This window comes from Apteryx mantelli, chromosome 3, assembly GCF_036417845.1.
Source record: "Apteryx mantelli isolate bAptMan1 chromosome 3, bAptMan1.hap1, whole genome shotgun sequence".
Classification (NCBI taxonomy): domain Eukaryota; kingdom Metazoa; phylum Chordata; class Aves; order Apterygiformes; family Apterygidae; genus Apteryx; species Apteryx mantelli.
The window spans coordinates 83788775-83849815 of record NC_089980.1 but is presented as its reverse complement, the minus strand read 5'-3'; the positions used below and the strand labels follow the sequence as shown (position 1 = coordinate 83849815).

At 40.3% G+C, this 61041-nt stretch overlaps 1 protein-coding gene across 1 annotated transcript; it reads left to right on the top strand.

The window, feature by feature from the left end:
- The first annotated feature begins 8236 nt into the window (after positions 1-8236).
- DCBLD1 (discoidin, CUB and LCCL domain containing 1) lies at positions 8237-56129 on the top strand. The gene is made up of 14 exons (XM_067293808.1): positions 8237-8379; positions 23842-24054; positions 34064-34201; positions 34789-34840; positions 35601-35673; positions 37408-37541; positions 42464-42504; positions 44705-44835; positions 46445-46592; positions 46681-46797; positions 48324-48414; positions 49446-49495; positions 51073-51192; positions 53743-56129. Exons 1-14 carry the CDS (start codon positions 8283-8285, stop codon positions 54258-54260), a joined length of 1923 nt encoding a protein of 640 aa, XP_067149909.1. The 5' UTR covers positions 8237-8282; the 3' UTR covers positions 54261-56129.
- The last annotated feature ends 4912 nt before the right edge of the window (positions 56130-61041 follow it).

Here is a 61041-nt window from a genome sequence, read left to right as displayed (position 1 = left end):
TCAACAGTTTCTAATCGAGAGGAGGCTGAAGAGCAGCCTGGCTTCCTGCTCCTGCTCTGTTTAGAAGTGGTCAAACTGACAAATTTAGAAGTCATAATTCACTACCTTTCCAGACCTATCACAGGTAGTAGAAGCGCATGCTGTGGTACAGAGGATATTTGACCTTTGTTTTGCTTGGCTTTACCTCGCTTAGATCCCAGTAGACCCAAAGATGCAGGAACAGCAATGGGAATGAGGAAGAGGGACCAGTTAATGCCTTCAGAATGAATCACAGCCCATATGATCTCTCTCTCTTTCCCAAGCAAAAGCTACCAAGCCAGTCAGAAGAGAGTTCAACAGTGCTAACATGAATCCTGCTAACTGATTAACATAGTGCGTTTATTTTTGAAACAGTAGGTCAAATATTTAAAAAATGCATAAATGCGACTATTCAAAGGTACCCAGGCAGGAGAAGTCCGAGCCTAAAAGATGATGGCAGCCTCTGAAGAGCTGCTGAGTCCTCTCAGTTACCAGATGAGCATGGTGCTGAGTCAGAAAGCCAGAAGCTGCAGGGACTCAGCCCTCCTCTAGAGACAAGAAGTATGTTTTCACTGCAGGACTATACCAGGTAATTATTACTGGGGTCAATTTTTCTCTAGTTTGAGCAGCCACAAAGCACAGCTGTTCACCAAGGGAAAATCTGTCCCTGGCCCAACCTCTGCCACGGGTGCAGGTCAGCAGCCCATGGGAAGGTGAACCCAAGCTTGACTCCATGTAGGCAGTTGGCCCAGCCGGCCCTCCTGCACCAAAAACACCGCCACGCTCAAGGGAAGAAGGGCACATTACCTTCAGTTTTGGTGAGCAAGAGTCATGCTGGATATGGAGCAAATAATTGAAATCCAGGCTGAATTTAAGTCTAGGTGAGAGACCTAACTGGGCTGCATGTACAAATACCACATTTTAAAAAACAGCAAGGTCTTTAGGACTGCTCCTGAACCACCAGGTCAGCAACAACTGGTTGCACAGTATGTGTCTTGCATAACTAAAATTGCAGTACTTGATTGAAAAGAAGTAGACATAAGGATGCCAAAAGTTCTTAGTTTGAGAAAGAGTGTTTGAAAAATGATACTGTCCACATAAACCTACTTTTAAGACATAAAAACTCTCAAGCTATTGCTCATTTATTACACTATGAGGAATGAATGTTTAACACAGATTTGAGTGTTCATCACCCTACTAAGTTAATTTTCTGTTATCCATTTATCCTTGACAAGGAACCTATGGTAGGCACTACACTTTTTTTTTTTCCACATACAAGCACAATAATTTGTTGAATGCTGTAATTAAAATGTGACAGTATCCAGATTCAAGCCCTTTTTTTTTTTTAACTATTAAAAAAATGAAGACAGATTTACTCAGATGATTTTTTATCAGTTTTTACATGTGATAAATAATCTGGATTTAAAAGCAAGTGACAGTGACCCCTTAAACTATATATACAGTTGTAATTCACAGCTGTGACACTTACAAATTACAGAAATTTGACTTTGTAATTCATTGGTGTAATGCCCCGATGCTATGTGGAAAAGTTGCACAAGAAGCTTTTTCTCCACACGTAATGATTATTACAGATTTATGACCCGTGCTTCCACTATGCATAAGTGGCTTACTTCTGTGAAACTCACGAGGAATGCAGGCTTTAATAAGGCCCAAAGTGAGCAAGAAGAGGGGGAGGGAGCACAGACCCACCCATTATTAATTCCTAAATTAGTAAGCATGATTCCCATTCCTCTCTCTTCAAAGAAATAAACTGAATTAAAAGAAAAGCATCTCGGGACTTGCTTCTTATCCCCTAAGACTTTCTGCCTGATTTCATATTGCATCCTGTAAAAAAACTTGGCATGAAAACTTGAAATTAGGAAGAAGAGCTAGACCTGGTGTAAACTGGTTGATTTCAGTTAAATCAGTCAGTCATTCAGATCACACTTGTATTCACCTTCAGCTTTCTAAGTTCTTACTTATATAGCCTGGCATATGGTGGTAGATAAACCAGTATGTAAACTGCCCTCTCTGGTATACATGAGAGTAAGTGCCATACTGACAGTATTAGAAATGGGTAAACTCTGTTTACTTGCATTCATCTTCCCTCCCTCCACACTCTTTTTGTGAGGCTATAACTAGACTGCTTACTGTCTTTATAAAAGAGCAAATAATTCAAACACAATCGGTTATTCCCTTAAGTGACCACTGTATTGCTCCATATTTTGCACAAGTAATTTTTTAGCTCTTACTAGGAAGCAGCCTTATAAACATGAATAAATGATTAAGGGTCCTTGTTTGTCATGGCAAAAAATGACCACTATGCAAACACAGCTATGAACTCCCCTTCAAAAACATGGAAGGATTAAAACTTACATACTACCTATGGATTAAAGGGGAAAAGCTGTTCTTTTTAAAATGTCCAAGAACACTAATAGCTTCATAGAAACACTAAGACCCTTTAAAACAACTATAAAAAGCAATGAGAGCTTTGTCACTGACAAGTTGATCAAGAATACTGTCAACTAGTAAGCTATAAAATAGTAGGCTCTGTTTTGACAAAGAATGTCATGAATCTTTAGATCATAATATTTTTCCAGGCAACCTTAAAACAATATGTCTAAATGAAAAGGAACATTCTGCCCCATATTTCTTCGCAGAATTTAAGATGACAGCATGGCACTAGTGCCTTTGTTGACATTTGGTTGATTATCTTCAGAATCAGGATGATTAGCAACTTTATTTTATTTTGTCTGAAAGCAAGAAAAATTATGACATAGGACTGCCAGGCAGCTTTGCAAAACTGCGGAATATGCGACAGTGGGACAAACGATTAGTCTTAAGCTTGATCTCATAATTACAACACAAAAGGTGACATGATTAGATAGGTTACAGTAATTAAAGTGATGAAGGGTGCCCATTCATCCCTGATACAGCTCTCATTAGGGTTACACCCAACTGTTGTCACTGTAGTGAATGAGGCTGTGTATCCTCTTTAGCATCCAATTATCGCATATTCATCCCGTGCTGGTAAGAGCCCTGCTACCATTCCTTTCTGGACAAGACCTGTTGTTCTCTGCTGTTGAAAATAAAGACAAAGTCTTGAAGCCTGCGGCAGTTTGTTTATTTTTTCTCCCAGAGATTACTGCCAGAATTTATTGTCCATAATTTCTTCAGCCATGATTTGTGGGCAAAGAATATTTATGGTCTCTTCCACCCTGGGGATTTCAGCTACCAGTGTAATTGCACAATACCATTGCCATGGCTCCAATTCAGCAGCATGGGTGTGGACCTGTGCCAGCACAAGTGAAACTGCTTCACTGATTATTTCTTAGTGATTGCTCTTAATAGGCAAGCCCCAAGTAAGTTTTTTCTGTCTGATATTTACCTGGAATTTCCCTCAAAAGCAGTGAAGTACTCAACTGACATCCTCTGAGTTACTTGCCCACATCTACTTAAAAAGTGGAAATGTTATTTTACTAACTCCTTCACAACACCTTCATCCCACTTACTTTTAAGAATGCATTTTTGCATCCAGAGAAGGACGACAACAACGAGCAATAATGGAAGTTACTAATGTGTTCCCACCAGAGCCAAGGCTGGCTTTGATAAGAGGAGCTCAGTCCTGCAGTCTGCCACAAATGGAAAAGGCCTTTTTCACAGCAGCTATCACGAGAGTATCCAGAAGCCCAGAGGATACCCAGAGGTCACCCCATTGCCAACTGGTTTAATGGTATGGAGGCCTTAAAAGGGGAAGTTGGTACACAGGCTGAAACGTCTTCATGGAGCATGGCCTTAGCCTAGTTGATACAGCCACAGTGAGGCAGTGTCCATGAAGTACTCTACATATACAAAACAACAAGCGTGTCTGAAGGAACCGTCTGGACTTTCTACACCATCTCACAGCCTTGAAGCAGCACTGACTTTAATGTACCCTAACCATTTTTAACAAGAAGGGCTCCTCACATATCAAATATAAATGCTGAATCCAGTCACACTTAGGAGGCTTTTACTTTACACATTGTTTTTTGGGGAGGCTTTTACTTTACACATTTCATTTTCTTTCCTTCCTTTTTTTTTTTTTTTTTTTTTTTTTTAAGTGAAACTGTCATGTACACTTCTGGTGCAATGCTGCACTTGAATACACAGAGATCAGTGACCAGTGTATTTTGTTCTCAACTTTATCCTGTAAATCTATGACACTATTTGCTTTGCACCAATGAAAATGCAAAATGTGCCCCACATATAAAGACTGCAAAAGGCCTCTCAAGCTGCAAGCTGTCCTTCTGCTAAGTGACAAGATTAACATACCTCTCAATGTCTGGAATTGTTCTTGCACTTTGTGATTGGTGACCTAGGGACCTCTCCACTTCATTGGGCCTTATGATTCCTCCCCCTTCTCCTGCAAAGTCAGCAAAGGAAGCACTTGAAACTTCTGAAGAACGAGAACTTTCCTGTTAGCCATACAAAAGCCAGGCTGCTCCAACAAGCTGAAATTTAACCCTCTTTGTATAAATTAGGTTTTGGATTTCGTTTTTCTAGAACAAATATATGAAAAGATGCTTTTGAAAGAAAGAATGTATACAGTGTCAAGTTTGCAAGATAAGCTTAGGTAAACTCTTCAATGTGTTTTTCCTTCCTTTCTCCTTCCCCCTCCCCCCCCCAAACAAACTACTGACTAAACATGAGCATCACCACCCAAGGCATGCTAAGGACTACTCAGATCTGCTTAGAAGACCTTTCAATGTCTATTATATATAGTAAAGGCAAGAAAGTAAATCCATGAATCTAATCTAGACTTTTACTGTCTTAATAAACATAGGTTTGTCCATAGCATATTGTCATACTAACCATATTCTTAAGTGATTTGAACTTTGTCCTGAACGTCCTGTCTTGGTGTTTGTCCTGAGACTACTGGAATAAAAACCTAATTGCTAATTTGCAGGTGGTTGCACAATCTATGTTAATAAAGGTATCCATACAATGAATACTAGACAAAATACATTGCATCTAGTTGTAGGCAACTCAGTTAATACCACTTGCATCAAACACATAAAATATTCCTGACTGATGTGTTTGGAAAAGTGACTGTAAAAGAAGAGCATGTGCTCAAGCTAAATAGTCAGCTATCTACCTCATTGGGTGAATCCCGTTTCTTCCAAGTTAAAGTGTTAGTGACCAAAATCATATATCATTCAGAGAGCTCTGAAGTGGCCTGCCAGACAGTTTTCGTGCTATGAAGCTCCCTTTATGTGATCTCATCACAAGTTATTAGCCAGGCTCCATGCATGCCTTATTTCTGCATTAATCTTTTGCCTTGATCGAAAGTCTCCAATATTAAACAATGTATTTGTTTAAAAGCTGGTTTTAATTCTCCTTCTTACAAAGATATATTTGGAAAAGCACACATAAACCAATGTAGCAATGTGACAGAGGTTACACAGGATTTTGAATAATAGCTTTGAGAGCTGTGGACTACTTCATTCGTCTTAATGATTATTTAATCTTGGAAGCTGACAGTAAGTTCCTTGCCTATAGCCTATTGAAAACTGTCAGAAAGAGGGCATGATAAAGTAATGTGAATTTAATAACAAAATAAATAATACAGAAGCTACTGTGCTGGTGGTGTTATTCATTATTTTACTGAAGTCAATAGAAAACCTATGCTGCCAACACGTCTTGGAAAAGGTGCCAACTTTCCACCTGAGCACCGTACACACTTGCTACAAAAAGCACGTGGCCTTGGATGGGCAACCAGCTCCTGCTGGGTTCCGAGGCTGTGAGAAGACCAAAAAGGTAGGCTGCTTGCCTTTCTGCCTGTTCTCGCCTGTATGGCAAACCATTACCAGCCAGCAACAGAAAACAAATATTTTACAGCCCTGGCCTCAAGGGCATGATTTATCTTTTGACTACAAATTGTTGGAATAAAAACAATGGTGAAGCAAATTATTCTCTAGCTACCTGTCCCAGAAGCTATTCCCAAGCCTAACACCCAGGAGAAAGAGAATATTTCTTCCCCTTGCATCTGCCGACCCGTCTTTCTCCTCCTTAAAAGCCTCCTGAAGACACGTGACAGGGAAAAATCTCTTTGGCCTCCTTCGGCTGCTTACTTGCCTGCACCAACTACGCAGCGCAAGTTCTGCCGGGAGCTCAGCACTAGCAGCGTTACCTCTTACAAGCTTCATGGCGGGTGCTTTTGCCTATTAAATCGCACAAAGATCTCCAGATGCAGTTTATTGTGGCACTGCTTCCATGAGGTGACTTGGGATTGAATTCAATAATTTAGCAGGACTTTTCTGCCAGTATTCACCATGATCCTTAACAGACACAATTACAACTAAAAGCTGATATTGTTATTAAAGAATATATTCTGCACCCCAGCTAATAGAATGCAAATCAGTATAACTCCCAGTAAAAAAACATGTATGACTGACTGTTTTTCATTGTCTGCTGAAATTGATACAAAACAATGTACACTATTATGTTGTTATATTGCTTTTCAATAACTGCAACTCTTTCAGAGGTGATGTGTTTTACAACATTTATTTTATGCTTCTTTTTACTTCATCTCCCTCACATTTTCATTATGTTGGGTCTTATTTGTAGGCCTTGAAGCAATATTGAGTATTGGAGAAGCTATTTTACATGACCACAGTAATTTTACCAATTCTGTATTATTTTTAAATTAAGTCTTGCAGCTGTAGTGAAGTTTGACTTTCTTGCCCCTTCCCCTCCATAGTCTCCCTAATTTGTAAAGGAATTGTTTCTGATGAACTGGGAGGCAAATGCAAGAACAGGCCGCTTTTACTTACACAGACAGGCTCCTCTTTAAAAGTCGCTCAGTCTTCAGATTCTCAAAGCAAAGGATCCACCATTACCTCCTTCAGCCAGAGGGACACTGGCATTCGCTGATGAGGTCTAGTGAGAATTAGTCCGACTGTTAAATTGCTTTGCACTGTATCTAACATTTTAGTCTAGATTTCAAACTCTCCTTTGCAAAGGAGGGATAAAACTCAAAAACTAAAACCCTGTTAAATGCATATACCCAGAACATAACATATTGAATACATGGTAGAAAGCATGCCTGATTGCACATGCACAGTGCTTGAAAAGCTAAAAACCAGACATAAACATTTACAAAATAATAACTCAGTTGAAATAAAGGTGTATTAAGCTTGACTTTTTCTAAAATATGATCAAATCTAGTAATTATCAGTTGTGTCTAGGACAAGCAGGTTATTATGTACTATAGTTTATTGTAGCAATACAGTATTTCCCAACTGCAACCGGTGCCAATCTATCATCCTCATAGCAACCCTGTTCTGAAAAGCCTGTATAAAGGCTACTTTGAATTCTTCAGCATAATTTTAAAAGAACTGTTGGGGCCTGTTTAATGCACAGGTCTCCAGGACCTGCCAGCACTTACAGCCATTTCCTTACCACACACCTGTGACATGCCCCCATGCGCAAGCAGAGGCCAGCTCACCTGGAGAGAGTTACCTACATCCTTATTTAAAAATATAATGGTTAATCAGCCCAGAAGCTTAACACACCACTGCACCACACACGCGAAACGTGCGTTTTTCACCCCCGGGCGAACACACGGGCCCGGGGTCAGATTACAGGAACGGGAAGCTCGAGGCGCGACCCGGGCTCTGCTGCCTGCAGAGGAGGTTTCCCTTTGGGCCCGGCCCCACTCGTGTCCGTGTCCGCGCCCGCGCAGCCGCTCCGCGGGTGCCCGTGCCCCTTTCCCGCCATGGCAGGGGGAGCGCGGAGCAAAATAACGCCGCATCCTAAAAAAAAATGCGCGTATACATATTCGTGTATGCACTCGGTTTTGCACCAGGCGCGTTGCTGCTGGGCGCGGCGTGCAAGCGCCGGGGCCACCCCGCTAGGGCCGGGCCCGGCCACGCGTGGGGAGGCGGTGGCGGGGGGAGGCGCCCGGCGCGGCGGCGCCCAATGGCAGCGGCGGCGCTGCCCTGCTCCCGTTTCCTCTCTCCACCCCCAGCGCCGGCCGTGCAGCCGGGGCGAGGCGCGGGGGGCAGCGGAAGCCCCGCGCCGCCCCTCTCCGCCCGCGAGGAGCATCTGCGGGGCGCGCAGGCATGCCGCGGGGCGGCTGCCCCCCTCCGCGGGCGCGCTGCCTGGCCCCGGAGCGGCCCCGACGGCGGCGGCGAGGAGGAGGAGGAGGAGAGGAAGAGAAAGGAGCAGGAGCGGGAGGGAAGCGGGGAAGTTGTGCCTTCCCTTCCCCGCCAGGAGCCGGAGCCATGGGCCCCGCCGCGGGGGCGCGGGCCGCCCCCTCGCTGCTGCTCTCGCTGCTGCTCGGAGCCTCTGCCCCGCTCTGGCTGCGGGCGGAGAAGCTGGGTGAGTCCGGGGGAGCTCGGGGCCGCCCGCTCGCCGGCGCCCCCGCCGCCTGCCCCCGCCGGGGGGCCGGGGGGTCCCCTGCACCGCTGCCCGCGTTTCCCCGTGCTTTCGCGGCGGGGCTGCCTATAGCTAAATCCTGGCCGGGTTTATCCCCGCGTCTGAGTAGCCGCGAGATTAAAGCGCTAACCGGCCTCACGGTGCATGTATACCGCTGATTTCTTAATCCCCCGTTAATTAGGGTGGGCCGCGTGGGGCTCTGTGGGTGTGTGTTTGTTATAAGCGGAATGAGCGGGGAAAAGTCCCCGGCGAGGGGCAGACGCGTGCGGCGGAGGCCGTGGCGTGGGGGCCCGCGGCGGGGCAGCCCAGGCCGCCCCGATCCCGGCCGCGCCCGGTGCTCGCAGCCCCTGGTCCCGAAACGGGTGCCAAACTGCACACAGGCAGGTCTGTTTATTTACTGCTTCGCTAAAATGAAATACCCTTGCTCTTGTTGTAACAAAGTTCTGTAGGAATTCCGAGAGACCTTGCAAGCTCCCCCCCCCCCTTTTTTTTTTTGATACTACAGCTTGTTAAAATTATGGCCCAGGTACTTGCCTGTTTATCCTGTATTTTTATGTGGCTAACAGGTAAACTTCCTGTGTAATCACAAGTACAGCTGACTTTTCTTCCTACTGAGAAATTGCAGCCTAATGGCTGTGGCCTGATGCATCTGTCTTGGAGAAGTTTGCTGACAGCCACCAGTGAAATAGTTAACAGTGAAAATCAAGTGTCCTAATAAACTTGACGCCACATTTAAGATGAATTAATAGTCCCCAATATTAATGTTTCAACTTGGCTGCAAATTCCAAAAACCCAGTATTGCCCTTTTGCATAGCATCCCAGCAGTGGTACTAAGCAGTACTTTGTTTGGCTGATTTATACCTATTTTTTCTATACACTTTCTATAAATGGAGATTTGTGCTATGGATCCTTCCTCCATTGAAGGGAAGAATTGATATGAGTTGCCTTTCTACTTGTTAAGCTTAATGCAATAACCATTTTTTCCCTTGAAGCTTTGCTATTCCATCCTCTCCATATGTTTCCTTCTTTTGAGACTCTTGCTTGATATGCTAGCAGAAACGTGCACACACCAGACAAACTTCCCTCAATCTCCTCTTTCCCCTAAGCGTTTTGGGTTTTTTGTTTTCCTCTTTCACCAGTGTTTGTCTTGCATATGATGACATTGAGGAGAAAGTCATGTGGAAAATCAGGAATAATAAGTTTACTGAAGTTTCTAGGGATTTTTAGTGTGTGTAGTGGCACTCAGCAGTAAGTATGAATCTTGCACCTTATCTGTATTCCAAAATACATTGGTAAGGGCACTTATGTTGTATTCATGTTTAAAATGTTTCTGGCATCAAATCAATAGCACAGAAATGCAAAGGAATATTTTTGCTTGGTTCTCTTGGACCAAACTCAAGCTTACAAGATAAAGTCTGTCTAGTGTCTGGAAAGCAGAACAGATTTTGACCCATATCTTCCCTTTCTCTTCAGGGGATAGATATTTGTGTGTGTGTTTATTGATCTTACCCTATAAATTAGGGGCCAAGTGTTATAAAGTTGCACAAGTGAAGAAAGGAGATAAGGATAAGTGGATACAAACTTCCTGTTACACAAGCTTGTTGACTTGATTTGAAAGTTGTAATGGAGCATGAGAACTGCCAGAGTGAATCAGGCTTGAGTTTCAGCTAGTTCTATATCTTGTCTCCACTGGGGTCTCCCACCAGCTGGTTCAGAGAAAGATGCACTGGTTTAAATATATTGAGTTGAAAATAAAGTAGTACAGTTTTTCTGGCTTCTCTTGAGCTGGGTGTGCAACTTGCCTTCTTTCACAACAGAAATGATGTGAATGACCAAATCACTTCCCTCTTTAGTTTATTTTGAGGGCTACTGCAGGATAATGATGAAGCTGTTGTTTGGTCTCTCTCTTACTTAAGTTTTAAATTAAGGAAGAGCCTCTATCTTTCACGGTGCAAGTTCTAGCTCTGGCTTTGTTGCTTCATGGCGTGACTCGTATCAAGAGTGTAACTGTGCAGAGCATGTGTCAACTCTTTCTCTGCTCTTAAAAATACATTAAAGATGTGTTTTGTCTGAGGACATCTGTGAAACATAGAATTTGGTTATTCATAGAATGATAATAGGAAAGGCTGAGTGGTTAGGAAACTGACTTTAATTAAAACATATTTCTAAGCTTAGTAGGTCTCACCTGGGGACAAATATCATATCTATGACTGTGTATGAGTAACAAATGACTTTGGGATTCATAATAAAATGTTGTTCTTTTCCCTTTTTATTCTGTTGCACACTGATCTTAACCTCTCATGTAGTTTCAATTGCTACTACTTTGCTGACAGCTCCAAAATATACCTTGCTTCCTGCTTGCCCAGCCTCACACAACCACACCTGCCTGGTATCTCTTCCCAAAATCTCCTTCTGGCAACTCAAATCCAAAGCAGAAGAGAGGCAACCCTGAATACATTATTTTTGCCTTTCACTGTCCTCCTGTTTTTCTTCTGGTCTCATTGAGCAATGTAGTTTTGGGCAGCAGATACCTATATCAGAGTTGAACCTGAGTTTGTCATCTTCAGAAATTTGAGTCTTCCTCCCATTTCACTTCTGAACTGTTAATCAAATTCTGGATAGTAGGACAAGCCAGTGGTTTGGTTATTTGTAGGAAGAGAAACGAGGAATGGGGGTTTCACCTGGTTAAGAACAAGATTTAAGTCACTGCTTTTGCTATAACCTGTTTATTTTCCTTCCTGATAAAACACAGGAATGAAACTGGTTCATGTGTGATTCACAGATCAGCATCCAAATGTGAATTTGTGCTTCGCAGTATTGCTGAGTCTGTTGACGCTTCCACCCGATGCCTGGCTTTCTGCTCATAACTTGGGAGAATTTATGAGCAGTAGACTCTTAAATATTTTGAGGCCATACTGTTAGTTAATATGATAACAGCATACACAGTAATGGGATCTAGGCCTTATAAAGGTAAAAGAGAGTTGAAGAGTAGGTGTATTCAGATGCCTATTCTCAGGGGCTTATAAAAACATATATCAAAGACTGTCAGTATGCTAACACTAATCCAGTCTGCATACCCATTTCCAGCAGTTTGAAATGCAGATAGCGATGAATTTTTCAGTAGTGCCAACCCTCCCCCCCTTCTGGAATATAGCTGATTGGTACATCTTCAGTTTGTTTGGATTTTTGTCCTTATGTCTGCTTCCTTCCTTGGCTCCCTCTATCTTGCATTGTGAATGCTGACTGGAATCGCTAATGGCAGAGGCAACAGTTTCCCAATTATGACTCATAAAAAATGTGTATACCCACCATATGAAAATTGCCTTATTTTCTGTCACCCAGACTTTGCTATAAATAGCTCCAAGTCCTTTGATGTGAATGACCAGAATGAGGTTTCTCTTTGAAATATGCCCTCTGGTAACCTAAGCAAAGTCAGAGACAGGGAGGCCACTGGGAGTGCCAATGATGGAGGGAGAAAAAGATGCCTTGGGAAAGTTATTTGAGTTACCTGCGCATGCATGTAACATGCACTACTGTTGAATCAAATTTCATATAAATTATCTGTTGAGTTATGTATGCAAAAATGCATTCATTTGTACCCATCAAAACTGTGCCACCTTTAGTCTACTGGAGTTGCATATGCAGCACAGTTAAAAACAAACAAAAAAAACAACAAAGAACACCAGTTTTGAGGATGAGTTCACTGCTCTATAGTAATATTTAAGATACATTTCTCAATGCCATTTTGGGTACTAGAAGTAGCGTAGCTTTGAAAGTGCATCCAAGTTAACATACCGTGCCAAGAAGTGTGGTCCTGGGTGGTGGTGGGCACTGAAGTCTTCAGCATAGACATCACTGCAGGCTTGAGGCTGGCTGTATCGTATCAGATGCTCTCCTGTGGCATGTATTCATCAACACATGGGTTTGCACCATCTGCTAAGAGTGAAACAAGCCAGACAAAATCAAAATAAAATCCTTCTGACTGGATTCAGTGGAATGGCACTGGATCCTGACTATCCACAATAAAATTGTTAATAACAATGCATAAGAATGAGCGTATGACTTCCTCAAAAGATTTAATTAGAATTGCAATTGGAATTAAGAAATTTCAAACTGGGACAATCTACCATTGACTTTTAAATTAAAAAAAAAAAAAGTTTGACTAGTTTTAAGAGTATATAGATGTCTTAATTTTTGCTTTTAGAATAAATTATGAACTATCAAATTACACTGATATTCTCAGTGAAAATTGTAGAGCATTAAAGCCACATTTTTGAGATTGGCTGGAAGCTTGCACACAGGGAGGATGCCAGTAGTCATAGGTGACACCATTTTAATCTAATAAATCTCTAGTTATTATGATTTTTGATACTAAGCCTGCAAGCCGAGAGGGGAGAAAACATTTTGGTGCTTTGTTCCTTCCTTTGCCTGACTTTCCTTTTGACAGTGCCAGGACCTGTCTCCCAGGAATTTCCTCTGGTGGTGATGGGACTTTCTGCTCCTCCCTGAACAGGGTTTCCAATCCCTGCACAGCCTTATTCATTACTTCCAGTTCCCCCATGGGATCAGGCTGATGTCTAGCTACATACAGGTGTGGCAGCTCCACTCTGCTCTTCTGCTTAGGTAGAGGAAAGGAAAAACGCGGCCAGTCCATGCTTGCTTTGCCTGTTTTCAAATAACTTCAGTAAAGGTGTTTTCAAGCTCCCTGAGGAGGGTCAGGAGAATAAGTGGGGAAGGCAGAGCGTGGTAATGGTATAAGCACAGATCCAGGGCCTCGTACGAGACCAGGATCTTCATTTTGGTACATCCTGAAGCTGATTAGTATCACACATTTACATTAAAGCTGCTACCATAATAGCACTAATATTCATCAGGTAGTTAGGGCTTCTCCATTATATTGCTCTAACTCCTTATTTAGTAAGCTCTGAAACATTGTTTCTTTCTGCAGCTGCTGCAGAAACCTTGTTTCCATCACAGTTTAAATCTGTGATGTTCTAGTTTCTCGCACTTCCACCGCAAATTGTTTAAACAATATTGGATTTCAGTCTAATGCTTTGACATTGAAGTTGAAGTCATCTTGATGTCATCTTCCAGATGTTCATGTCTACTGAATAAAAATTGTGTTTATTTGCTTTATTTCAAATTACAAAAACACATGGGGAATTCTGGATATGATCCCGTGTGTTATACAAAGGCCCATGTGTCCTGTCAGAAATCAAACAAAACTTTTCTTCATGGTGTAGTGAGGACAGATCTCAAAACACTGGAAACGTAGGTGCGTTTCTTAACCCATCCAGACAGAATGGCTTTGTTAAGTGCTTGAGCCTTGTTGTCGCAGCTGCAGCAGCTCTACATGGAACAGAGATGTGCAACTTCTGCTTGAGACTCCCTAAATACATTTTACTCTGGTGTCACGCTATTTCTGTGTTGGTGGATTGCTTTGACTTAATTGTCAGCTATGCTTTGTTTGTAAAATGAGCTCATAACAAAAACAGTTGATTTTATGCCTGAAGCATGAAAGAATATATTTTAAATCGTAAAACAAATTCAGAGATTCTGAAAGTCACCCATATTGAGAGGATTTGGCAGCAAGGTCTATGGGTCACACTGGAGATGTGCCCTCCCTGTTGTCTCAGCTTGCTCCGAAAGCCGGGGGTTTATATTATCTCATATTTGCTGTGTCAGCATGGTAGAGAGGAATTTGCATTGAAATGCCTGAGAGCCACAGGTTCTGTGCTCCCACTGAAAGCTTTAAGACAAAATTTCAATACGCAAGTCATAATGTGAGTATTGTGTCATGTACAATGAGAAACTAGGTGGTCATAAGTGTTAACATTTTCAAAACCAAGAGGGAGTCAGGGTTTGTTGTTCTAGTAGTATTTTGTCACAGTAGTTAAATTCATTGTCATTAAAATGAGATATCTTAGAATGTGCTGATTTTCAAAAAGTGCTGATGCTGGGGTTTTCAAAACTAATCTTTTTCTTTTCAAAAGAAATTCAGTCCTTGTGTTTTCTAGACGCAAAGTAGAATCATGTTGTATTGCAAGAAATTAGGGGCTAAGAAATCACACTATTGATAAGTATTAATAAAAGTATTTCTTCTTGAGATAAATAAAAAAAACTGTTCAGACCTTCCTGCCTGCACTGTTTCAAAGCATGAAAATAAGATTGCTTGATACTGCTACTGATCAAAAAATTACAGTTGAATAAAAGAAAATTATGGAGTTTAAGTGGTGTTCACAGGGTGGCATGAAACATTCCCCTATGTACTATTTTCCACTTCCATTACAGCACTTGCAAATATCTTTTGCATAATCTCATATTAATATGTCACAGAAGAATGTGAAAGTGACAGAAATGATCATGTGGATCGTATACAGCATCACAACCAACATGATAATACTTAAGTAATAATGTGACTGTTGTTTTTTTTTTTTGACGTTCACACTAGGCAGATGTGGCCACAATGGATTGTAGACAGCATGAAGTTTACTGTTCTACCGGGATTCTGAATGGCCGTTCTTGTTAATACTGTGCTGATGAGTATTGGGCAAGCTGATAATGTGGGTATGCCGAAAAAAGACATTTTCTATTTTCAGCACTCCAGGTTGGAAGCCTGATGTACATCTTTGATGACATCTTCATGTTAGTTCAGTTAATTTTTTGCTTCCATTTATATGAGGGGTGTGAGGAACTGTTTATTGTTAGACTGCAACAATCACTGTGGAAAGAGCTAGTTTCCTAGAAGTTACGTTGGCTGAGTCAAAGGCAAAACAGACATTTGTGTCTTGCTAACAAATGGCAATTACTGTTTCCACCATAAACCAATTTCATCTTGAGAAATATATTCATTTACACCTTGGGGATAATGGAGGGTTTGCATAATGTGATTGACAAAAGCGAGGTGTTTTCTGTTCTTGCTTACTAACAAATCACGTATTCAGTCTAGTCATACAGGCAAAAAAGCTGAATGTCTGATTTTGTTAGTAAGCCATGTTTGATTGCAAGAAAAGAGCCCAGCCTTAGTCACTGATAACTGTCAATCTTGACTGACTTGTATCACTCTAACAAGGGAATTCATATATATATATATATATATATATATATATATACTCACACATACATAAAAACTGAGGTTTCATCCTTTTATATTCAGATATTTTCTTTTACCCAAACTAATGCTGTTTTGAACTCTTGCCTTCCCACATGCCACTCTAATGTGGAACAGTTCTGCCTTGGCCTTTCTTTATCCTGATGTCTCTGAATTTCCTGTCCCTATGGTTTTGTCAGTTCTTAACACTGCTTTGAATTTTGCTATTCCTGTGCATCCCAATATTGGAGTTTGGCCCTGAGCTTGCAGCATATGTTTTCCACAGAGTCCAAATTCAGTGCAATATAATTTAAGTTAATCTCCAGTAAAGAACAGCAAAGAGAAGAACTCGGGGGAAAAAAACAGATGGAGAAAGTAGAGCAAACAATTTGCATATATATATATATATGTGTGTGTGTGTGTCTCTCTCTCTCTCTCGGTTAAGATTATCATTTCCTACTTCACCTGAAAAGCCCCTAATAGAAATCCAATTGAATGTTTGCCCCAAATCAGCGAATCAGAAAAGGTGCCCTAACTGCCCAGTGCCCCCAGCTAGAAGGGTGCCCACCACTGGGAGCAGGGGGGGGCTCCAGCGCCGCTTTGGCCGTGTTTCTGTGGCGCACAGAAGGGACAGGAAAGAAACTGCTGTCTGTGGGATATCTGTTCCCCATAGCCTTTATAGGTCCTGAGTTATTCCACATTTGTGACTGATAGAGAAGCACTGTGCTACTGCCACTTTTCCGTCTATTTACAGTCCTTCAGGGTTCCTTCTGTGCATGCAGTTACAGCAAGTGCTTGAGCAATGAACTTCTCGATGCCTTCTCAGTACACGTGCGCTTGAGATGCATAATTTGGGCATGCATTTTAAGTAGGGCAGTGCAGGTATTTGTTGGAAACTTGCTCTTTGAAACTCAACTTGGGTTTTGCAAAACGGGGATCCTACATTTGCAGTTCCTCTAAATTTTTGATAAATGTGGAGATCCATTCTCACATCTGTTCCCAAATACACTAACTAATAAAATGTAGAGGTCATGTATCACAGCATTATAGCACATCCATAAAAGAAAAGCATTGCTAAAGATTAAATGCAGCTATCCAAGCAATAATTAAATAAATAATCTTTTTTTGTTTTACCAGCTAAAAAGACATCGAAGTTTTCTCACACCCACAAGCTCAAGGCTGTTGTAGTTAGAGTGCTGAAAAGCAAATTCCAGTGCTGAAAGTCACATATTTCTAAGACTGGCTTTGGGTGTACTACCCAAGGCCTGGAAGCAGTGACTAAAACACTTATTTTTTCTTGTACTCTAGTACTTTCTTTCACAGATTATGATGGAACCAGACAGTGATCCTGAAAAGCAAAGGCAAACCTATTTCCTTACTACTTCTGTGTATTTAATAGAAGAAAAGCAAGAAAACTGTAAAATGATATTTAAATTTTTGTGTAAACCTTGTCCCTTACGTGTTGCAGGATCTTGTTCTTTATAGAATGCAGAAACTTCTTAATCTTGTTTCTTCATAAATAATTCATAGAGCAGGGACTGTCCAGCTGTAGCTGCTGTTCTTTCTTTTTGGCACTGTGTTTTCTACAGTAGTCTGAATTGTCTTGTCACTGTTTCTCATGCATAAGTACAGCTAGGTAGTGTGAGGCCTCTTACTGACACAAGCCCCTAAGATGCAGAAGAGCTGCTTGCTCTCCAGCAAGTTAATTGATTAAGGGACAACTAATCAAATCTTTTATGGATACAGTGAAATTGAAAGATTTTGAATGCATGAGCTTCTGGTTCACATTTGTGTTACTTTAAATGAGACTTATTTTGTTAGTTCTTAAGGTTGCAAACCTGAATACTGAGTGTAAAATTCCCTCCTTAGTGGAGCATGACTTCCTAATGATGGAAGAGATTGCTCATAAGGAAATTTCTGGTTTGGATTTTGTTTTGTTTTCATTTGAGCAGCTAAAGAAATAAAAACTCAGGTATTGCTAGGCTTTCACCTCTGCAAACTTCTGCACAGTTGAGAGGTTTCTAGAATAGCAAAGTCTCCTTGTGCTGTTTGTGGCAACACAATAAAATCCCTGTCACTTAGGTCAAGACAGCTGTAAGGCATTCTGTGCTACTTGTATATGTGTGTCTATAATTTCTAAAATTCCCTTAGTTTATGGAGAGCACTGAAGAAACGGTGATAAAGTTGTAAGCTACTTTGCTAAATAAGAAAGCTGGAATGGTTGTCAGTGATATTTTTATATATTTGATGGTGGTAATCCAACTGGTTACCAGCATAACTTGTTATATGTTTGAGGTAGAGCATCTCCTGAGCCTGCTTGCAGGAGAAAACATCAGGCAAGGCAGGCCCCTAGCCAGAGCCCACATGGCTGGGAGGGCCGTCACAGCGAGGAACATGGCAGCAATTTGTGATTTATAGAACTGCTGCGGAACCAATTTAAGATCACTTGCTGCTTTCTCATTGCCACCTTAAGTGGCACGTTACAGTAAATAGTGTCTGTGAAGAGGCAGGAAAAATATGCTGTGGTTTGTATGACCTCCTTCTCCTTTTGCATCCCTTTGATGTTGGTAAGTAAATAATTTGGTCTACGAAATCTATACTCTACAATGTTGCTTTGTTTCTTCTCCCGCTCTACCTTCCCTTCCCACTCTCAGGCTTCCTCCCACCTCTCCCCAGCTGCTGCTGGTTTGGCTTTGGCAGCAAAATGAGCATTGTGAGGAACTGCTGTAGTACAGGGGTTAAAATGTCTGCTGGGAACCTTATGCAGTCAAACAAATGAGAACACAATTTAAAGAAAATTTCTACAGAATATGTATTTTTTTTCTTTTGCAGTAGGGCATTCCGAGAAGCGGTGGACTTCTCTTAACAAGACATAGAATGAAAAACACTAATTTAAAGGTCATGGCATATTGCAGTCACTGTCTTTTCTGATGATTAGAGACTTGCCTTAATTTCCAGTGGTTTCTTTCGTTATTTGAAAGTACTTCTTGCAGTCTCCACAAAATATTGCGAAGAATGTAAATCTGGACCCTGGAAAAAAAATTCTGGGAATTTATATACTTCTACACATTAGGCTAGGTCAGCCGTGTAAATGGCATCCACTCTGAACTCGGTGGCTTGTGAAACCCTGACCCCAGTGCTCGTGAGTCCACTCGGCAGTCGTTCTTCAACCGCGCGGTCACCTGTCCGCTGCCCCCACCTCCCCCCGGCAGCTCCTGTCCCCCGGCTCGATCAGGAGCAGCCGGACTGACGGAGCAGCAACAGTCACCACACCACCATGCCTCAGGTTCGTGATGCCATCTTTCATTTTTGTTATCTCCCAGAGCCCATTAATGGGCAGGGCGAAGAGGTCTGAGTTTCGCTGGAACAGGGAGCAGCAGCGCAGATGCCGTTCGCGGGTTGATCTCACTCTTCCGTTGTAACGGTGCAGAAAGAGCTAAAGCTCTTGACCTAGTTTTGCTGCTGAAGAGGTTAGAGATGAAGTGCTTAATTCTGGAATTTACTCAGGCACACAGCAGTGAAAGTGCAAGCACATTTATGTTTGCAGCGTGCGTGACTTGGTTAGTGATGAAGATCCTCATGACTATATGACAAACTGAAGTTTTGTCAGACCGCCTCAGCGGGCTAGGGGGGCCTCCAGCAAAAACCCTTGGGTTTTCCCTGGGCTTCCCCCCTATCCCATGTGGGCAGGGAGAGCACAGGCTTGACTGGAAAGATTTGAGCACTTTTGGGGATGCTCATCAATTTGTATGTATAACGTGAAGCTTCTGTCAAGCACGGGGGCAGAACTGCTTCTTGACTCAGTTGTTATTGTGTCTTTTAATAAGCTAAAGTCATGACTTCAGGGAAAGCAAAATGAGAGGGATTTCTGCTCATGAGGGTGGTTATCAGCAGAACTTGCAAAGCTGCACGCTCAGCTCAGTGGCATTTTCTGCGCTTTGGCTGTCTCCAGGTGCGGTTGTAGCTCTTCAGAAAATACTGGGTTTTGACTGTAACAGTATCTGTAAACAGAGAGGTAGAGAGAAACGGTAGTGTGCAAAGTGGCTCGTGGCACGATGGGGAAGAACACAGGAGCTGCTGGTGCGTGCGGGCCCGCTACGTATGTGAGCACACTTAGGTATAAAGCGTTTTTAGCGCTGGAGTGAATCCAAGTCAGTTATTAATTGCTGAGTGAACATGAATCAGAAGGATGAAAAAGGCAGCTGTTTTCTGCCAGGATGCTGTAGCAATTCTTTTGAAGACAAACTTTGATAGAAAGCTATGTAACTGTTTTGTAGCTGGCAGGATAAATGTTTAGTAAAAGGTGCAGTACACAAAAACTTTTTATTAAAGTACTTGAGAAACGTTTTTGCTATCACAGAGGGTAGTATTCCGAGTTCTTGCATGAAGCTGCCATCTGCCCATTGCCAGGGGAGGACAAACCCAGGGAGCACATGGCGAAGAGGCCACGGCTTGGTGTGTGAGCTGGGCCTGGAGAGAGGTGGGGTGGGGGGACCTGCCCAGCCTGGGCGCAGGTGAAGGCAGGTGTTTTGGGGTGGCAGCAGGGTACTTGGAGGAACCTGTGTTATTTTCAAGTTCTCTAACTCTGCCGCAGTTCAAAATCAACCCTTCAAGTTTCGATTTTAAAAGTATGTGTCGCTACTAGCACGAGAGAAGTCAAGGTGAAAGAAACGTGCTCTGCGTTTGCAGCAGCGGATGCTGGTTGTGGTTCTCAGTTCTTGGGGAGTTATTTCCATTATCTCCCACAGACACTAATTTTATCTTGATGTTAAACAGTCGTAATTCCAGCCTTATGTGAGCCTTCGTACAACCTGAGTGCCAACCAGCGGGCAGGCGCCCTGAATCCAAAGACTGCAGTCTTAAACTTGATTCAAATGCCCATGGGAACTCTGTTTACAAAGTATGTTTGATGTGCTTTTAGTAAGTCCTGGTGCTGCAGAGAGATTTTATTAAACCTGAACATGTTTAGATTTTCTGGCTGATGAATACCTTGTGCTCAAATATTTTGCTTTGCTCCAGTCCAGTGAGAAGGGATGAAACTTGGATGTCTGAGGCAAGGCCATCATCTTCTCGCCAAATGGGGTGATAGAAAGCAGTTGTCAAAAGTAACACTAAGTGAAAACTTAGTGTTAGCAAGAAATTCTGCATCGAATTGTCTGATTAAATACACATATTTCCAGCCAGAAGAGCTGTGCCTATAAAAAAAACAAGAAGACATGAGGTATTTAAACTATAGTTTTTATGAGGACAAGTAGCCATATTTTAAAATTGAAAGGTTTGAGATGTGGCCAGTATATTTCTACTGAAAATCAAAATTTTATGTAGAAATTGTAGATAAGAAAAAAACTAATGGTAGTCTTGTTCACATTTTCCATTGAAATAGTGGAATTATACTTAAAACTTTTTCACTATGCTGTGGTTAAATCTCTCTTTGAATTATCAGATCCTGAGTTTTTTTCTGCCTTCCCTCCATACCTTCGAACTCCTTCCATAGGGTGTATTTCCCAGCAAATTTTAGTGTAGCATGTTCTGGTAATCTTCATAATTGCTGAGAAACTAAAATTTAGGACCATAGTCAGGCTTCTCTATAAGGAGTTATACTTGACTAGGACTCAGCATGACTTTTTGGATATTACTTCAGTCCTTGTGACATACAAGCTTTCATCATGACCTTTTCCTTTGAGGTGCACAGGCAGGACAGAGGCAGCAAGAGGAGTAACAGATGCAAGGTGATGCTTCACCTGCCTCTCATCAGCACGAGTATTTGAATGACATTTCCTGACTTTTCACTAGTGGAATCTGGACAGGACAAACTTTTATACTTTCTTAGCACAAAAGAGTTGTTCTGGCTTTAATTCATTTCAATGCTGGTTCAAAGACAAATTTTGAAAAGGGAGTTTCCCTGGGAACAAGACCTTGAATAACTTCCACAGAAGAGGATGGCAGGCTGAGGTCTTTGGTGCAGTTTTGCCTGTACACTTGCTGCAGAAATATAATGGTCTATGACCTGTACAGTTGTCAGGGTCTTACCAGGACAGTGGTGTCTTTTTGGCTTTTTTGAGGAGAGTCCTGTATCACAAAGGATGCTTGGCGTTGTTTGGAGGTAACACAGGCCAGAATGTAACCCAGCAAGGTTAAGAGAAATCAAACACTAGGATTTCTGAGTTTTAAAGAGTTCATCTCCATGACATTTTGTTGTACTTGGGTAACTTGTTTGTTTGCTTTCCCTTTTCTTCCCCATTGAGGATAAGTTGCAAACCAAGCTCCAGATTGTAATTATTATTTTTTTTTTCTAAGCCCAACTAAAGTAAATGCTTACAGTTAGAAACATACAGTTTAAATAAAGGCCAAGCACAGTTCTTTTTTTTACTACACACCAGTCTCTTGCACAGACAGCAAGGGTGTCTTGTGCCCCACTAGACATAATCCAGTCTTATACTACTAATCCTCCTTGCATCCCTCTCTGGGTTCAGAAAGTTGGCAGCACATATACAGTATTGCTCTTGATATTTTTTTCCTCATGCAGAATGTTCCCATTGAAAAGGTGATTTGCTCAGAAGGCCAGTTTGCCTTTTATCATTAGCATTTGCCTATGCATTCTAAAATCAATAGAGTCAGAATAAGGAATTTTAACAACAGATATTTTTCAAAATGTGTGAACAAGGAGATCTGGAAAAAACAAACAAATTTAATGTGTTTTATGGTGATATGATTTTGGATCTGTTTCCTAGTCACCTCTATTCCAAGCATGAATCTGCAACAGAATTAAATAGCAAGCAACAAAGCTGGTAATAACGATAAAGCTTCAAAATAAATGCTGTTGCCTGTGAAAAAGCAGTTGAGTGAGTTGCATGAAATGGCAGTGTAATTATACAGTAGTGAGTCAAAGTTTAATAGCTTGGAGCTTATCTTTGCAGTGTGCCACTTCCCCCCACCCTCTGGCATGTCACGTTTCTTTATCAACACTTCATTTCTAGTCGTTCACCTTTAAATAGCTTTATCAAATCTTAAGTTTGTTCCTCCTCGTGACTGTGGAAGAAAATTCAGGTAGTAATTAAAATGGACAGGTCAAAAGAGTTTAACCAAAATATCCCCCAGAGCAAAATGCTGGGTAGTTAAAGGACGTATTGTAAATTCCCAGCTATTCAGGATTCTTTATTTTATTAACACTTCTAGGACCAGTTTTAATTTTTGCACTAATAAAGGGTAACAATATACAAGACTTCTAAGTAAAGAGCGTCTATGCTCTAACTGACCTAAAATTGAGGGCTGCCTATTACATGCACATAGATACAGCAGTAGTTCCACTATTGTAGTAGTTTCCATTATTTGGAAGATTTAGCAGAATGATTTGTCTTAAGCTTTTAAAATATAAATTCCAAGTTACTAGCACACTGCAGATTGCTTCCTTTAGTAGTCAAGGTCCCTTATCGGATACCTGCTTCCTTCTCCTCCATGGCTGCTTCCTGTTTTCCATCTGGGCCCCCGCACCCCCCCCCCCCCCCCCCCCGTGTATCCCCTGTGCCTCTTCCGGCGGTCACGCGTCGTGCTCCAGCTGCCCCTTCGATGCCTCTCCACGGCAGTCACCCAGGTGGCTCATGTGTGCACATCGTCGTGAAAACAGCCCCTGTGCCGCCGGCAGTGGCAACAGTGCTATGCGTGTGTCGTAGCAAGTTGGTAGGGAGGCAGCAGCAGTAGCATCTCCCGGTGTACTACCGCGACGTAGCTTGTACGCCACTAGGGATATACATGGCCCACATTTGAAGTCTCTCTTCCGTGCTTGCTTTGTCCCTGATGCTTTGCACATTGGATAAGCGGAGCAAGAAAACCAACAGAAAAGTAAGATGAGTCAGGTCGGTGATATTATTCAGTTAAATCATGTCTGTGCTTTCATGTATGATTCAGTTACCTTCTCCCTGATGGCTCTATTGTATGGAAATAAAACATGGAATGATAACTGGGAGAAAAATATTTGAGGAAGAAGCCTACCTATTACATTTTGAATTGTATCTTTATGGTTTCAGCAAGGTTTGGCCATAAAACAGAAAACCAGGGAGACTCTGTTTGTACAGGATGGTCAAATACATCTTGGTTCATGAATGTCTCCAACCCTCTTTTCTGATTTGCAAGAGAAATACGATACTTTATTCTAATTACCTATTCTCCAATAACAGCATAACTGAGATAGCATATTACAAAATACTTTTTTAAAAGGGGGAAGTGTGTGTGTGAGACAGGATTACATGGTCAGTATTTTTTTTTTTTTTTTAATTTAAGAATACATTTTCTCCTCCTTGGTTCTTTGCTTTCTCTAGGGGATGGATGTGGGCATGTGGTGATGTACCAAGACAGCGGGACCCTGGCATCCAGGAACTACCCTGGGACGTACCCAAACTACACTGTTTGTGAAAAGAAAATTCAAGTGCCTCAGGGAAAACGCCTGATCTTAAAAATCGGAGACCTGGATATTGAATCACAGAAATGCGAATCCAGCTACCTTACCATCCTAAGCTCTTCAACGTTGCACGGTATGTAAAAGATAAGGCAATGGTAAATACATGAACTGTTAAAAGTTTGCATAAAACCTAGTTCGTGACTAGACAGAGATGAGATGAGATGACAAACTGGAATCGACTATTCTGCATCTCTCTATTTCCGAGGCAGTTCAAGCCTCGCTGAGGTGTAGCTGCCAAGAGTTTCTGGGAGGGACTGAGTATGTGGGGAAGCAAGTGGGATGTAGTTAAAGCACAGACTGGAATGGAAAGGAAAGAGGTGTTGATAACCTTGACTATTGCTAACTATTATTCACTGATAACCTTTGCCTACTTACTTGCAGAAATTAAATATGTGCAGCCAGTCTGCACTTCTGTGAGAGATTTGTGCAGGAAGATAAGTGAATAAATATGTTAAAACTGTGCACATAATAATAATAATAGAGTCCTCCCCAGGGAGAACCCAAGGCCTTCCTCAAATCAGTTTTCCTAATCAGTTGTTGCTGAAATTTTTGATCTGCTCTTTCTAGAAGAGTTAAACTGTTTTTCAAGTCCATGTGCCTATTTGCAGAAGTCACTTTTATGTTCAAGCAGAGTTCCATACTACGTGAATAAACTCATAAATCAAAATTTCATAAAATTTTGCCTGCTGGGAGTGGGCTGCATCCCCTCAGTTAGCCAAAGCTGAATATGCTATACTGGACGTTACAGGCAGAATGGATTCAATAGAAAAAGAAAATAGAGAGATAAACTACACAGAGCTTTTGCCAGTTTTCAAGGTGACCCCAGCTCTTTGCTTGTCCCAGTGAAGTGTGCGATTCTCCTAAGACTCCTAAGGTATTTTAGTAGTAAGGAAGGCTGATTGCCTTTCATTCATGAGTATGATAGGCCTATAACTCATCTGGTAAGATAAAATCAAGTAAGATATTAAAGCCTTTCTCACAAATGAAGTTAAAGGTAATGATTGTTCTTCACTAGGGAGGTATTACATTTTGAAATGATCTTCACCAGGAGTAAACAGTGATGTGTTCACGTCTAAGCCTTGCACATAGCTTGATCTGAGGCAAAGGAGCATTTCTCAGTGTGTGCTTAGTTTTTTTATTTATTTATGCTGTTTACCTCATTTCAGAACAGTTAAGTAATTAATTCTGTTCATCAAGTATACTGACTGTACTTGGCAGTAAGTGATAGGTGTTTAGTATTTCATTATCATATCTTTGAATAGTTTTTATTGATATTATCTTTGCATTTCTAATCAAAGGCCTTTTTAGGAAAGAAGGATAAATTAATATATTGTTTTTCTGAAATGAAAAGTGAAGCTTGAATACTGCTTGAATTTTTGTCTCCTTACACATCAGCCTGAAGACATCTTCACATAGTTCAGTTGTGCAATTATTCAGCCTGTAAACATAGAATAGCTGTGTATTATGCAATCAAATGCATGTAACTAATTTTTTAAAGTATTCCCACACCCATTTTCAGGCCTGATTGGTAATGTTTGATGCATGTGGACTATAATTTGCATATTCAGTAACGAACTGCACAATTAGCAGATTTTGCTCGTATCTGATTAAGCTCAGGCAGACATACTATCTCTAAGGGTTTTTGTGGTCTGCTGCTTGCTGTAGACTTTCCCATTAGCCTACCTACAGAGTCTCTGCTGTAAATGCGTGTAGACCTATCGTGAGGATAGTGCTAAATGCATAAATTCACAATGACTCTTGTGTTTTAAAAGATGCAGGGGTTCATAGATGAGATGAGGACCTCTCCAAGTGAGCTGATTCAAAGTCTTCCTATAGCTCTGGGTTTTAATATGCATTTAGCTAAGCCAAAGCAGCTTTGTGAGTGGACATTGCTATCAGCCCTGCTAAGTGTGATTTTTGCCAGCTCCATCTCCTCTTTGCAACCCTCCGCTCATCATGTACATGTACAGGCAGGTCAACATCTTCCCCTTCAGCTGAGAAGATGTTGACCTGTGCTGTTGAAATTCTTTCATAGGATGATGGACAGTTGAACAGATTTTTTGAGGCGTTGAAAACATTTGAGCAATGAAAAACTGGTGTTTGAATGTTTTGGGATTTCTGTATTTGACCTGAGTTTAAAAGGGAAAATCTAAAAGGTTATGTATGAAACCTGGCAGTGCGAATATTATTCATATTTCAAATTAGCTAAATGGTCTCTGCTCTTTATTTAAGAGGTATGCCATTATAAGAAAAGAAGATCCCAAAAGAAGTGTTTTAAATACTGTTCTGACCACTCGAATTCTTCAGAAAACAAGAGAGTGAATGTCAGTAGGCATACACACTTCGATTGAGGAATGTATCTGCAGCTCAGAAAATTGGTCAGAGGCAAAATGCTACGCAAAATATATACCACGTAAATGCAACACTAGCATAAACAGGTCTTCAGATGGCAAAGTTTTTTTTTTTTCCCTTTCAGATTTTCCCCACATGTTGTCTTTATTATGTGACTGTGATTCATTTGTCATTATAACATTTTGCTAGGATTCATGCAATAAAGCAGGGAGCAACTCAATTCATGTTTGGGGCACTGATGTTCCACACCCTAAAGGGAAGTGGTTATATACAAATGAGTGGATTCATGGACTTATGTTAGCCAGAGGATTTCTCCCCTTTAGCCAGTCTGTCACTACAAATTATACAACAGAACACTTAAATACAAGTTTTATTTAAGTTTTAGGCATTCCTCAAATTTTGTAGACCAGCACAAAAGTGCTGTGAATCTAATCTCATTCCTTCTTAAAAAAGCGTGTACCAACCATTGCTTATGCTGGCTAAAGCCTCACTTTCAGCTGTGATACAAAACTGACGGTACAGTTCTTTTCACCTTCAACACTTCTGGGTTTGATGAACCAGTGAAGGCAGCCATCGTATTTAGATTTTTACGCTATCACCATCAAAAGGTTGTCCTATAGCAGCTGAAAGCCGTATCTCAGGGTCATTACTCTGCACGCTATTTTCTTCAGTGTTCACCAAAAGAAAGACTCCGTAGCAGACCTTGTCTTTCAGACTGAGCATGGTATCCAGATTTAGATGTGAAATTATTAATCATCAGTCAGGAAAGCTAGTCTAACATCAGTTTTGGTGAAACTGAGTCACCTTTGTCTGACGAACCTTAAATGTTAACACAGCTTATGCACGTGTTGTCTCTAGGAGAAATAAATATGCGATAATGTCTCCTTTCAAAGGCATAGCTTTGCATTGGACAAAAATATTTCCTTTGTCCCACAGAGGGAATCGCACAGTATGGACAAGGTGCAGCCTTTATTGAAATGCTTTTCTCCTAGAGTGAACTGCATTATCTGAGCATATAAAAATACTGAGCTCTGAATAATGCTTCTGATTTTTTACTTAGTTAAAGGGATATGTGAAAGCAAGATTAACCATGTAGTTCTCAAGAAGACAACAGCCATTGCTGCACTGACTGTAAGTGTGTAACATGAATGTTTTAAAAGTTTAATAGGAATTGCTTTTAGAGACCTTCTTTTCATGTTTTTGTCAGATTTCTGTATCCCTTTTGCCCCTTTTTTGTCACTTTTCCCCTCTTTCCCCATCTAATGGCTTAGTATTTTTTCCCTTAATTTTGTGAGGTGATCATCAGTCTTGACTGGAAAGACAGATTAAAGAGCAGCTAAGTGCCTGCTTAGTTCTCCATTCACTTGCAGTCAGTAGAGGTTGATGTGCTCCTCTGGGGCGGATGTCAGATCTGCTGAGTGACTAGTAATAATTTGGAGAGTTAACTTGTTCTTGCATATTTTACAGCCAGTAACTAGTGTGAAATTGCTAGAGAAATTACTGAAAACGCTTTCTCCTCCCCACACCCAGTCACTGAAGGTTGTTAGAAAAACCGAGCATTTACTGACATGCAGGAGAGTCTGATTGCTGGTGTGTGTGTGTGTGGAGAAGCGAGCGCCTTCCAACGCCTTGTTTTGGCTTGAGGGGATCCATCAAACCAGTTTTTCCTTATTATATATTGTAATAAATGTCTTGCTTGAATAAAGGGTGTGGCCAGGTTTCTTTTTCTCCCCTCAAAGGAAACTTGTGATTACACTATTGTTTCTGGTATTTCAGGAAATCCAGGGAAATGTCCAGACAAGTTCTCACTGAAGATCAAGTCGAGCAGTTTCTTAACAGCCAAAACTCTTTTTAACAGTTGGCTTTTGAATGAGTGTTTACAGTATTCCAAGGCCTCAGCTTTGGAAAGATTTATGAAGTGAAGAATGTCTGCTTTTGTTTTATCAAATCCCATGCTTTTCTCTTAGATGCATAAACTATACTGTATATTTTTCTGTGTTTTTTTGTTAAGTGGGTACAGCTCTTTACTAAAGATTCCTAACTCTTACTGTGTTTCTGTCTTTCTGTTTAGCTAAAACCACAGATCTGGTAAAAGGCTGGGGCATCTCACTTGGGGTCAAGCAAGCCCCAAGCCTGTGAGAACAGGTAGCCAAGACCCTCTAATTTTCAACTGTAATTAATTCACCTTCCTGACCCTCACTAGATGCCTTTTCTTTCCTTTCCTGAAGTCTTTGGCCACCTTTTGGAAATGCTAATTGAAAGTTATATTTGTTTTTTCCTAAAACTGAGGAATGGTTATCGCTTGTTCTGGAGTTGTGACCGTGTTGCGCAGAGTTGAGTGCCGAATAGCCAGGCTGTCTCACCCCGACTGCCAGACCCTACTATGCCATCAGCTCACATGTGCTGCGTATTAAACACCACCTTCCCCCATGTCCTGTGAGGGCGGCCTTTTTGTGGCCTGGGGTGCCCTTGCTCGGGGGTGTGGGTGCACGGCAGGGATGGAGGGAAGAGGCCTCCCCGCTCCTCTTTCGTAGTGACTGCCTGTGAAAGCGAAGTTTTGGTGCGAAGGTGGGATGGGGACAAATTTCAAGAACACAGTGTTTTCATATGACACATTCCCGCTGGTTTTGCGGGGTGTTTTTGAAAGATTCACATGCTGGCTAACTGAGCTTTTAGCTCTGAAGTGAGGCCAGCATAATCCATGTTCACCATGTTCCCTGTCCTTCCCCAGCTACTGAGGTACTTCCAAGTTACTTTTGGTTTGAGAAAAGGCTACTGAATATAAAGATCATAATTTAAAATGCTCTCCCCCTACAGCTCCTTAGGGCAGTTGTGTTAATGATAATCCCAAAGGGGAAGATCCATGGGTTGATGCTACACACTGCTCACCAGCCATGGGTTACACTGCAAGACAAGCGTTAAAGACAGAAAAAAGGGAGAAGATTCCCAGTTGAACGGAGGATTTTATGAGCTGATATCTAAGCTGAGTTTCTTAAAGACTTTTGCAAATGCCAAATGAAGTCAAGGAATCTGAAAGCAGAACAAATCAGGCATGCAATAGGTACAGATGAAAAAATTGCTTTTAAAAGAAAGAAAAAGGGCTTGCAGAAGAGGTAGATAAAATTAAGAGCTGGGGAAGAAAACAGCATGTAACTGTTGCTCGTTGGTGTGAGAGAAGAGTCCTCCAGGCACAGCATTTCTTAAGGGAAGTAGAAAGAATAAAGGAACATAATTCAACAAAGCAGTCTCAGGAAATATGCCAGAGACTGGTTGACTGTAGAAGTAAACTAGACTTCATAAAACAGACAGTGCTGTAAAGATCATCAGATTTGCAAAACAACACTATTATGAAAAAGACAAAAGCAGTAGACTATTGCTAACATTTCAAAAATAAACAACACATAAAATAATCTCTTCAGTCTCCAGATGAGCCAGCCAAAGGATATTCATGAGACAATTTACAGCGATTTTTGCAGGATGTTAATACTGCTTGGAGACAATGATTCCGAAATAAGAGTATTTCATTTAAGCCACCTAAACCATGTCAACAGGTCAGGAGTTCTAGAAGAAAGGCATTAAATGATAATTTAATTATAGCAAATATTACATAATGTACATTTGAAATCCCTAAGCCCCTAATAGTTTTCATGTAGAATTAAAATATATATATGTATATATATATATATATATATATATATAAAAGAATCTGGAGTGAACATATGCAACCACAGTTGGGTCAGGTCTTTAATGAGACACTGAAAGAAGAAAAGGCATCTGGATGTAGTAATACTGAGATATGGAAAACACCTACTCAGTTGCAGGACAGATAACATGTCTCTATTAAAGCAAAATATTTTCTTTGTTCTTAGTAAACAAACCAAACAATCCTGCCTACTTACCCTAGCAAAGATCCAAGAGCCACTTCAACAGGAAGCAGAGAGAGAGATCATCATTCATGACTTGTTTCTCAAGACAAATATGCAAAGCAACTCACCTCGCAACAAATATCAGAAGATGAAAAACTGATAGCGTGATCTGGCATTTTCCAAAAGGCATCATAAAAAACTTTTGGCTCGGTACCAAGTTTAGAATTAGATATTTATCTAGAGTCAAATCCAAATCCTGCAATAAAAGTTTATCAAGGCCCTATAAACAGGGGTCTCCCTTTTATACTAGGCACAAACCAAGGCTCTCCATCATCCCTTCTCTTCACTGTGGCTATATAGTATTCATACAGACAGCCTGGGGCAGTCAACTAATCCAAGGTAGAGCAGACACAGAGGACAAGGAGCACTTATAAGCCTTAAAAGTAGATGATAAAATAGTATTTTTGACGCATGCTCTTGTCACCTCAATTTCAAGTGGAAAATACTGAGTTAGTAAATGTGAGGTTTTCAGATGAAGTCCAAGGGCTAGGGAGGCTGATGGGTTTTAGCCTTCTAATGTCTGTAACATCCCACATTATGTGTATTCAAAGGAAGACCTGATAAGTCAATGGAGAGGAAATCTACTGAGCATTACTGTGTATATAGAAAGAGCATCTAACTCAGGCACACCACAAGCTGGAATGTTTGGAGTCTGCGAGACTATCCTTTCTGTGGCTTTATACCACTAAAGTAAATGGAGGACTACTTTATGGAAGTGCATAGGAAAGAGTATATGTGATTAGAAATAATTACAATATTTTTCTAAAGAAAATTAGAAAACGGGTCAAAATAAATCAAAATCCATATCTTACCCTGATTCAGTTCTATTTTCTAAGCATTACAAGTTATTATCCTGAAGAATTTCTTGGAAGTTTGTCAATGTAAAATAAATTAATTGTGGGGAAAATGAGAATCAGGGGTTAAAAAGGCCACTCTGCAGAAGCTTGGCAAAATGGAGAGAGGTGCTGCTGAACGTAAAAAAATATTATTGGGTAAACCAAATTGGAAGAGTGCTTTCATTGGTCATTCTAAACACAATAAATACTGAAGAGAAAGAAGAATAACACCTTTCCCTGAAAACAGACTGCACATGATTTCATGCAGTAAAGAACCTCTAAGCTAAAATGGTATCTAATCAGCTTCTCTAAGAACAGCAATAGAGGTGTGAGATAATGCTTTTTGTTTTTCTAAACACTAAGTATCAGTGCTAATTTCTGTATTTGATAGCACAGAATTAAACTGTACTAAAACCCAGCAAAGTCTGAATGACCTAGCAGTATACTGCTGATATATTGCCCGAATTCAGAGGAATTGTGTTCAAATAATTTGCAAGGATTCATCAGCTTGCAAAAAAAAAAAAAAAAAAAAAGGAACAAGTGAATGTTCTGTTGTAGCAATAAATGCATCTTATTTTTTTTTCAAATCTAAATTAATAAACCTTTTGGAGAATATTCATTCCGTAGATCCTGCTTCTCTGTTATAAAACATCTTTTAGATAATACCTTTTAGATATCTTGGGCCTCTAGTTCTGAGATTCTTAAAGCCCATTTATCCACTGGAGTCTCCCAAGGCGCATCGGAACTGTTCTTAGTGGAATTTGAAGATAATCATAGCATTTGTAACCATTACAGGATTTGTTACTTAACAGTACAAAACTCATCTTTAGGCACTGCATGCTGATTTCTTAAGCTGACTGTTTCTGGATATTTGGCTTTCATTTGTATTATACAGCACTTTATGTCTATATGACTCTTTATGTCTAGACTTTTTTTGTTTTATCGTTTTTGCTTGCGACATATGTGATTTGTTTGTATAATTAGCTGGAACACATGTAGACTTGCTCCTGGAGGTGTGTGGTTGAGTGAGTCAGCAGTCTAAATTATACCTAAATAGTAGATAGGTCACTGAGAATCGTTACAAGGGAGAGAGCCAAAGCGTGTTTGTGAGAATATTCTCACACCTGTAGATATCTATGCATGTACACATGTAGAATCAGTCTTTGAGGGAAGAAAAGAACTAAAGCTTTCTCAAGTGTTTTGTTTTAAAGAAATGTAATGCCTTCTTGTCTTCTTCTCCTCTCTCTCTGTCTCTCAAAAATAATCTAAGTTAGCACTTTACTTCTCCCACTGCAACCTGACACAAAAGACCACCTCAAATAAATCACTCTTGCAGTTGTCTGGTATGACACAGTGTCAGATGCTGTCTTTTTGATAAGTTCATTTCTAAGCAATTTGTTTAACCCTTTTTATAGACATTGTTTTCTCTAAGTTGTGAGTCATTTGCAACACATGAGTACTCCAGGGAAATGTCATAATTGTTGCTTTGTTTCTGTGCCTGCCTGGTCTTGCCTTTTAATTTATAAGCCAAAACTCAGACTTACTCTTTTGATTTGTCCTATTCTGTTAATAATTGGCTACTGTTGGCTCTGATTGTGTTACTCTCTGTAGGCTGGTCTTACAGTTGTTGCAAGGCTGGTGAAGACCACCCCAAGAGGATAAAAAAGTAGTGAAGAGGCTCTTAGGAGCCTATTAGAAAGGGTACCATTCACTGGATTTATGCTGTGTGGTGGCTGTAATTTCTTGTTTCTCAAAAGTCAGTTCCAAGTTACCCCAAAGTATCCACCACAAATAAAATAAGACTGTCTGGGAAAAATTGAAGTGATCAGTTTTTACCCCAAGGACTTGCTTTAGGATACCAAAGCTGTCACTCACCTCAACAGGGTAGATGTCTTGAGGGCTTTCAAAGGTTCTTATTTGCTTTTTCTCTTAGTAAAAATATATTAGCTATTTTACAAATACCGCTTATTAACAGTTTATATTGCAAACATCTTCACAAATTCAGAGAACAGTTTCCAAACTGCCTTTGATTTGCTGGGTCATCTGTGCTTGAGGGCAGCCAGAGACAAGTGTTTGCACCCAGATGTGGTGACAGAAGGCAAGAGCAAAGACTATGGAAGTCTCAAAAGAAAGTTCCCCTCAGGAACTGACTTCCAGTGAAGCAAATGTAATTATCAAAAGTCCCAGGGACTCCTCCTGTCTCACAAAAGGAATGTCCCAAACAGTATTGCCAGATACTGCAGTTGGAAGCTATAAAACTCTTACCTAAGTCAGGGTAACACAAGGCTCATGTTTCTCTCTCCCTCCACCTCTCTCTCTCCTTCCCTCTTCTTCTCTTACCTTCTTCTTCCCCCCACCTCTTTTTCATTTCAAACTCTAAAGGAAACTTGAATTACATATTTCAATTGTTTGATGCTTCTAGAGGGAAAATAAATGAACATATTTTCTAAGTATTTGGTAAGTGGTACTGTACTGCCTTGTTGTACAACTTGACTCATGGCACCCATGTCCTTTAAAATCAGGTATGCTGTTTGTGATCTTAATCTTTTCTAAATAGCTGTTACGCTAAAGAAGCATGATCTGTAAGCATCTGGAGAGTTTATCTAGTGGACCCTATGTAGATCCCTTGGATTGCCTTTAAATGGTCTATTCTTTTCTCTAATGAGTTACTGCTGTTTTTAAGAATGTTATACTTCAAAGGCCAAAGAGTGTTAATCACTCTCTTAAGGCTTAAGTGATGAGAGATGTTAATGCTAGAATTTTTACCATGGAGAGACAACTGGATTCATGGCATTCTTTGTCAGGGTAACTTTGGAGCTCATGCCCATAAAGGACTGAAGTCAAAATCCTTTCGTCAACATTTGGAATCATCCTGAAGGAGAAGAACAAGCATATTATGAAATTCTTTACTTATCCATCTTATACTATGTTATCTAAGCTTTTGAAATCTTCTTTGTTCTGTCTGTAGGGCCATACTGTGGTAATGTGATGCCTGTCCCCAAAGAAATCATTTTGGATAGTAATGAAGCAACTATTCACTTTGAGAGTGGATCCCACGTGTCAGGACGAGGCTTTCTGTTATCATATGCCAGTAGTGACCATCCAGGTAAAGTGAAATCCAAAAGCACTACTTCTAATGGATTAGCAGCATAGTCCTCCCTATTTCTTGTCTACTCCACATACAGGCTTTAGCCCAGTATTTGGTCCAAAGTATTTCTAGAGATCTTATTAGCATGAACCATAATATTTTTAATAGCGTGTGCACAAGAAGCAGTTGTAACCTTAAGCAGATATAAAGGCTGCTGAAATCTTACCTAGATAATTTGCAGTACAGGCCCAGTGAAACAGAAAAAGAATATGTTCTCCTTGAAGCTTCACTGTGCTCTGGGCTCCAACATTTACTGCACAGTGAAGGGATTGTAGAGATTAAGGTTTAATTCCTACAGTTGATGTTCTGGGGTCTGTGCAACTTTGTTGAAGGTAACAGAAACTCCACGTTGTGTATGAAACATAGGACGAGTAGAAGAGGGAGACAAAAAGGATGAGGGAAACCATATCTGTTGCTTTCTAGCTAATAAAATTGTGTAACTATTATACAGAGAGATCTTTAAATGTATTTTCATGTTTAGGCAAATATTCTTCTGTTTTTTCTATGTTCTGCGATTGGGATTTACATTTGTAAACTTTTCACAGATCTCATCACATGTTTGGAACGAGGAAACCACCACACAAAGACTGAGTACAGGTAAAGGGGGTTTAAAGCTCTCTGCGCTGTGGCTTACTTTTCTGTATCTGTCATCTGGTCTGCTAATTGTTGTAAAGTATCATACAAGACGTAGATTCTTAGTTTTCTGGAGAAGTTTTTGAGCCACAGTGCTGTAATAATCTAAGGCCTGGTTGTGAGAGGCAGTAGTGTGGAATAGAAGTCTATGGCCCAGAAAAAAAGAGGGAATCAAATTACAGAGCACTCAGCAATTCTGATTTGGGCATATATATACATAGTATATGTAAAAAGAGTTTCCACTTTGCAATTCAAAGTAGCCTCAAAATCCATTGCATCTCTTGAGAGCAGAAGGGATGAAACATCCCGCATGATCACACCCTCGCTGATAAATGATTATCTCAGGACAACCTATAATTTCTTAGGACCTTGAACTTTATGATAGAATTTGAAATGGTAATAAATTGTACTCTTCTGGTGTTGTCTGGATGTGGATGTAGGCGTCTTATCTGGGCTGTGTTGAAAGCTTGTGTAGTAGCATTTCTGGAACAACAGAATTAAAGAAAAATGCAATTGCAAAACTGCTGTTTTGGCTCTCTGTGTGTGCTACTATGTGCAGTCCACTGATGAACTCGAGGGCACATTTACCTTCTAGAATCACTCGTAGATGATCAGTCAGAACTTACTGTTAAAATATTTATTAGTTTGCGAGCATTTCTTGTGTATGAGTGTGTTTCATCATTACAATCCAGATTTTAAGCAAGGATCTGTTCTCTTACTACAGCAGATATTGTCCTGCTGGCTGCAGAGACGTAGCAGGTGACATTTCTGGGAATATAATAGAAGGATACAGAGATGTAAGTACACAAATAACGAGGGGAAATTTATAAAGACAGAAGATTTATAAAGGCAGAATCCACTGCTCAATTACATAGCACAAATTAAAGTTTCAACTTTTGCTGCTTGGCTTTTGTTAGTATTTCTTCCCAGCTGCATTAGATATAATTCTTATCATTAATATATTAGTATGTTATCAGTATATAGGCACTGAGACATTTTTAAATGGACTAATCAACTGTGTGTGAGCAAAGTCCACTGACTGTCAAATATGCCTACAGACTGTTGGTTTCTGGCTTTTTGGCTGCATGGGGTTTTTCCCCCCTTGAGGTAGTGCTCATTAATGTACTAAATATTCCTATGACTTCAGCTTTTACTTATTTGGATCTAGTGCACTTCTCTTGAGTAACCTCTTATAGGAAAAACAATAAATTTCAGTAACGCGTGGCTTTTTATTAAGATTTTGCCTACAGTATCCCAGGAATCTACTCTGAGATGAAATGAATATTATACACTGCCTAATCACAGCCCGTTGATAACTACCAAGCCCTTGGACTGTTTTTTATTAATTACTCTTTCTTGAAAGTGTAGAAGTTGCCCGAGTGGTTACATTTTTCCCTCGGTTCATATCATAAATTGCTCTGCCCTTGCTGTGCCCCTCACTCCAGCCTCTCCTCCCTTCATTCCTGTGAAATCTTTACATCTCTCACAGTGGAGTAAGTTTAATCACACCATTGAAGTAAAATCCCACCCTATCACAAATAAAGCAGTTGTTGAGTTTCCAGAAAGTCAGTGTTCATGTTTAACTTGTTCATCCAGTTATTCAAGCATACCACTCCAGCCTGGAAAATGGCAGGGCTGAAAAAACAAAGAAATGCCACGTTAGACTGTAATTAGCAGGAGTTATTCCTGCCATTCTGGGTGATTAGAAGAAAAAAAAAAAAAGCAGCACATGGCATGACCTGTGCAGATCTTATCTACGCTCAGGAATTTTTGCAAGAAATTTTCCCTTCACTGCTAACAGGGAGGCAGCTTTCGTGATGGGAGCAGCCTTTAGGACTGCCAGGTAGCCCCTGCTGCCTTCGCATCCCTTAACTGCCCGGCTGCCTTTGGAGCGGGTAGTCATCGCTCGGTTATCCTGGTGCTCGAGTAGTAGAGACGCCCCAGCTGGCCCCATGCGAATGACCGAGCAGACTTGCCCGTTCTGTCACCACCAGCTTGGGAATCTCTGTTGCACTTTTCTGCCGACCTTTCTTTCCTCTGTTTCACCTTAATGATATGTTATTGCCACCCAGTCTCTTTTTTCGCTTTATCAGGATTATCCCACCTGAGATACTGGCAAATTCTTAAAACCCAGGGGCATCCAGTAGACTGCCAAATTTCCTAACATATGCCATGCCTCAGCTCCTCAGCCAGCATGCAGGAGTAGATATGTCTGGCTTCAGGCAAGGCCATGACATATTTTTCATTTTCTCATTGCAAAGACGAGTGATTGCCTTGCCTTTGACTTTGTTTTCCTGAGGAGGGCCACAATATTCATTAGGTTAAGACCTTATGGCACCTTCTCAGAAGCAGATTATTTGCTTTTCCCATTTTATAAACTTGACATTTGGAAAGAGATCTAATTTTTTCAAATTTGCAGAATTTTATGAGCTGTAAAACATGTATAATGGTGGCTAGGAAGTAAAAGTATTGGAAAAAGCTTGCCAGGTTTTTCCTGATGGTTTTGCGCTCCGATGACTTCTGCCTTGCAGACCTCGCTGCTGTGCAAGTCGGCCATCCATGCCGGCGTTATCGCGGACGAGCTGGGCGGCCAGATCAGCGTGACCCAGCAGAAGGGCATCAGCCGCTACGAGGGCGTCGTGGCCAACGGCGTGCCCTCGCAGGAGTGAGTATCCGCAGGGTGCCTCCCGCTGACCCGGAGTCACGCGGAAAGCACAGCGAACCCCCCCAGATCAGTAAACACAGGTGGGATAGCACATGCCGGTGCTTTATGGGGAGGAAAAGACGTTACGATACAAGAGAAAAAGGGTGTGGGTCTTGGGGGCTTTTGGGCTTTGGTTTTATAGCTTTATTAGAATAGTGTTGGAGGTGGATATAGGAAAATGCTTCAAGTTTTAAGCGTTTTTATACCATGTTAAGCTGCGTCGTCGTCGTCTTTTTTTTTTCTTTTCCTTCAAAAACATATTTGCAAATTACTTTGTTAGCAGGTACTTGAAAGTATGATGTTCTGCAACAAATACCTTTAATGGTTGCACTAATAAATCAGGTTCAATTAATGTTAAAGTTTAAAAAAAACTAGGAAGAATGAATAAATAAATAGCGCTGTTGAGCCATAGGGGATTTAATGGATAATTTCTTAAACGTGCTTTTGACATGTTCAGAATTTTTTCCTTTTAAAATATTTATAGCAAGGGTGTTATATTTACCACTTATCTGCTGCCTTTTAACTGTACTGTTGCTGAAGTAGAAATAAATCCCCTAATCTCTATCCAGCACAGTAAGCCCTTCCAGCAACTGCCTCTGTCATTCCTGTTGGTTCATATCTTTTAATTTTCAAATGTTAGCTGGGTTTTGCATGAGGCATTTTTCTTGTGGGAAGGGAAATCTCCTCAGCCCAATAGCCTGTGAGAGCTAAGGGAATATGCCATTTTTTAATATTTTTTTCCTGTTCTTCCCATGTTTTCTCCAGGCCCCCTGACAGTTTTACAGTTACAATTTCATTCATGCCAAAACCAAAAAAAAAAAAAACCCACCAAAAACCCCTAATACAATACCATCTCAGCCATTCAGTAACCATTAGTTTTAACTGTCTCCCTCCTCTCAGTGAAACAGAATAAGCAGACCAGTTACAGAATCACTGAGAAACCTATTGGTACCAAAACTGAAACTGATTTAAAGCTATCCTTATATGCACCTCACTGCTGTCAGGTGCTGAGCACTTAATCAAATGTTTAATTTTTAAGTCCTGTTCCCAGTGAGGCTGGCCATATTCACACCGTGAGCCCATGGCAAACGTAGCATCCATCCAGTCTGTTGATGTGCTTAAACTTAAGCATGGGTCAAAATGCTTGGTATAATGTCAGTGGACTACCCAGAGATGGGTAGCACGTAGAACACTAGCAGAAGGCCTGTAAAGCCTAAATATTTTTTATTTTTCTTAAACATGTTGCTTGACAGCTGATTGTCTATGAAAAATAATGTAATCTTGTCTCAAGCAAAACAGAACTGAGATCTCAGCTCAGTCACTAAGCCCTGCTATAAAACAAATAATATTTCCATCACACATGCCAGCTTTGTGAAACCCTTAAGCAATTAAATATTTTGTGCCTTCACTAAAGATGTTATAGAACCATTTAGATATATTTGTATGTTCATGCTCCTTGACAATCCCAGGAGTAATTCAGATAGTAGCATATAAAATGGCATAATGAAAGACAGCTGGGATTTCCATTTGTATTTTTTTCATAATACAAGAGCTAGTGAGCACCGAATGAAGTGTAAAAGACAGCAAATGTACACTTGCTGAGGGAAAATAGTTTGCATAATCAACCCATGAACTTAGCTGCCAAGTGTCCTTTTAATGCTGCTATTCACAAAATGTCTTATACATTTTATATGAGTGATAAAAGTACCCACAGAGATGAAAACTTGCCTCTGTTACATCAAGTGGCAAAACTCCCATTTGCTCTAACGGAACCGGAGCTAAAATATGTGGTTTGAGGCTGAAGGGAGCTACGAAGGCTCGGATTCAGGCCATGCAACGTTAGGTCCCTCGGAGAGCGCTCTGAGGAGGAGTGCAGGCACCTCGAGTGGGTCTCCCGCGCACCTAAAGGAGGCCGGGGTGCTCTGTGGGGAGGATGCAGATCTAAAGGGGTTAAATTGCCTGGAGGAGACAACCGTTGCTTCCTGCAGAGCCAAAGGTAAACGCAGTCACAGTGTGTGTCAGGTGCCTACCAGCTAGATGGCACGATTTCTAGCAGAAAAGGAGGGCAAGCACAGCGCGGCTCCTGCTACCCCCGGCAGGTGGGACAGTCACGGGAGCAGATGAACTGCTGGTGGGATCCCATTATTCCAGGAGGGGGAAATGGGAGGAGGAAGGGAAATCATTTTATTCCGAAACATGAAAAAGCATTTCCAGAAACCCTGCGTCCATTTACTAAGAAAATGAAGGGATGCATTTCATGCTTTAAGAAGGCTTTTAAAATATGTATTTCTAAAGCTGCGTAACTTCCCTGTCCTCAGGATACATACACGCTGCAATAAATTCCTTTTACCAGGAACCACCAATGCTGTGAAGGAAAAGTTGGCACTTGGACAGCAGTGTTTTAAGAGCTCTTAATACTCCTTTAAATGCAAGCTTACTCAAGTTTCTAAAATCTCATTTACGGTAGATTTCAGTATTAAAGATTTATATTATTTAGTGACTTGAGCTGAAATTGACCTCATCAAAAGCTGCTGCCATGTGCATTGAGCTGTTAAATATCTGTATTCTAGTGTAAAAGTTAGGCTATGAATCGCTCACTTACCAGCTCTTAAGGCCTGACCTTGGCCTCCCTGGCTTCATTGTTCAGTATGCTTGCTATGCCCTGTTATCTGTGTGATTTTCAGTTCTCATGATCCATGAGAGGACCTGAACCCACAAATGATATAATGAAGATCAAGTGGCCAGATTTATTGGGCAGTTCTGATATCCAAGTACAAATACACGGGGGTTTAACTTTGTAATCTGAACTGGTCTGTGAAGGTCTGTAAACATGTATCTGCACATGTGAAATCATTTGCCTTTGCAAAGGAAGCAACCACACAATTGCACATGAATCGTGCAACTGGAGATTTGGGGTTAACCTGCATCATTTATAAAAAACACTTCCTTGAGACTGACTCTGAAAAAAAGGATTTTACATTAACATACATTTATTATGTGAAGCAGCATCTTTTTTGAAGAGGTACCAGTGCAGGTATCTCATGCAGCCCCATCACCAATACTGTTTGCTAGGCAAAATTGTGAAGGTTGCCAGGAAAACGAGGAGCACAGGTTGATACCATCCCTTAAAGGACAAAGTGAAGTTTGTGTGACAAATGCCTCTTGCCACATTATTAAACTGATGAATTATCACTTACTGAATTAGTTTGTCCTTTTCAGTGACTTGCAGAATTATATCAGAAATATTTCAGCATGACTTCATGTCTTTATAGATCTTAGAAATGTGAACCTCATCCCTTTCTTTGCTAAAATTAGAGACCTGTAGTTCAAAAGGGATCTCAGTGACTTTTTTAATTACAAAGGGATATCTCATAAGTAAGTATTCTGGGAGGACTGTGATTCCTATGTTGGATAGGTTTTACTGATCAGCATGTTTTTTTTTTTTTATTTTCTTCTTTTCTCATGTAATGGATTGCTCTGTATTTAACAAGAAAGCAAAAACTGTTTTTGCTATAATTTAGAACTGGTTGGAAGTAAGCAGAGCACAACTGATAGCCCAGGAGGATTGCCTGGGGGGAAGATGTGGGAGGGAAGGGTTGAGTTTCTTGTTCTAGCTACTATACCACCCACATCCCCAAATAAATCAGGTCCCTCCTTCATCTCTGAAGGGCTTCGTTTGCCTGTAGTCATCAGTTTTCCCTCAATGACAAAAAGAAGCTGTGTTTTTATTGACCTTGATGTGGGACCATTTGCCTATTCCCCATTTGCTATATTCTTAAGATGCATAATTGTGTGAACCACTGTTAGGCCACAGACTATGTCTTAGGGGAAAATTTTGTGGCTAACAGTAAAGGGCAGTCCAAAGGGGAGTCCTGTCTATACTTAAGTGCAGAACTTATTTTATTGCTCAGTCACACTGTCCAAGATTTTTCAAAGGAGACAACCGATCCATGTAGCTAACTGGAGAGACACTGAAAGGGTCTGATTTTCAGGAAATCCAAACTGATTTCATGTTAAAGCACAGGCTTTTATTTTGTCAGACAGCCAATCGCTGTAATCACTTTTGGAACAAAGTCGGAAGGGCACCTCACTGGGAAACCAGAAAGAAATGTGGCTTTGTAGGGAGGCCAAGAAAAGCACAGCTTTCCCTTGCTATGCTTATTTTACATCATTATGAATTATATTGGGTTGTGCGGAGTGGACCAAGAAACAGCTTCGCTCCTTGAGTAAAGTAGAACAACCAGTAGTTTTCATTCAACCTGACTGCGATACTTTTTAGCCAAAGTAGGACTGGCCAGAGCTAATGTGGTTTAGTCACGTATAACTTGCTTAAGGCTAGATTTTTTTAGACTTGATGTGGATTTACACCAACAGACATTCACTGATTTCGGTGAAGGCACTCTAATTTAAGCTAATGTAAGTGAGAAGAGAATTAGACCCCAGTAGACCGCGGTTACATTGTAGGGAACTGTGGTTCCTGTTGGCTGGCCAATTCTTGGCTTTTCGAAGGCTCTTGCATTGCTGGTTTGAGGAGCAGAGGGGGAAAGATTTCCCAGCAAAGTGCCCAGCAGTGGCAAAGGTCCTGTGCAAAGAGTGAAGCAGAGCAAAATCCCGTAACAGTCTGATGAGACGGGGAGTCACTTGAAGGCATAACCAGTATGCTCAAAACTCTTAAAACTGGTCTGAGTTCTGTCACAGTAAGAGAAGTAAAACAGTGCTGCTACTGCGGTAGGTAATCAAACAGCAAAATAAAAGGTTATCTGGCCAGAGATATTCTGTTAGATAAAAAGTGATTCTGTATTACAGTGAATATATTTATCTATATCTTATCATTCCTATGACCAGTTTCTGAAAGGCTGAATTACCTTTTTCTTTTCTTACAGTGGTTCACTGTCAGATAAGCGGTTTATATTTACTTCAAATGGTAAGAATAATGGCCTCGGTTTTAGATATTTAAATTGTACCTTTTTATTTAATTATTTTCTGCAAAAGTTTTGAAAAGTAACCAGAATAATGTCAGGCTGTGTATAACATGGTTATTTTAGGACAGCAATTTTTAAAAATTGGCAGGTTGAATAAAAAATTGAAGGCATGTGAAGTGAGCTAGAAAAAAACAGAATAGGAGTAGGTCATATGCACATAGATCAGAAACAGAAGTAGTATTCTGATCTTATTTCTGGTGCTAGTATGTGAAAAGCAATCTGATAATACCATTTTTATGCACTTCAGGCAGCAGAAAATGAAAGCAGTGTTCCTTCAGACATTTATAAATTCTGTCTTCATTATGCAAGGAGAGGACTAAAACATACAGAGAAACAAAAATATATTTATGTTACACTTATACAGAACTAGGTTTTTTTATGGCTTTCCAAGATGCAATACATCTTTAATCTGTCAAACTGTTAATTTCCATATAAACGTAGCAAAGGGGGGGGAAAGTTCGTGTTCATTCATTTAAATTAAACTTCGGTCATCTTAGATAAAATCATTTACTATTCCAGTGAAAAATGTAAAACATGTATAGGGCTTTGAAATTGCCAGGGAATTATTTTTAACTTCATTGAAACTGTATCACACTGGCTGGTTTTTCTGAAGAACCTTAATATTCTGCAGGTTCTTTAGTGGAATTTGTAATACTTATCTGCAGCTATTATCTTCATGATATCACCTCTTGGCAGCAGTATCAAGGAGTTTCTCTAATGAGTAACTTTCCTAGCCTTAATTACAGGTGAAAATCATGAAATATTTACAGTAAAAAGTTCCTTTCAGTAGTGTGCCTTCATCTTACAAATGTTTTGTACAGCAAAACTAGCTAATGCCAATCTCTAAACATAAATATTATGTTTCAGAAGAAAAAATAAAAAATGCAAGAAGTCTTCACATGAACAGAAATATACTGCAGAGATTAAAAAACAAAATGGCAAGGGAAACATAACAGGAGAAAGGACCACAGCCCTCTGCTACTGGGTTATCCACTACAAATTCGCTGGCAAATACTATGGCTAATGGATAGCACCTGGTTAGCCCTAGATTAAGCAACATCTGATTTTGTAGTTGTGGGTGGTCTTTATAAGTTGCTGGTCTAATGTAAAAATATTCTATGAAAATGCAAAATAACTCTACTTGCATCTGTCTGTGTTGGGACTCCTAGGCTGCAATAAATCTCTCAGTCTGGAAGAGGGATTCCTCTCCAAGAGTCAAATTACTGCATCTTCCTACTGGGAGGAGACCAACGAATTCGGGCAACAATTTCTGTGGTCCCCTGACAAGGCTTGGCTTCAAGTCTCAGGACTAGCCTGGGCTTCCAACCACAGCAGCAGTCGTGAATGGTTAGAGATAGACTTGGGAGAGAAGAAGAGAATAACAGGTAAATTATTATCTGGTTAATAGGAGCTATTTTTTCAGCTGGAGAAAGAAACTAAATGCAGTTGAAAAGCTAATAATGCACTAATGCAATATTTATTTTATTAAATGTAATTAAACATTCTATATGGAGGAATAGTATTTTCATATTTAAGAAATCACAGTTATTCATAAGACTGGTGTTCCTACAAGGATACAGGATTATACTCAACTGTCATGCATGCAGATCATGTTAATTATCTGTAAACATGCTGTAGGCTCAGAAAAAATATTTACACTGTGACCAGTAGAGCATGGATATATGACAAATGATTGTTTAGGATCTATTCATGATGCCTTTCTCAAATCAACACAGAATATTAAAGTCATAGCCTTTGAAATAATGTTCTAGGTGAAAGAGATCCCTGTTGCCAACTCCTGGTTTAGTTGTAAAAATATAAATTACAGTTGCTGCTAAAGATGTAAAGACTGCTGATATGGACCATAATATCCAAAAGCAATTATTATTTTGGGGTTCATTAATAAGGGTTTTGTTAAAAATTCCAAAGCTTGAAATTCACAATGTAAAACCAATTTCCCTTCTTCACCTAGCTCCTCAACTCAAGTAAACACCCCTCAATTCCAAACATAGTTTGAAAAGTAAATTAAGACTTTGAAGGCAAAGCTCTCTGGATTGTTTTTCCTTGCATATTTGCATTTGAAAATGTTCCTTTAAGAAACAGAGCTAAGAAATGAAAACATATTTTGTTTTTTGTTACAAGGGATTATGACCACTGGTTCTGGATCCACTATGCTGAATTTTGACTTTTATGTAAAGACATTTATAATGAACTACAGAAATAACAACTCAAAATGGAGAACTTACAAAGGAATTCTAAGCAACGAAGAAAAGGTAAGAGGAGGTGGAGTGGGAAAACACAGAAAAAACGCTTATGCTGCCTTGACATTGAAGGGCAGACTTTTGCTGTCAAGAAAGATGAGGAGTTTTAGACTTGTCGAGACTTGGATCATCCTCATCAGTGTAATTTACGGATCTGGAATAGATAGTGAGCTTGTTGAAACAAGGAGGTTAACCGGGGCTTGCTGAAGTTGAGAGCTACAGGTACATACACGGATGTATGTATGTGTCCTTTTTTTAAAAAAAACGCATAACTAAAGCTGTACAAAAGGCTATTTGGATGTGTGCTTGGCTCCACACCCCTCTGTGCAAGGAAGGCTCTGCAGCACAGCAGTGCGGGTATATACGGCATCAGCAAAGCTGCATTTCTGCACCGGTATGGTAAACCCACTCCCCACACAAGCAAAATGACTGGCACTGGTGAAAGCGCAGCATCGCTGGTAGAGCTGTGTCTACAGAAAGAGCTTCTGTTCAGACCATGTTGTGTTAATTGGGATTACACTGCTTCCTGCCCTCGGCTGACATAACTCTTCTGACACAAGTCTGTAGGCACAGCCTAAGTCTATTAGGAATCAATGTAACTGAACTAAAATAAATGCCCTTAAACCAGAACGCCTGTCCACACAACAGCTTTCACAGACTGTTTGAATTATTTAACAATGAACTGATGAAAGCAGGGCAACTTGTTGATACGGACAAAGGATGTGCTGCACAAGTTCATATATTAACATTTTTCTGTGAAAACCTTATGTTTCCTTTAAAACAAAACAAACCAAAAGTCCATCCCTAAAGCTCAAAGCCTGATTTCACTCATTGTTTTTGCGGGATTGAGGGAACTCAGTTTGTCTCAGTACCAAGCTCTAACTGGTCCTCAGCCCTGACTGTGGATTCTAAAAACTTGCTAGACCTGAAGCGAGATTTCCTACTGACTCTGGCCGAATTATGAAAAACAGGCATTGAAAATCTGATGTTTTGCAGTGTCCCACAATGACTTGCTATTTATAAACAATCTTTTGAAGTTGTTATGTCTGATCTTAGTTCCAACAGGCACATGGCAGAACCTGTCCCATCAGAGCCCTATGTGGCTTTGCATTTGATCTAGCTGTACATGCGCTGGACTGACTCTGGGAAATCCTGTACAAGTACAGCCACATGGTTAATAGTCACTCATTCAATCTTGATACAGAAAATTGACAATTTTACTAAAATGTCTAGAAATATTTCACTTTCAACAAATACTACGGTTGGGTTATTTTTCTTCTTAAGTTTTTATCCCCTGTTGCCTAAGTAAGGGCACTGCAGTGCTATTAAATCAAAAATGATAGCATTATATCAGGATACATTAACTAGAAATTACATAGAATTGAAACAGAGTGATAATCTTTCTTCTCTGTCTGAGCTATTAGCAAAATGTGATCATCTGTCAGAACTAAAAAGATTATTTCTTTTCAGAGTTCTTAGTTCTAAAATCTTGTGGTTACATCCCAGATTATCAATATATTAGTTTTAGGGTAATGAAAATGTTTAAATTTGGATGTCAGGAGTATTTTTGACAAACAGACTTTTAAAACAGAGCAATTTATATGCTCACATCTTGTCGCAGGTATTCCAAGGCAACTCCAACACTGGTGACATAGTACGTAATAATTTCATCCCTCCAATAGTGGCCCGTTATGTGCGAGTTATTCCCCAGACCTGGAACCAAAGAATAGCATTGAAGCTTGAGCTGATCGGTTGTCGAGTCATGCAAGGTATGGGGTAAGCACTACTTCCACGACAGGGCGCCTCAAAAGTGGGCTGCGCGACCACAGTGCAATGATTTCACATTCTCTTTTGCAGGTAATAGTTCATTTACGCATTCAATGTGGCAAAAGCCAAGCCAGAGCACAGAAACCTCCCTTGGAAAAGAAGACCAAACGGTTACAGAACCCATCCCATCAGAAGAAACTAACTTAGGTAACACTATGTAGCAGTGCCTTTCCTCTAGGATATGTCACAGCTTCATCTCTGCCTGAGTAAACTTTAAATTTTCTCACAAATCAAAACTTTTATTTTCCGTTCAGACTGTTTAAAGGGTTTTCTACAAAGAGAAGAGGGAGGAACATAGGTTCTTTTAGCTTTGAGGCACAGAAAGAGATTGAATACTTTAATTTTTCTTGATATAAGAAATATTAGGCATTGGTTTCCCTGTCATACTGATTTATTTGCTATGCTTGGTAGGCTCAGGGAAGCATACTGAGAACTCTCAGCATTTTGTGGAGGGCCCCTTATCTTCCTCACTCTTGCCCCATATTTTATAATTTTTGAGGCAGTGGACTCACAAAAACGTTACCTTCTCTCTAAGCAACCATGACTCATCCCAACGGCAAGTCCCCAGCCCTAAGCAAGATACAGTCGTGTTACGATTGTGTAATCAAACATTTTTTCATAATGCATATGTTCAAGGGGGCTCAGACAACCTCTCATACTTCTTAATCCTTTGAGTGCCTTAATTTGCAGTCTTCGTCCTTTAACATTGTGGAGGTAATTTCTTAGATCTTAAAAAGTAAGCAAACAAAATTTGTTGTTTATACTGACTGACTGATGGATCCAGAGCCGGATAGGAGCTATCAGCCCCACCACACCAAACACTGCCACCTCTCAGGTAGCTGATAGTTGTAGCATTATCTCTGTAAACAAACAAGCTGCAAGGAGCAATCATTGTAAGAAAAAAGAGTCTTCTGAAACTGCATTGCTCTTGCCTAGAGCAAGCTCAGTTCATCTGTGTGGAGGTATGAGTAAATTGTATCAATGTTCACTGAAAATGAAATCTTTTGAAATTTCAATTGCTAAATTGTAAGTTCCCTTTGGACACGTGTACTTCCTTATTCTACGCCTTATAAGTGGCCATAGGAGTGGCAATAGGCACACTCCGGACACAAAAGCCACCTCACTGATGAATTTCAAATCCCTGCTTTAAACCCTGGTGTGTTAGAATTTAACATGGGCTTGACATAATTTCCCCTAGCCCCATTCTCGGAAATGGTTGAACTCTTCTGACTGAATTGTTTCAATCAGGTCAGCATGAGCCAGATACTCAGCATGTAAAATTGCAGCCTCATTTGGCAGTTTTATAAGCAACTGAAAATAGAGTTGTTATAAGTGGCTTTTTGTGAAAGTTACCTAGTGTGTAATAAGAAAGACCTGCTCTTTGGAAGGATGCATATAAGCATTTAGTCAAGTTTGAGAAAATATATCAACCTTGAAAAAATATATTTAACTCTTTAGTCTCAACGCAGGTGCAGATATGCATGTGACATCAAAGTATGGTTGAGGAGTGGTCCTGCAGTTTTGCAGTTTTACAGTTTTACGTTTTCATGCTTTCTTGCAAGGAGTGCTTCTGCAAGGCTATCAGCCTTTTGCTGTATTCTCTATAGTAAATATTATCCAGCTTCAAAGTAATTTGCCTTTTTAACTTTTATCCATTTTTTTTTCTCATGCAGGCTTAAAACTTACAGCTATAATTGTCCCAGTCCTCATAGTGCTGTGTCTGTTCCTGTTCTCTGGAATTTGTATCTGTGCAGCTCTACGAAAGTAAGACACTGTCTTTTTTCATAGGAGGTATTCGTGGCTATGTAGCTGCCATTTCCAACTATGTGCCCTCTTTCCAGAGCCTCTTTACTAAGAGGCTACAATTGTTTGGAAGTCCTCCTTTTAAACAGAACTCGTGTTGTGTCTTTGTAAATTGTATTTCTCAAACATCCCTTAGTCAGACAAAAACAAAGGTGAAGTAGGGCAGAACTGCATACCCCAGTTTGTAGAGTCCTGTGTAACTGGTTATTCTCTTCAGCCTGCTTGGATCCACAAATACCAAGGGATAATGCAATCTAAGTTTCCATACCAAAGCAAAGTAAAAATTCAGCTGGGGGAGGATCTGAGCTATCTGAATCATTTTTTTTCACTTCCCTCTTGTTGTTTCTACCTCCTGGTCTCTTAAGTTAGAGCTCTTCACTTGGGGGGCTGAAACCAGAACTGATCCATAAGGAGTGGAACACATTAAGTGTTCACATACTTTATGTGTTAGAGCAGATTCCTAAGCCACTTCCTTTCATGAGTTAGAGGACTGGGAGAAACATCGCTAGCTTTGGTTCTTGCTAGATGTCCATTCATATGAACTTGCCTCTGAATGTAGACCAGGGAAATGTTTCTGTCAGCAGATGGGGATTTGGAAGTATAAACAAATCTCTTGTGATGCTACTTTATCACTAACAGTACCCAAGCCTGCCCTGGATTTCCAGAAAAATCAATAAACTAGTGAAAGAATTCAGAATAGCAGACCCAAGATCAACATATAAGGACATGCACACATCAAACCGTGAGTGCCAGCTCAAGCAGAAGAAATATGAACACGAGCACTCAGAACCTATATACAGATGGGGGGAAAAACCTAAATGTCAAAATGCTGGCTTGCATGTCTTACATTATAATAAACACTATCCTCCAGAAAATAAAAGTGAACAATTGTCCTCAGCCTCCAGACATGATGATTCTCTCTGTTGAAGCTAAGGAATGAAGATGAAATGCTGTAAATGCAAAAGTTTATAAACGCTTTCCTATCCTTACAGGCGAGAAACCAAAGGACTTTCTTATGGATTATCCAATGCTCAGAAATCAGGTTAGTGGAGGATCATGAGTTTTGTCCTGTCCTGTCTGTGGGGCCAATGGGAAGAGTTTTATGCAATTAAGCATGAAATGCTTATGAAATAGCATCCAGGTTTCTTCATTCAAATTCACTATTTCATAAAAGGGAAATAGCAAATGATAGTCCCACTTGTCTCATCTTAGCACAGTGCCCAGAGAAACAATATAATTTGGTTTCTGTGACAGAAAGGCAATTAGCAAAAGATCTATTATACAAAGTGCATAAATTAGCATATAAGAGTGCTCCCAGGTGCCCTCCCTTCCCTTCCCTCCTCCAAAATACCTATTTTGCAGAAAATTGCTACTTTCCTTCCCCCCCGCCACCAGCACAAGGGATTGCCTTTCTCCAAGAGGAAGGGCTAATAATTTTATTACAGCTTTAATATTTCCGTCTCACTGTCTTCCTTGATTGGGACTGTACTTACGAAACCTAACAATACTGAATTGTACTTCGCGTGTAAAATCTGAATAGAGTTTTGGCTTGAGGACTTTGTTTTAGAAGATGCCTGCAAAACCCTGGTGAAGTAACATGCTTTATCTTGCTTGATTAAGCTTTCTAGAGTGCAGTCTCCTGTGAGCTTGGAAACTGGGGTTTAGCTGCTTTTCCTCACCTGCCAACTCTGTAGAGAAATATCCTTCTGAATCTCAGTGTTTCATAAAAAGGAAAAGGAAAAGGAAAAATGAAGCAATTCACTTGTCTCTTGACAAATTTCTCACAGCAGCTCAGCTCCAAAATTTCATCTCTCAGCAGATGTTGACGTCAGTGAAAGAAACTCTGTTACCCATTTCAGCTCACCCTCATTAGAAAATTAATTTGTACTTAAGATCATATTTGTTAATATGATTCCTCAAGGTCACATCATATAATCCTTTCTTACTTGCTAATGAGGACAAATCCCATGAAATTGGAGATAGCCTCTTATCCAGTCAGTTCATTTGCAGTGTGTGCGCTTCATAAATCAAGCTCCTAAAAGCTGTGAACCAGGCTTGGGACTTAAAAAGCTGGGAGTTGAACCCACCTCTCTACAGACTTCCTGTCACAGGCTCCAGACAAGTAATTTACACAGTGGAATTTCTCTTTTCTGTCCCACAAGGATGCTGTGAGAACAAATTAATTGGTAAGTGCAGGTGCTCAGATATCAGTGGCCATATTAGTCCGCTGAAAAAAGAAAAGCTCTAGACATTTTAAGCACTATTTTTGCCACATAAGCGATGGCAAAATATTTAGCTTATATAGAGCTGGTATTTTACTAATGTATCTTGTTAAAGTATCAGTCCTGGCACCCACAAATATTGAGGCCTTCTTGCCAAGAAACAAACACAAGGAAAACTTCTGTATACTTTAGTTTTCACTTGGAAAAACCCAGCTGATGGTTCATTTTTTTCCCTTTCACCTTCTAAGTTTAGGGTTTGGGGTTTTTTTGTTTTTTGCAAACAGCCTGTTTTAGTCTTGTTTTTTAGCAACTTTAATATATTGATAACAATGTATACAGCAAAAAATTAACTTTCTGATAAGCCCTGAAGTTTTCCATTTTTATTTCTTTATTATAGGTTGTTGGAAACAAATCAAGCAGCCCTTCACTAGACATCAGTCAACTGAATTTACCATTAGCTATAATAATGAGAAGGAGACACCGCAAAAACTAGATCTGGTCACAAGTGACATGGCAGGTAACAATTTCTTCCCTCCAATGCATTTATTTTACTCTGCGTACCAAGTAGATAAAAAGAAGAGGGACAGGTCAGAAACATTAGCAGTTCTTCTAGCTCTCATGCAAGCTGAGGTCCAGGAACAGATTTACCCATATTCATCCTGGACATTTAGTGAAGTAGCTAAATATATTAGGGGAAGAAAAAACAACACACACACACACACACACACACACACACACACTAGATGATCCCTTCATTTTTTGTTGGACTTGTAACTATTTTGGAAAATTTTTGCAGGGGGTTATCGAGCCAGATTTTCCTCACTCTGGAATAGTTATGGTTGAAGGTAACTGTGAAAGGCACTCAGGCATGAATGCAGTGCAAGAACATGTCTAGGATAGGATAGTTTAACTTTACTGACTTATTTTTAAATTTCTATTTAAAGTCAAATGTCTCTGGAAGTAGAACAAAATATAACGACCCTTGCTGCTTATCGAACAGAAAAGGTTAGTTTGTGAAGGGATTTTACAGCCAGCCGGAGGTAGTGCTGAGATCTCTGTGCAGCTCTCTCGGTGCCTTATCTATTTCAGAGCCTAGCCCTCCCGAAGTGAAGTAGGCAGATGAGAGAGAGAAAAGAAAACAAACAAAAAAAAGTGCTTCTCTTGTGTGCTACCTTGCCTCCAGATCATTGTTTGGATAGAGCAAATCCCTGCATCAGTGCTATTTGCGTCCTGAAGGGATGTTTTTTTAATTCATCCTCTTAGCACCTCTTATCCCTGCCCAGTTTTCTCTGTCTGGAAAGGCTAGTGAGACCAGCCATTTTACGGGATCAGTGAGCAGCGATCTCCCAGAAGGATAAATCTGCTGTTTCCAACCTCCAGACCTTAGAATTCCTTAGAATTTCTCCTACTGTGTTTGGCAGAGAAATATAGTAAAAAAAAAAAAAAAAAAAAAAGGATATATACATATATATATATATATAGAGTAATTTCATGGGGTGCTACCCTGGATATTTGTCAAAGATGGTTTCACTGCTTTAAAGAAACATTCTGTATAAAAATCTATAAAGCAGTTTTATTTTGTGAAGGAGAGGGAGCAAATCAAAGTTCTTTATAAATCACAGTTATCTGGCTACCCTGACTGTGCCTAGGGAGTCTCTGCTTTCTCCATCTTCTTTTTCTGCACTGTGAGAATTCTTAACTCTGATTCTGGCCTGGCAGCTCCTGAGATTTAGTATTTCACCTACAGTCACCTTAAAAATAAGAAACATGAAGTAAAAAAATGTGAATGAAGCCCAGAAATGTGCAGCAAGTGCCGTTTAATAATTAGATTGCAGAGGGCATGTAACTTGCATATAGGTTTCCTACTACATGAAATTCTTCCCCTTCAAATTCCCTGCTATTTACTGGTTCTCAAAGACAACCCAGAACAAGTCAAGACACTTCATTCTAAGCTACTAAGAATTACTCAGAATGGCAGCAGCGATGCTGGAGAAAGCTGCATTACTTATTTACTGAAATATCTTAACACCTTCACCCTACACACTAAAGTTTGGGAAGTAGCCAGGAACTGCCAAAGAGATTCACAGGACATATGGGATTGAATTCAACGCTCATGTCAGATGAACCATGATGCCAGAACAGAAACTGAGTTAACTTCTTATCAGTGTCATTTACTAGAACTGCTCAGACCAGCATTTATATAAATAAGAAATTTTCACTAGCACTAATGTGAAAAAGTTAAACTCTGAATTTTCTCATAATAATTTTACTGGATTTTTGAAAACCCTTTTAGTTCAGATCTTTGTTACATGGTAGCCTGGGATCTCTTTAACTAGAGGCTGCGTTCCCTTTATCTTACTTCTTGCTCCTAACTTGCTCATTTGTGAGTTCCTAATTATTTTCCTGCCATCTTCCTTGACTGAGGTAACTGTCCACTGCCTCCGACAGTGCTGTTCCCACTTCTTGTCTTACGGCTTGTTCCTCCTCACACACACGCTTCAGTTCTGAGCTGACTTAACACATTTCACACTTTTCTTGACTCTCTTGGCTGCCATTCCATCTAACTTTATCCTTCTTGTCATTCAACTACTGTGAGATTCCTTTTAAATAAAGCAGGCACTTGGTAGGGCTTGTTAAGGATCCTCCAGGCATTTTAATTATTCCAAAAGTGGAACACTTGTTTTGGGAACTTCTTGTTTGTGGAACTTCATGTAAAATCTTTTGTCTGATTCATTGCTAATATTTTGTTGACTTTTATCTTTTTTAGTTTTTTGACTATACTCCAAAAACGATGTTAATTTATTTGGGTGGGTAGGTGGGGAAAGGAAGGAAGGAAGGAAGGAAGAAAAGGGATGGCAGATTGTAGCTTCTCTGTAGAACAGCTCCTGCCAAGTTCTGTAACACATGCTTGCTGAAGAAGATTACAGAAACGGAGTTGGGACAATGTTTCCTCACATACCCGATAACAATGTATTTGATATAATATCTGAATCATTTTTCAGCTCTGCTGCTTACTACATAAAGTAATCCATGTATATATTATTGAGTAGTTCGTGCTTCCTTTTAGAGTATCAGCAGCCTCTCATGCTTGGAACTGGGACAGTGACACGAAAAGGATCTACTTTTAGACCCATGGACACCGAAGATGAGGGAAGAAGGGGGAGTTCAGAGTTTGAAAATCACTATCACTGTCCGCAAAGAGCTAACCGACACGAATATGCTCTGCCCCTGGCCAGTCAAGAACCTGAATATGCCACCCCCATCATAGAGCGGCATATGGCAAGAGAAAATAACTTCCCCTCTGAGAACGGCTACAATGTACCTGTAATCTCATCTCATAAACATTCTCTTTCTGCTGGCAATTTCTCTAGTTCAAGTAAGACCAATGCCAGGAATGGAGACTACCAGACACCTCAAAGTGTAATAAACTATGATAAACCTAAAGTTAACAGTATTCTGACCTCTGTGAGCTATAGTACAGACTACCAGAAGCCTCAGACTAATTCACTAGGAAGTGAGGGTTACTCAACACCTAGAGACTGCCTAAAACCAATAAGCCAGACAGCAATGACAGCTCTCTTGTGACCTGTTGAACAAGAGAGACTTGGTGCACAGGAATGTTACTGTACAGCTTCTGAAATGAAAATAGAGTTTTAAAGGAGTCTGCTGTGGAAGGCAGAAGGCAAACAAACCCTGTGTACATAATATTGCAGTCTTGCTGGGTTCTGACATCTGAAGAAAGCATATGCTGTTTATCACTGTTTATAGCAAGAGAGATGTTATCACTGAAGACTGTATATCTTATTTTCTGTAACTGATCTCAGTGCTCTGTTTGCAATGTGTGCAATTTGTACATAGCTTTTATTTAAGGAGAATTTCTTAAGTTTCCTTTTCACCTGTGGAATTGAAAGGAGAAAAAACAGCTATTGTAGAAAGGCCTGTTTAAAAAAAAACAGGTTTCCTCCTCTGACTTTATTTATTTTATTTGCTGTTGTACTGGCAGCTGTAAATTGTGTATCTTATGGTTGTGGTGGTTCATTTCCTTTCCTCTGATAACTGAAGATAGGGCATCACTATAGTTCTTCTTGGGAGGGTAGAAGACATAAAACTACTTGAAGCATAAAGTGCACAAGAAAAGGCAGCTGAGTATTTAAATGCTGTGTTCAAGCCCACCTTCCCAGCTGCCTTTTTAGCAGTAATTTTTACATGCTTGAATTTGATCTGGCCTATGAACTGAGCCTGTCTAATTTGCTGTTCATGTTAAAGACAGGTAAAAGGCAGAAACCTGTTTTGGGTTCGAAGCCATAGTGATCACTTTGCAGACACTCTGCAATAGAAAAAAAAAAAAAGTCAATACCTGTTAATCTGTTTCTTCAAGAAATGTGTGTGGAACCAAAATGTGAATTTATAGCTGAGAATTAAATTCTGTTCAAGCCTCAGCTGATGCTATTGCTGCTTGACTATAAGGAAGTTACTCCTTGACACACAGCAGCATGCGTTCTGAACTCTTCATTGCTCCACTAGGTATTTTTCTGTCCTACAACTTTAGCGTATTGTTTCTATTTGAAATATTTAGACAAAGTAAAGCACAATGTGTATATGATTTACTGTAGCATTTAAATTTGCAAATGAGCAGATCAGCACAGTTGTTTTCAAATATTTTTTCTTTTGCAGGGAATGCGATCCTTAATTCTTTTTTTGGACAAACTTGAAAAAGTGTGGGGATAGGTGCAACGTATTGCACAGTAGTTGGCTCCTCTTTCAGCAGAGGCGTCGTTGAAGCTAAACAGCTTCCCGTAGTGACTGGAACTGTCCCTGGCCGTTCTCCCTGCAGCACTTGGAGCCTTACTTTGTATTCAAAAGCGTGTCCTAAAATATCAGGAAGTGATACACTTCTGGGGATGAAGAATGGTGCTATATTTAAGGCACAAGGTTGGGAAACCAGACCAGTAAAATCTGATCCATGGGAAAGTCACTTACTATCTCAAGGCCCTCCATTTCTTTGTGTGTAAACTGGGATAATTTGCAAAGGATGCAACAAAGATTCTTTCTTTGTAAAGTGCTTTCAGATCCTTGGATGGAAAGTGCTGTAAGAGTACAGAATAGTTGTAGTGATCCTATTTACAAATATTGCTAATTCTAGACATATCTGATCTTAAGACAAGCTCTTAGTGGGGTCTTTGCATATGCTTGTTTTGTGGCCTCTATTGTGCAGTTCTCTCATGCTGTTGCACAGTGCATGTGATTCCTGTGCAAAGAAAAAAGAGTCAAGGTAACCTTGTAGCCTTCCTGTGTTTGCTGTCAATACAGTTTCTGTGAAATGTATAAAACACCTCAGGTTCTGAAGTGAAGCAGCAGCAGCCTGTTTGTTAGACCAAGTCGGGCAGTGTTGTTTACCTTCTGTTGTTTACATGTCTATGTAAATAAAGAACACTGGTATTTGTAAATCAGTCACACAGGCCTGGTGCTTAACTTGGTAACTTTAATCATCACCACACACCTACTCTTGTCACATATCCTGCAGGGCGAGAAGGAAGTGTTCCTTACACCATGCAAAAGTGCCAGTTGTGCTGCTGCAATTTACGTTCTCCGTATGACTGGCTAAAAAAAGATCATCTCGGTGCCCCATTTAGCCTGACTTTTCTGCCCATAATCTCTAGAGAAGTGCCCAGGAACAAAGTTCTCTGGCCAACCTGCTGCTGGATTTATATAACTGAGGAAAGGATGAGGATGCCCTCCTGATGAGCCTGACATGAATACTCCACCCACACAGCTAATTAGCCTGACTTGTCACTTTACAAACAAGCAGAGCTCAGTAATCAGAGCTATTCCCTAGCTAACGAGGAACCAACATATTGCAGCAGTGCAACAGGACAAGGCTATTAGGCAACAGATGACATGGCTTGTATTATTATAATCTTGTGGCATGCTCCAGCCATGTGCTTTCTGCATCTGCAGTATGCTACTTTACAAGTGTCAGAGGGCTCTTGGTGGCACATGCTTATTTTCTGCTGCCATTCAAATCGGTCTCAACACAGCTGTTTTGGCCTAATAAAAAACTGGGTCTCAACTTGCACCTTGCCTTCATTCCCCACTCCCTCAAAAGAACTCTGCAAAACTGCAAAAAAAAAGGCTTAAAATAAATCCCCAAATATCTTCCCTCTCCTTGTGTTATAGTGATTTGGTGCTGACAGGGACAGAGACAGCACAAGAGCCCTATAAGCAGTCACAGCTTCACTCACTACCATGGTGCTTCATCGTTCAAGTCTGAATGACCAGAAAAAGCTTTGGGCTTCTCCACCTCAGCACTGGAAATATGCAGTTTTTAATGGCCTGAGAGCAGATATTGAGAAAACCAAGGGAATATCCTATCTGTATTGGCTGTTCCCTCTATCCTGATGGTAGTGGGGATAAAAAAAGCTGATGTAGCATGGAAAGAAGACTGCCTCAATCTTCCAGTGGTGGCTTATCCTCATGCCCCTCCTTAGGATGGCTTTACACAGACAGACAGACACACACGGAAATCAAAATCTAGCCCATCTTCATCAACCCGTCCTCACAGACAAAACCAGTTGCAGTTATAACATCATCAGCCTTATCAAACATTGCAGTTTTAAAAAAATTTTCCTTAGCATCACTGGCTACTAAGACCACAAAGGAGGTTAGAATATGTCCCATTTTGAAGCATTTACACACTTGGAAGGGCTGTGTTTGCTCTGGGTCTCCCTTCAATGCCTCTAAAGATTGTTAAGAGAAGAGTAACTTCCTCGTGAGTTCGACCCTCTGGTTAACAGAGACTTTGCAATAGCATTTCAGTACCAAACCTCTTTCCTTAGCAGGCACTCCCAGGAGGCTGGAACAGTAAACTCAAACCAGCATTCATAAGAATGTTAAATATTAACTGATATTAGCCCTGAGGGCCTACCTGTTCCAGCTGCAGTAGATGATAAGTCTCTTTGACTTTGCTAGGAACAGGGTCATGCACTGCAACTGAACAGTAGTCTGTAACTAAGCAAATTGAAGAATGCTCTTGAGGTAAGAAAGTGTAAAAGAAGTTGTATCCTACCCACAACTGAAATAAATAAATAAAAAAAAGACAACTTACTTACCGTAAGTCTCCAGCTGGTGCCTTATATTAAAAAAAAAAAAAAAAAAAAAAGTCCTCAAACAACCGCAGCAAAAATACAAATATGTTCTTTGCTCTCATTTCCTTGAACCTGGGAAATAGATTCCAATCTTTTTTATCTCTTCTATCAAGTACCTTGTTGAAAAGTACCTTACCAACACTTGACACAAAAGTCCCCCCCCCAAAAAAAAGTGCAACTTTGAATAGTATTTCCTTATTTCTTTTAGTTTCAATAGTTTTAGCACCAGATCCTACCTCAGTACTCTTTACAGTTATCTCCATATTTTATATGAAACAGGCAACCGATTAAAATTAGTCCTTAGTTTGCAAATTGGAACTAGGATTTCCCTAGTTCCATGGATGTCCTTCCCACTCGCTTACTTACAACATCGTCCGTTCTCTTTTACTGACTTCCTCTGGACACAGCACTTGCCATCATCTTCCCCTTCCTTTTTTCTGCATGCATAGCTTCAATGGGATGGGTTCAACCTGATTCTACTACATACAGCTCAGCTGCCTGGTGGTTGTGACAGTCTCTGGGTAGATGGGAGAGGGCCGGAAGAGCATTGAGGTAAACCCGAATTTCCTGCACCTGATGAGTACTGTAGCCACTGAGCTAATATGGCAGTGGTCATGGCAGTGTTTCTAGAAGCTGTTTTTTAAAATGAGGGATCCTCGCTTGATTTTTAAAAATCTGTGAGATTGGATGACAGCCATTATGAGCCGGTTGTCAATCCCATGAGTTGTCTGCAATACTAGAGTGGCTAGAGTCTGGGAAGACTGAGTTTTAAATACAGCTTTTCTTCAGCTTTTTCCCACTGACCATCATTTGGCAGCTCTCCCCTCAGCATGTAGATTGTAGCGGATCCCAGTCTGAGGCACAAAATACTGCTTACACAGGGCAGGAATGCCAGGCTGTAGGTCCTGTTACAGGAGCAGACATCTAACTGTGCTTAGCTCTTCGGTGGATCATTATCACTAAAATTTGCATGATTTGTTTTTCCATGGTGCTGGAGACTTCTATCCCATGCAGACACAGGGCAAGGGTTATTGCACCCTCTCCAGTGCCGCTCAACCATTGCCTGACTCTCTGGACACATTACCGGGAACTGAGCTGCTCCAGGACTCTTTTCCATTGCATTGGAGAAAAATGGCCTTGTGGCCATGCAGAAAATTGCAGGAAGGCACAGGAGGTCTTTCAGTGCTTAAGTGATCTAACCTGCATCTGCAATACAAAGCAAATCAGGTGACCAGTATCAGTAATGGTAGAGCATGCGCCTCTGACCTATGCCCACTATTAGACAGACTAGTCCAGGCTGAAAACAGCATCCAAACTCAGGCAAAGAGGTGGTGTGGTGAAGGGGAGAAGTGTTATGGGAAATCCTCAAGTCAGCTCTGTTGTGACATCCCCAGCAGGACTCAATTTTGGATCTGTATAATACAGGTGGTAATTTCTGCCATAATCTGGCACCAGGACTCATTAACCGAATACTTCTGAAGAGTCTGAAAACCACAGCAAGGAAATGCTATTGCCATAACAAGTTACACTGTTTACATTAAATTACACTAACGCTCTGACCTTAAAACAGTAGCGTTGCATTTTAGCAACACTTTCAAAAATGCGCATACAAAGTCACCACTGAGGTAGCTATAAAAAAATTAAGAGAAATGCAATTATTTGTCTGTGTTCTGGCTTTTGCCAAAGGTAAGGCAAGCAGTAATTTTTCTCAAGGGAGTTCAAATTAAGTTCAGGGGAGCAAGTGACAAAAGCAATTAGCAATGAATAGCTGTTTTATGACCCATAAGAAATGAATCAGTGGTCTCAAAGCAGTCCTGCAGGGACAGGCATCCACTGAAAAGTAACCCCATCAGTATTCTGTTCACTCTTTCTCCAAAATCAGGTTACATTTGCTCAACAAATGTGTGTCTAAGGTTCCCTTAGCCTGTAATCAGCCTAGACTCTAGGAATGACAAGGTTATGTTGCAGATTTTATGCACAATTCCAATAATACAAATTCCATACTGCCCATCTCTTTCCAATGTCAGTGATGGTGTAGTTTGTTCTGACCTCCAACCTCCTCTTGCAGTAGTACAGCATGGGGTAAACAAAGGCAGAATTTGTTCTTTTGTTTGAACCTTACTCACCGATGTTGAAGCTGACACTGAAAATTACCCAGCTGTAGCTGTGTGGGATCAACAAAACGAACAGTGTTACAAAGAAGCAGCGGGAATGTATATGAATTATTAAAGACTGAAGAAGTTCAACGAACATGTTTATTTAAAGGGATGGTGCTATTTCTGCACAATCACTTTGAAACTTAAAATAGAAACCTCTCCTGGTAGTTTCCTGTGTTGAAGCCCCTGTATGGTCCTACCATCCATAAAGGACATGCAGGAAGAGGTCAGATAAAGTATTCCTAAACTAGATAAAGACAAGAGGGAAGACATCCTTAGTTGGGGAAAACTTGTGTTATCCATGATAAGGAGGACGCCTAACAACTGACTTACTTTGTTATCTCATTGTATAGTCTGGACATGAGAATTTGGAGGCTTTTTCACTCAGCCTTCACTGTATTTGTTTAGACTTGGCCCCGTATTATGCGTCTGTAAGTCCTGAAAAACATGTGCCACCTACTGTATGCAGAGGCTGTTCAGTAAAACTGTTTTCTTGAGCAAAGTTAATTCATTATTTATTTAGCCATTACCAAACAAGTACTGAATTGCCATGGAACATCCAAGAGTTTATCATCACATTTATTTATATACAGTCATAGGTATTAATGAGAGAAATCCAGGAAGGTGACAACTTGATTTAGATAAAGCACAACATCATTTTCCAGCACAGCTAAAAATTTAAGTCCACCTATATATGTGACATAGTACTGGGCTGTTCTTCCTGATGCTGTCCTGAATTGACCTCAGCAACCCATAATTTTGGCTAGACATCTTACTGGAAAAGTTCCTCTAATGATCTGCAGTATACCTCTGAATATCCAATATTTTCCTGATATGGCTTTGAGCTACTAAAAGGAGTGAGAAAACATAGAACAGCACAAATTATTCAAAAATCGTGAGGATCTCTCAGTTAGACTGGATGAGAATGGTCAATAATAGACTTTAAAAATATATATATATTCTGTCCAGAAGGCAGCCAAAAAGTGAGGGCCAGAATTCTAGCATTTAAAGAAACACCAGAAGTAATTCAATACAAACAATACAGAAGCATACAGCAATGGCTGA

Excerpts from the sequence above, each read along its gene's own strand:
- DCBLD1 (XM_067293808.1), top strand. The coding sequence starts at position 8,283 with ATGGGCCCCGCCGCGGGGGCGCGGGCCGCCCCCTCGCTGCTGCTCTCG. Across the intron at positions 24,055-34,063 it reads AAGCTCTTCAACGTTGCACG|GGCCATACTGTGGTAATGTG; the intron begins GTATGTAAAAGA and ends TTCTGTCTGTAG. Across the intron at positions 35,674-37,407 it reads TAATAGAAGGATACAGAGAT|ACCTCGCTGCTGTGCAAGTC; the intron begins GTAAGTACACAA and ends TCTGCCTTGCAG.